This window comes from Jaculus jaculus, chromosome 1 (genome assembly GCF_020740685.1).
Source record: "Jaculus jaculus isolate mJacJac1 chromosome 1, mJacJac1.mat.Y.cur, whole genome shotgun sequence".
Lineage (NCBI taxonomy): Eukaryota > Metazoa > Chordata > Mammalia > Rodentia > Dipodidae > Jaculus > Jaculus jaculus.
In genome coordinates this window covers 8122822-8194617 of record NC_059102.1, presented here as the reverse complement: position 1 = coordinate 8194617, position 71796 = coordinate 8122822, and the positions used below count along the sequence as shown (strand labels likewise).

The window sequence follows — 71796 nt, the reverse complement described above, 5'->3', positions numbered from 1 at the left end:
GATTCCATCTCACTCCTGTCAGATTGGCCACCATCATGAAAACAAATGATCATAAATGTTGGCGGGGATGTGGAAAAAAAGGAACCCTTCTGCACTGCTGGTGGGAATGCAATCTGGTCCAGCCATTGTGGAAAACAGTGTGGAGGTTCCTAAAACAGATAGAGATTGATCTACCATATGACCCAGCTATAGCACTCCTAGGCATATATCCAAAGGACTCATCTCATTTCCTTAGAAGTACATGCTCAACCATGTTTATTGCTGCTCAATTTATAATAGCTGGGAAATGGAACCAGCCTAGATGTCCCTCAACAGATGAGTGGATAATGAAGATGTGGCACATTTATACAATGGAGTTCTACTCAGCGGTAAAGAAAAATGAAGTTATGAAATTTGCAGAAAAATGGATGGACCTGGAAAGTATTATACTAAGTCAGGTAACCCAGGCCCAGAAAGCCAAGCGCCACATGTTCTCTCTCATATGTGGATCCTAGCTACAGATGACTGGGCTTCTGCGTGAGAATGAAAATACTTAGTAGCAGAGGCCAGTAAGTTGAAAAGGAGACATAAAGGGTGGAGAAAGGAAGGGAGGAGGATACTTAATAGGTTGATATTGTATATATGTAATTACAATGATTGTAATGGGGAGGTAATATGATGGAGAATGGAATTTCAAACGGGAAAGTGTGGGGGTGGGGAGGGAGGGAATTACCATGGGATATATTTTATAATCATGGAAAATGTTAATAAAAATTAAAAATAAAAAAAGAAATGCCATATTGTTCAGACATGGTGGCACACGTCTTTAATCCCAGCACTCAGGAGGCAGAGGTAGGAGGATTACTGTGAGTTCAAGGCTACCCTGAGACTACATAGTGAATTCCAGGTCAGCCTAGGCCAGAGTGTAACCCTACCTTGAAAAACTAAAAAAAGAAAGAAAGAAAGAAAAAAGCCATATTAGCCAGGTATGGTGGCACATGCCTTTAATCCCAGCACTTGGGAGGCTTCTCACACCAGTCCATTTCTTCTAAACTTAACCCTGCACATGTTCTCAGGACATAGGAAGAATGCAGCAAGCCTTTTACACAAACTGCTTCTATCTCAGCCCAAACCAAGCTCTTTCTTCCCTTCTTAAGTCAAGCCTACACACTCAATAGTTCTTTCTGCAGTTAGGTCTTTCAACTCTTACCAAAATGGTCCATCCAACTATGCTTATATCACTGCAAGGCATAATTTAGGTCAAGGTTTCAATTTTTTCCATATTCCTCCCACAGATCAAATATAAAAAGCTAAAAGCCCCATAGGTTTCTAGCAGTAACATCCCCATTCCACTGGTACCAATTTTCTAGTGCCATTATCTTTTTGTTGCTGGAATAAAACACCCAACCAAAAGCCAGGCCTGGTGGCACACGCCTTTAATCCCAGCACTCGGGAGGCAGAGGTAGGAGAATCACCATCAGTTCAAGGCTACCCTGAGACTACAGAGCTAATTCCAGGTCAGCCTGGACCAGAGTGAGACCCTACCTCAAAAAAAAAAAAAAAAAAAAAAAAAACACCCAACCAAAAGTAGCTGATGGGAGGAAAAGTTTTCTTTTCTTTTTTTTTAAATTTATTTATTTGAGAGAGACAGAGAGAGAGAGAGAGAGACAGAGAGAGAGAGAATGGGCGCACCAGGGCCTCTGGCCACTGCAAACGAACTCCAGATGCATGCACCCCTTGTGCATCTGGCTAACGTGGGTCCTGGGGAATCGAGCCTCGAACCGGGGCCCTTAGGCTTCACAGGCAAGTACTTAACCGCTAAGCCATCTCTCCAGTCCAAGTTTTCCTTTTTTAAATTTGGCTTACAGTCTTGAGAGGAAGCTCCATGACAGCAGGAGGAAACATGGCATGAGAAGAGTGGACATCACTTCTGCCACAGAAGGTGGGAAGCAGTGGTAGGGCAGTGAGCCAAGCTCTCGCAAGAGGAAGCTGACTATGACACCCAAAAGCCTGTCCCATCAACACACCTTCTCTATCAAGTCTCCCCCTTCCAAGTTGCCATGACCTGGGGACCAAGAATTCAAAACTAACACTTAAGTTTATGGGGCAGGGGGCGTCTGATTCAAACCACCACACGCATCAGTGACCTCTAGTACAATTCCTGACAGAATCCTTGTTCCCCTCTGACGTATTGTGAACCTGGCCTTCACCACCTACATTTCTGCTTGCATTCTGGTCTTCCAACTTCCCACCAGGCAGATTCATTCAGCTCTGGTGAAACACTCCAGGACTTCTCTTGCATGCATGTGACTTCACACTTTTCCAAGTCCCTCCCATTACCAGTCACAAGGCTCATGAACCATGTGATCAGGTTGTCCCAGCAGCACCGATCACTCCCAGTATTTATTAGACTTAGCTATTCATCTTGTCTCTGGGACAAAAATCCCTGACAAGAAGCCACTTAAGGAAGGGCTTGGTTTGGCTCCCAGTCCAGAGGGATGAAGTCTATCACGGTGGGGAAAGCACAGTGTCAGAAGTGACTTGGTCCATGGCACCTGACCAGGAAGCAGAGAAAGAGGCAGCTAGCCGTCTGCTTAGGTTTTCCTTTTACCATTTTGGTATTCAGGCTGGGAGCCAGCTTATGGGGTGCTGCTGTACCCATCAGAGCAGACTTCCCTCCCCAGCTACCCTCTCTAAAATGCCTCACAGATGCTCCCAGACATGTAGCTAGCCTGGCTGGCAATGAAATCAATCACCACACCATCCCAACCAATACAATGTGGTTACTGGTCATTTGGTTTCTGTTGTCTGAGGTTTGTCTGCTCAGACCCTCTGCCACACTTACTCTGAGGTTCAGGGTCTTTGTCTGGGGGAATAATGCAGGTCATTGTCATTCAGAGTGGTCTTGTGGGCCAGCGGTAGCAATCGCACCAAGGCCATGTTAAAAATGCAACACCTTTGGCCACACTCAGGCCTGCAGAATTAGAGCCATTACCTCCCTTGTCAGCCTGGTTCTGGTGCACACTGACTGGATCAAACACAGGTTCTATTCCTGTCAGGGCAGGCAAGGTGGCATCTCCTTGGGCCTTTGTCCCTGATTTACTGCCTATAAAAAACTGTCTTGGGCTGGAGAGATGGCTTAGTGGTTAAGCGCTTGCCTGTGAAGCCTAAGGACCCCGGTTCAAGGCTCGATTCCCCAGGACCCACGGTAGCCAGATGTACAAGGGGGCGCACACATCTAGAGTTCGTTTGCATTGCCTGGAGGCCCTGGCACACCCATTCTCTCTCTCTCTCTCTCTCTCTCTCTCTCTCTCTCTCTCTCTCTCTCTCTCTCTGGCACTCTCAAATAAATAAACAAAATTGTTTTTGTAAAAAAAAAGCTGTCTTGTTCCTATTCCTCCTTCACTGACACAATGCTTCCTATTCTGTGTGCTGGATTCATTTCTTGTCTGTGTGGACTTATTTTAATATGCTAGGATTTTTTCAATGTTTTTCTTCCATCCTTCCTTTTATATTTCCTTCCTTCCCTCTATCCCCCCTCTCTCTTTCTTTCTTTTTAAAAAATTTTTTTTTGGTTTTTCGAGGTAGGGTCTCACTCTGGTCCAGGCTGACCTGGAATTAACTCTGTCATCTCAGGGTGACCTTGAACTCATGGCAATCCTCCTACCTCTGCCTCCCGAGTGCTGGGATTAAAGGCGTGCGCCACCACGCCCGGCAAAAAAAATATTTTTTTTATGAGAGAGAGAGAGCCTGCAATACAGAGAATTGGAGCACCAGGGCCTCCAGCCATTGTAATCAAACTTCAGATGCATATGCAATCTGTGTATCTAGGTGGGATCTGGAGAGTTGAACATGGATTCTTAGGCTTCGCAGGCAAGCATCTTAACCATTAAGCCATCTCTCCAGCCTTCTTTCTTTCTTGAGGCAGGCTCTCACTGTAGTCCAAGCTGTCCTGGAACTCACTTTGTAAACCAGGCTGTTTTTTGTTGTTGTTGTTGTTTTGTTTTTTGAAGGTACAACCATCCTTTATTAGTTGCAATAGTGGTTGGAGGAAGGAGGGAACATGTTAGCAATTGTCCCTGGGCCAGTGTCCCCAGGCACCACAGCCGTGCTCCCAACCAGGCTGTTCTTGAATTCACAACGTTCTTCCTACTACCTCAAATCTCCTGAGTGCTGAGACTAAAGGTGTACACCACCATGCCCAGCTTTGTTTCCTCCTCCTCCTCATTATTATTATTAATTGTTATGATTATTTCATCAGTTTTGTCTCCTCTCCCGCTCCTCCCATCTCCTGGGGACGCTCCTCTTTCAGGGCCACCCTCCTCTATTCTGTGGCCTTGTGCTTGTCCTGCTCCATCTTTTATATCAAAACGGGGATGGGCTCTGAGCCATGCTGGTCTTCTGGGGTATCAGTAACCACCATGGGATCATGAAGTCAGCAGTCAGTTCACTGTCAGGAGGCCTGTGTGGGGTTCTGTTTTCTAATAGTTGGATTTTTTAAATTTATGACATTGTAGTACTTAATCAACATTTTACTCTATGTTTGTTACATTGTCTTTGCCATTTAAGAACTTCTGGGGGCTGGGAGATACCTCAGCAGGTAAGAGCACTTGCCACACCAGCACAGAGCCTGAGGAACCTGGTTCACTCTGAATTCAATTTCCCAGCACCCACATAAACAGCTGAGCGTTGCTAAGCATGCCTGTAACCCCAGATCTGGGTTCAGTAAGAGACTCCTTCTCAAGGAAATACACAGATGATAGAGGAAGGCACCCAATGTTCTCGTCTGGTCTCCACAAGTGCGTACATGGGGCATACACATCCTCTCACTCACTCACTCACTCACTCACACACAGAGAGAGAGAGAGAGAGAGAGAGGGAGAGAGAACATACTATGTACAGAAAAGCAATTCTGTCTGGGGTCACCTGGGCGCCGTGCTATTGTCTTGGGAGATGCAGTTTTCCTTTCATCAAATGCGCTTCCATCTGGAATCTCTCTGTGGAAAGGAGTTGTGCTCTCATTTTAATTTTCGCATATGGAGAATCAATGGCCCTGATGCATCAGGTTTCCACATAGGTGTGGATCATGTCTCTGGTCTCTCTATTTGAAGTTTGGGGTTGTATAAACTGCTCCCTGAACCCATTCACCCATCGATTGCAGCCATGCTTCCGTATCACAGGTGCTCCCCAGTGATGTAAATTTCAATGACTGCTTCATACTCTGTCACATTTTCTTTTGTTGGACAGTTTATGTTGTTTCCTGTTTCAGTCTGTTTTAAGGAGTGCTGAGGTTAATGTCCTTCACCCCACCTCTGCACACATGCACATTGATTTCCTGAAGACAGAGTCTGTGAGGGAAATTACCAACTAGGCATATTTTCAAAACATTTGATGGATACTGCCAAATTGCCTTCCAGAAAAATTGTAACAATTTCTATTCCCACCTGTTTCCTGCCACTTTCCCCAACATTTTAATGCCTCAGCACTTAAATCCCCACCAATTTCATCAGCAAAAATAAATAAATAAAGGCATAAGACTGTTGTAAATCATGTGTCTTTGATTACCACTGAAGGCCAATGGTTTTCTGCTTATTGGCCGACTGCATTGACTTCCTGTAATGTAAGTGTGAGTTTTTCCTGTCCCAAGTGCTTTCTTGGGGGCAGGGAGTGAACACATGTATGTGTGTCCTTTTATTGATAGATAAAGCTTGTTGCATATGAAAATTATGGCTCCTGCTTACGTTTATTGCAACTATTTTCATTTTTAGTGCAACTATTTTGCATTTTGCTTTCTGTCTTTCACTCGATGACAGGGTTTCCGTGGCACAAAATCTTTAAATGTGTGTGGAGGGCAGGGCTCGTCTTCAGCATTGTGCTAAAAGAGAAATAAGTAGGTCCTACCTCTCCTTTAATTGTCCTTCTGTGCTTTTTAAATTTTTTTTTGTTTATTTTTACTTATTTGAGAGTGACAGAGAGAGAGAGAAAGAGGCAGATAGAGAGAGAGAGAATGGGCACACCAGGGCCTCCAGCCACTGCAAACAAACTCCAGACGCGTGCACCCCCTTGTGCATCTGGCTAACGTGGGTCCTGGAGAATCGAGCCTCAAACCGGGATCCTCAGGCTTCACAGGCAAGCGTTTAACCGCTAAGCCATCTCTCCAGCCTCCTTCTGTGCTTTTGACTCCGTAGATAATTGGTTTTCACAATTTAGTTAACCCACCTCTTAGTTTCCTCAGCTCCTACGTGGTGACTTAAGTCTCTCTGAACCTCTCTGGCAGGTAAAATCCCCCTGTGATATGGAGACAAGGAGGTGCCTTCCCATCTAGCACTTTGTACAACGGCGAGATTTTCTGGGATGCAATTCTTTGATTGAGGTCTGAGTCCTACTGCAGCTGTGAGCCCTGTGGGTGTCGGTCCATGCTCTGCTTCTTTTCCACCACCGGACCCCATCATGCATCAAGATGAGGGGCACCTGCCTCTACTCATGTGCCCACTCAGGGTACCCAGATATTTCTGTTTCTACCTACTTCTACTTAGCTTGGCTGGTATGCATGGAGACATATGCACATGTATGCATATACTCACACAGACATCTGAGTAAACATATACTACGCATATGGACATAAACATATGTGCATGTATATGTATATATATTCACATGTATGAGAGCAAGCATATTTTAGGCATATACACATGTATGTGCATAGACGTTTATAGTTGTGCAGTGACGGTCTCTCTACCCCTTTCTGAGTTTGCCGCCAGGTAGGGGTCTGTTGTGGCTCGTTGGCCATGTTGTCTTCCTACCTAAAGCCGTTTTCTGGGCAAGCCACCGGGGCTGTCGGCAGATAAGCATAACATTTAAAAGTCTTTCAATTTATTTTCTTCTACTTACAACTTTCATTTTTAAATTTATTTATGGCATTGGTTAAAACTTCTAGAACAGGGCTAGAGAAATTGCTCAGTGGTTAAGGCATTTGCCTGTAAAGCCTACTGACGTGAGTTCAGTTCCCCAGTACCCATGTAAAGCCAGATGCACAAAGTGGTACATGCATCTGGAGTTTGTTTGCAGCAACTAGAGGCCCTGGTGTGCACATATTCTCTCTTTCTTTCTCTCTCCTTCCATAATACACAATAATAATAAAAATAAAGACTTCTAGGACATGTCGGTCTTTCATTATCAGGGAAAAAATGAAGATGGCTGCATTCCATTTAGTTTGTAATTCCTTTTCAACAATAAAATTCAAAAGCTATCTAGAAGGTATCACAAAGATGCTCGTCCTCTGGGAGGGGAGCACATATCAAGGCTGCCAGCAGACCCAATTCATGCTCTCCTCCAGCAGCCAGCTCTGCTCTCTGTGCTCTGGGGCACTGACCCTAGTGCTCCGGTGACGCTAGGAGTCATGTCCCTCGCAGCGAGACAGTGAGCGGCTTTGGTGGCAGCGCTGGGCAGAGGCGAGGCCCTAGCTACCAAGAAAGCAAGGATCAGCCCCAGATCTGCCCTTCTGCTCCATGGTGGACAAGTCACCATCCCATTGGGGCTCCATTCCCATATATCCAGTGACTCTTCCCTCCCCCAGGCCGGGGTTCCAGGCTTCTGCTGAGCTAGCCCTTCAGGAGCCAAGGGTGATGCCTGCCTTCCAACCCTTGGACTCTGAGCTGAAGTCCTTGGAGCCAAGAGGCGACTTCAACAACCTCTGGTTTGTTTCACTTCTCTCCTGCTGCCCTGAGAGTGTGAAGAGGGTAAATTTGGAGTGTGTCCCACATTGGCTACCCTGAGCCTGCTCAGACCATCAAAAGAATAAACTGTAAAGTACTGTAAGCAGAAAACTTGCCCTGCCAGGGAAGAACAAAAGCTGGGATGTGATCCCCGCATTCAGGAGGCTGAGGCAGGACCACTATGAGATTGAGGCTAGTCTGGGCTACCTGGTGAGTTCCTGTCAGCCTAGGTCCACACTGTAAGTCCTTGTCTCACAAAGAAAGTTCCACCATCCACCATGGATGCCCAGGAGAGGGATTGGGCCCTCATAGGTGGTGCAACCACCCCTCTCCAAGGATCTACACCACTCATTCACGTCCCAGCACCTCACACCAGCGCTGACATTCCCTAGCACCCCAGTGAGGTAGGTATCCACCAGGGTGCCGCATCCCAGAGAACGGGACTTTATGGGACCTTTTTATTTTTGAGGTAGAGTCTCACTCTAGCTCAGGTTGACCTGGAATTCACTATGAAGTCTAAGGGTGGCCTTAAACTCAAGGTGATCCTCCTACCTCTGCCTCCCAAGTGGTGAGATTAAAGGTGTGCACCACCATGACCAAGTTACTTTATAGGACTTTTAAAAAAAGATTTTTATTTATTTATTTATTAGAGACAGAGAGGGAGAGTGAGAATGGGCATGCCAGGGCCTCTAGCCACCACAAGCAAACTCCAGACACATGCGCCACCATGTGCATCTGGCTTACATGGGTCCTAGGGAATCAAACCAGGGTCCTTAGGCTTCACAGGCATGTGTCTTAACCACTAAGCCATCTCTCCATCCCACCTTATGGGACTTTTGATGGTACTTTTCATTGTGATGGTGACATCATGTTTTACTTTTTAAAAAACATATGTTTCCAATTATAAAAATAGTAAATACTCATTTTGGAATATTTAGAAGTGGCTGAAAAGTACATGAGAAATGGTAAACTTCATCTTGAAGTTATGGGTCATGTGCTCACATTTTCTAGCTCCTCTGTTTTCTATGCAATTTCTGCAATACTGATTTCCCAGTGGGCACTAGCTTGCATATGTTGTTTGATGGCCTTTTAAACAATGACTTTTGGTAACTACAAAATTTTTAATCTTTTTTTTTAAATTTAATTTATTAGTTTTCTTTTCAGTAAATACAGGCAGTTTGGTACCATTGTTTAGGCTCATCTGTGATCTACCCCCTCCCATTGGACCCTCCTTGTTGATGAAAATGGGTCGTGCATTGTGGAGTTAGCCCCCAGTTATTGGTATGATAAATGTCTCTGCAAATCATGACCCAACATGTGACTCTGACATTCTTTCCGCCCCCTCTTCCGCAAAATTTCCCTGAGCCATGTTGGGTTCATTTTTGGTCTGCTTCAGTGCTGAGGTGTTGGGCGCTTCTGAGGCTCTGGCTCTCTGACTTGGTAGGAGTTGATTTTTCTCTGCGTTGGTCTCCTTCCCCTTTAAGTATCCTTGGTTTTATGGGAGATATACCTCTAGACTTTGGATACCACTATTATAACTAACTAAAGCTACATTTTTGTCCTTTGGTATTTCTTTTTGTAGGTTTTTAAAATTTATATGCATGTATATATGTGTGTGTTTGGGCACAACAGGGTCTCACGCCACTTCACATGAAAACCAGATGCATGTGCCACTTTGTGCATCTGGCTGTGCATTGGTGCTGGGGCCATCAGCTTTGCATGCAGCGACTTTAACGGCTGAGCCACCTCCGCAGCCCCTGGGATTAATTCAGAAGATACGAACTTTGAGAGGGCTGTTGATATGGACCTCACATCCCTTTATAGAAATGTAGCCATTCTGTCTGAAGTTATCCAGCTTCAAAAAGCTCCAGCCAGCACTGGGTGCATAAATTATGATAATAAAAGCTTCACTCATTTCCGGGTGAGGAATGGGAGCTCACTGTTGCTTTAATGGGCTTTTCTTTGATTACTACTGAAGCTGGACATTTCCTCATTTGGTAGCCATCCATTTGTAATTTATCTCTTGTGGATTTGCTATTCCTTCCTTCTGCCCTTCCTCCCTTGATCTCTCCTCTTCACATCACATGGAAGTGCACTAAGCATTTATTTGTCTGACCTTGACCCTGACTGTGGAGATATGGATCAGAAAGAGATAATGGAGGACTCATGCCACACCGAAAACCCACAAATTACTTGGCAGCCAATGACAATTGCTACAATGGGGCAAATGTGCAGAGTCTCTGTGGTGGTACTAGGGATGCACACCAGGGCCTTGTGCAGGCTAGGCAAGTGCTCTGGCATTGCCCTCCAGCCCCAGCCTATTTGTATTCCTACCAACAGAGCACAGGCTTTGATTTCTTGGTTTTGCACTAACACTGGGCCTTTTTTCAATTTTTTTTTTTAATTTTATTTCAGAGATAGAAAGACAGAAGGAGAGAGAACTGGCATGCCAGAGCCTCAGCACTGCAATAGAACTCCAGACACTTGCGCCACCTAGTGGGCATGTGTGAACTTGCGCTTGCCTCACCTTTGTGCATCTGGCTTTCCTGGGATCTGGAGAGTCAAACATCGGTCCTTAGGCTTCACAGGCAAGTGCTTTAAACCACTAAGCCATCTTGCCCGCTCTCAAAACTTTTTTAAAACCATAATAGCCATCTTGGAGGATGCAAGGTGATACCTCATTGTGGTTTGAGCATCTTACCATGTAATAGATGGTCCTTTGCACATATATTTTGACATTCCCTTCACCAGCACCACGTGTCCAGCAAAACAGGGAGTGGATTGTCTTCCTGTATTAGCTCATGCCTATTTAGACATATCTAAACTATGAAACTCTCCCTTGAATCGACCAAGTTCAAAATGGGAGAGAAGCCGCACATGCTTCCCCGATCCACCAGCTCCCATGAGACAGTGAGGTGAGGTGAAACATTGAGGCCCTGCAGGAATCCGAGGCGACTCTGGAAGAGAGCCACCAAGCCCCTTCCAGCTCCTCAAGGCCTCACTGTGAATGTTGTATCAGCAAATATGTGCTCAGGGATTTAACAACGCATTAAAGAAAAGATTGGGTGTAAATCATCTTGGATGGCTGCCTATACCGTGTGAATCTACAGACCATCACCCCTCTGGGCTTTGGCTCTGGAGGCCTGGGGAGCATGTTAATGGGACCATGGTCTCCTCATCCCAAAGCAGACTCACGAGCGAAAATCTGCAAGATTAACACGTGTGAACAACCTTTTCTCTTTTCCTTCCTTTCTTTCTTAAAATTTCATTTATTTATTTATTTATTTATTTATTTATTTATTGGGGAGAGAGAAATAGAGAGAACAGATGCACCAGGAACCCCTGCAACTGCAAATGAACTCCTGATGCATGCACTGCTTTGTGATTCTCGCTTTATGTGGGTCCTGGGGACTCAAACCCACACTGCCAGGCTTTGCAAGCAAGTGCCTTTCATTGCTGAGCCCTCTTCCCAGCCTCAACCCTGTCTTTCTTTCGTTTTCTTTCTTTCAGAAGCAGAGTTTCATGTATCCCTACTGGCTCAAACCCACGATGTAGCTGAGGCTGGCCTTGAACTCCTGGTCCTTTCACTTCCACCTCCCGTGTTCTAAGATTTCAGGTGTGCACCTTTATACCTGTCTCTAAGGGAAGTTGTCTAAGGATTCATCTTCCCCTCTTTATTTAGTGTCATCAGTTCTTTCATCTCAGCTTTCACGATTGTCTGCAATACATTTTGACTCTTAGCAGGGCCAACTGTGCCGGCCTGGCTTCCCGGCTCCCAGCTGTGAATTGTTACAGGCGCACAGAGACAAGTTAATCTCAGAGTTTGTGGAAGCAAACCACATCCGGCTGCTGAATCTCTGATCTCCTCCCAAGACTTCCCTGCAGCTCACTAGCAAATAACGGACCAACGAAAACCAAGGCCGCTAACGCTCCGGAGCTGGGCAGGTGTGACTCAGCACTGGGAGAGCTGGTGGGCAGGCGTGTGAGCCAGCCCAAAGGGTTTGGTTGTCAACACCGTCCTGCAAGAGGTCAGTGAGAGCAGGGGAGATGGGGTGGGCCATGCTCGTCAGTCGGGGTAATAGCCAATCAGAGAAGGCCAGCCGGACTCCCAGCCTCCCATGCTCCTGTGTGGCTTGTTCGTGTGGGTTTTTCTTGACTGGCCTTGAGAAATTACCCTGCCCAAGGTAGTCATGGGCTTCTTGAAAACTTCACAAGCGCACCAGCTGATGCCGTGTGGATTTGACGACAGCATCTCCCAGCAACTTGGGGAACACAATGGCAGGCACAGTAGGCTGTGAGAGGAGCCTTAGCGGCAGAGGGTTCCCTCCAACAAGCAAACGCAGCATCTAAGAGCACCCGCCTTGGTGCACACAAAGAGAAGGAAGGGGCACAAAGGCAAGAGGAGGGAAACTAGGAGCCACAGCTGCCAAGGAGGCCAGAGGGACCTTGGTGTTTGCAGGAGAACAATCAAGCGAAGAGCAGTTTCCAGGAGACACGCCAGACAACTTAGATAGCGATCGGGCAAGGGGGCACCGCTTCCATAAAGGCCCGAGGGAGCCCTGGCCTCACTTGCATGATGGGGACTCGCCACTTCTTAACTCTTCTGACGTGAGCCAGCTGTGAACATCAGGCTCTCCCAGCAGACAAAAGTCCCTTGTGTGGCCGGCACTGCGCCTTGCTTAGGCCTGTTTCTCAGCCCAGAGCCAGCTGGCATGCCCAGCACTAAGGAGACACTCAGATAAACCTCAAGAGAAAGTGAAAAACAAACCTGAAAATAGTTTAGATCCTCTTCTCCGGGTGTTTACTCTTTCTGTTGAGGAAGATGGGAGGCTTGAGTGCAGAATAGAGTTGTCCAAATTTAAAGTAATATTCAGGTTCCCTCCAGATTATGTTGATGTCTTGGCTAAATTTTTTTTTTAATTTTTTTGTTTTTATTTATTTATTTGAGAGCAACAGACAGAGACAGAAAGAGGCAGAGAGAAAGAGAGAGAATGGGCACACCAGGGCCTCCAGCCACTGCAAACGAACTCCAGATGCGTGCGTCCTCTTGTGCATCTGGCTAATGTGGGTCCACTTCGAACCAGGGTCCTTGGGCTTTACAGGCAAACGCTTAACTGCTAAGCCATCTCTCCAGCCCTTGGCTAAGTTTTTTAAGTTCTAAAATAACTTTCCACTTGAGGGGGCTGGGAGAACTGGGCAGTTACACTGTGGTATTTTCTCTTTTAAAAGGAGAAATAGGAGGCCAACTGGACGGGTAAATAAAACACAGTTGTTACAAAGTGTTAACTAATTTTAATAGCTTTATTCGGATATAATCTTCTTGATGTACACAAAGGGATCATGTCACAAACATGCAACTCACACTACGAGCAATACACGAAACATTACCAGCACCTCAGAGGCCCAGCCCTGAACTTTTGGGGGTTGACCCAAGTTCCAAAGCATTTTGGTCAGAGACCCTCTGTGCACAGCCCAGACAGGGTTTTCCCGGCTGACTCCGTCTCTGGTGTGCATGAGGCTCCCGCCCCAGGGCGCTCCAGGACTCTCTGCTGTGGGCGCTGTAGCAGGGGGTCCTGACCCCCTTCCAGAAAAGAGGCGCTAGCCAGCAAGAGTGCAGACGTGCCTCCAAGGCCCGCAGCTTCAGAACCACCACACCCAAGGTCACCTTCCCCTCCAAGGATGGTCAGTGACAGGTAGGAAGGTTAGGCATCTTGGCCTAACTCAGGGAAGCTCTGAGAGACTATTGGCGTTCTCAGCTGCCATGGTCAGCCGTGGCTGTCATCGGGCTGCCAGCACAACGCTTCAGTTTCTACCTCCGCCCTGTCCCCCTCTTCCCACCCTTCCCAAAGGTAGCTCCCACTGCCTCCCTGATAAACATTCTGCACCCTCAGACACTCACCCTGCCTGGAGAAGTGTCTCCGATTGGCACGCAGCCCCTCCCGGCCTTCGCCTTCCCTAGGGGGCTCTGGGCACCCTCTAGGACCCAGAGAGGCATGAAGCACTCTCAGATGTCATTGCTGTCTTCTCTTCTCTTCACAGGCGTGTGTCCTTCCTGACAAAACACTTCTGGAAGCGCCTTGTGCTTTCAGGATGTTACAAAGCACCTCACGCACTCATCCAAAAGACACGGGATCCCAACTGCATGCACGTGGGAAGAAAAAGAGCTTCCCCTCCATCTGAGAGCTCACCGCCCAGTGCGGTGGGCCCAATGCCTGGCCACTGAGTGCTCCAGTGCAAAGACCACCACGAAGAAGACACAGAAGTCATGAAGTGGGGAGAAGGGTGGTGAGAGGGGAGGGAGGCGGCTTGGAACTTGGAACCAACGGGTGGGGTCAACACAGCAGCAAGCAGCACCCACGCCACCCCACGCAGGCCCGGCAGCACGCCAACCTGCGTGGAGACCAAGGCCCAGAGACTCCTATTGTTCTGACCCGGCGTGGCAGCCGTGGGTTCGATGCCTCCCAGTGTGGACTCCCGAAGGGACTCCCAGAGACCGCTCACTGGGGCCTGACTAAGTAAGTTGGGAAGAAAAGAGGCGAGTGAAAGGGAAGAAAGGAGGTTTGGAGTAGTGAGGTTCCAAACAAAAGAACGACTTGACTTTGGCAAGTTGCCCAGCTCCTACTTTGAGCCCTAGATTAACTTAAATCCTTCTTCACTACTTTCCAACATCAGCAGGATTTTCTGAGTTTTGCATCTCCAGGAGGGGAATAGCCATGAGAGAACCAGATGAGGGGAAAAAAGAAAACCTGCAAGCGAGATGTTTTCACTCATGTATATTGACACTTGAAACAAAATGTGAAGGCTCCATTGTGGGGTGAGATACATTTCTTTAGAACATGTCTGGGCAGAGGAGGAATAAGCATCCGATATGTTTCAGGATGTTACAAAGATGAAATATATCTTGGTTATTTATCAAATTAATCACCTATAATCTAAAGACAAATGAAGTTCCTAGAGCAATATTCAGCTAGGAATTTAATATCCAAGTTTTTCTGATCAATAACCCATTGGCCTGCTAGAATATTTAAGTTATGCTTAAAGTCATTCGGTGGGGGGGGGAACCTATTAACTTGAATTCTTCAAAAGCATGTCTTTAATTTAAGTGTCATTTTCTTTTTAAGCATTGCATGTTGCATTACTCTAAAACAACCCTGATCTTAATTTTATTAAGAAAGATTAAAAAGAATATTTTGTGTCAGAAATGTATAATAAAGGCAGTCATGGTGATGCATGCCTTTAATCCCAGCACACAGGAGGCAGAGGTAGGAGGATCACTGTGAGTTCGAGGCCACCCTGAGACTACATAGTGAATTCCAGGTCAGCCAGAACTAGAGTGAACCCCCCACAAAAAAGTATCATAATTTGTTGCTTTATGTTTTATGTTAGGTGCCATCATGCTGTACAAGGGACTCCCTTTTGTGTTCCAGGAAACGATGCAAGTGTGCACGAGGCTTTGAGAGAGCAAGGGGTTACCCTGGTCCTCGGGGGCTAGGGAAGTGGCCCAGTCAGCAAACTGCCGGTCACGTAAGTATGAAGGCCTGAGTGTGGGTCCCTGATATACGTGTAAAAGCCAGGCATGTGCCTATAATCCCAGTGCTAGGGAGGCAGGGGCAAGAGGCTCCCCAGGGTTTGCTGGCTAGCTAGTCTATTGAACTGGTAAACTCTGGGTTCAATGGGAGACCCTGTCTCTAAAAAACAAGGCCTGTACTGAAGGGATGGCTTAGCAGTTAAGGCATTTGCCTGTAAAGCCGAAGGATCCAGGTTCGATTCCCCAGAACCCATATAAGACAGATGCACAAGGGGATGTATGTGTCTGGAGTTCGTTTTTAGTGGCTGGAGGCCCTGGCGCACCCATTCTCCCTCTCTCTCTCTCTCTCTCTCTCTCTCTCTCTCTCTCTCTCTCTCTTCTCTTCTCTTCTCTTTCTCTGTCAAATAAATGAATTAATTAAATAAAAATATTTTTAAAATAAGTAAAAACAAGGCAGAAAACGACTGAGGAAATTGCTCATTGCTGTGATTGCTCTGGCCTCCACAAGCACACACACACACACACACACACGCCCACACACAGACACACAGACATACACGCACACACACCTCACACTTGTACATGTACACAAAAAAATAAAATAACAGATGTGGCCTTTGAGAGCTGTGGACATTAGCTCTGAGAGGCCAGAAAAGATCATCCTCAGCATGGTATCTGAGAAGGGGTCAGGTATCAACTGAAATGCTAAAGCCACAGGCAACTCTTCAAAGATTGTCCAAATGCAACATTTAGAGGCTCATCCAGGCTAGCGCAAGTGACTTTCAGGCTACAGTTTCTGTTTATTGCCCAGCCAAATTTAGAGCGCTTACACTCATGAGATAAATGTTATGCAAGTTATTGGTGCCTTAAAAAAAAAGCTAATAATAAATGTATTTGAGGTCATGTAATGATATGAAACATTTGGCATGATTAAAGGGAACAAACAAGTGTGCTATTTTATAGAAAAGTTGTAGAGTTGTCCCCTGTAAAAACAACTGGTCCGTGGAGAGAGCAGAGCTTTTTTTTTTTTTAATTAATTAATTTATTTATTTGAGAGCGACAGACACAGAGAGAAAGACAGATAGAGGGAGAGAGAGAGAATGGGCGCGCCAGGGCTTCTAGCCACTGCAAATGAACTCCAGACGCATGCGCCCCCTTGTGCATCTGGCTAACGTGGGACCTGGGGAACCGAGCCTCGAACCGGGGTCCTTAGGCTTCACAGTCAAGCGCTTAACCACTAAGCCATCTCTCCAGCCCGAGAGCAGAGTTTTTAAGAGCTGCATTTGGAGTCTCTTGGACACAGGCCTGCTCCACGCAAACAGTCTACAGAAAGTGGCTGCTCAGTGGGAATGGCCTCCAGCCTGGCACCTGGAACATGGAAGCACAGTGATGTCCCACTACGCCTTATGTGTGAGTGTGCCCTGTAGTGGGCTCAGGGCCGTTGTGAAACCCTCCAGAGAGGACAGAAATGGAGTGCTTGGGAAGTCGCCTCCTGTTGGAATCTTTCTGCACGTGGCCCTCCCTGACACCCTCCTGGAAGTTGAATGGGAAGGCTTCATTCACCTCAGTGATTTTTTTTTTCTAGTGAAATCATCCTTGGTCAAATCTACTGCATCTACTAGATACAGTGTATATAGACACAGTAAGGAAATGTGAATGGACCATCCATCTCAAGGAATCTTTCAGAAAATGCTACAGATATGTCTGCATACAGTCACTAAAGGAGACAGCATTAATCGAATGTCATTGTCTTCAAAGTCGTCTTTGGGGTATGTGTGTGTACGTGTGTGTGTGTGTACATGTATGTGTGTGTACGTGTGTGTGTGTGCGTTTGTACTGTGCACAAGTGTGTATGCATGTGGAGGCCAGAGACTGATGTCGACTTGATCATTATCCGTGATCATTAGCCACCTACAACTTACTTATTAAGACAAAGTCTCCTACTCAAACCAAGAGCTCGCTGATTTGGCTAGTCCAGCTAGCTGGCATGCCTTGGGGTCCCCTGTCCCAACCTTCAAGCACTAGGGTTACAGGTGGGCCTCCACATGCCACCTGGCATTTATGTGGGCATTGCAGATCTGAACTCGGGTCCTTGTGCTTGCACAGTCAGTACTTTCCTCACTGAGCCATCTCTTCACCCCTGAAAACTTGTTTGTTTGTTTGTTTTTATGGCTTCACGGACAAAGCACTTGTGGCCCATGTATGAGCACTTGAGCTCAGATCCCCAGAAAGTCAGATGTTGCAGTGGCTGTCTTTGATCCCAGAGCACTTGCGATGGGATGGGAGGCGGAGATAGGCGAATCAGCCAGAAGCTCCCAGGACGAGCCTGGCAAACACAGCAGGGCCTCAAACAAGGTAGATGGTGACCACCACACCAGAAAGTTGTCCTCCAACCTCCACGCTAAGCGCTGTGGTATATGCACCTACATTCTCTCTCACACACACAAGACAAAATAAAAAGTTTTAACAGAACAGAGTGGGGAAGTAACCAGTAATAATAGCTAACTGTCTCCCAAGTATCTGCCGTGTCCCAGGCCCTGTGGCATTCTGCAGGTGGCACGTGACCTACGGGAAGGGAGAGGCTATGGGAGGCTGGGACGGTCACTGAGTGCGTGTTTCGTGCCAGGCACTGGGCTTGATGCTTTGTCATCTTCCAGGAAAAAAATAAGTGTGGCTGGGCATGGTGACACACACCTTTACTCCCAGCACTCGGGAGGCAGAGGTAGGAGGATCGCCATGAGTTCGAGGCCACCCTGAGACTACAGAGTGAATCCCAGGTCAGCCTAGAGTGAAACCCTACTTTGAAAAAACAAAAATAATAATAATAATAAGTGTGACCTCCATTCACAAATAGGGAAGCTGAGGTTAGGAGACAATATTGAGGCCCCAAAGTCACATGATCTATACCCAAAGTCTCAGCTGCTGAGCCCTGGGGCTCTGGGCCCTGGAGCTCCAAACTAGTACCGAGAAAATGGGAGGAGCTGTCCGCCAGACGCGCCGTTTGCGGTCCCGTGTCACGACTGCATTGCCATCGGTCGTCCAGGCCAGCACCAAGCACAAGCATGTGGTCTGTGGAAATCAACCCTGGCCCAGGCTATCCAAGTTCTCTTTAAGTTACATTTTAAGAAAATAATTTCTACTAAAAAAAAAAAACCCTCAAGTTCTGAGAAACCTGTTCCCTCATCTTTCTCAGAGAACTGGAGGCAACAACTTTAAATTACCCAGCAAATTAGTTCATTCTAATGTCAAAATGTGTGGGGGAGGGGCCTGAGGTGTGAGAGAGAAATAAATGTAATTGCTTCTTTTTCAAAATCGCATATTACTTTGTTCATCATGAAATAATGAAGCATTATTTGATCCCATTATGAAGTAAATGAGACGGAGTTAGCAGCGCATCAGCATTCAGGCAGTAACACAACACGGGAATGTTGATCCCAGTGACATTTAAACAGAGCAGCTCCATTTCTCTTGGCAGTGAACTTGTAGGTGTTTTCATTGTGAAAATATATCTCATAATACGTACAAATATGGTTCTATTGAATTCACTGCTGTGGAGCACTCACACTCGACCCTTCCTGGATGCTTGGTATTTGAATAGGGTTTTACTTCTTGGAAACCAACGGCTAAGCTGGACACGGTGGCACACGCCTTTGATCCCAGCACTCGGGAGGCAGAGGCAGAAGGATCGCGAAGAGTTCGAGGCCACCCGGGGAGTACATAGTGAATTCCAGGTCAGCCTGGACCACAGTGACACACTACCTAGAAAAAAAATTTTAAAAAAACAATGGCTATGTGTGGGCAGTGATTGATTTAACACAAAACCCTTGCAAACGTTTTTAAGTCTATATTAGACTAGGGTTAAGTTCACAAACCCTGTTCTAGCGTATACATCTGCCCTCTGTATCATGCATCTGTAAGAACTAGGAAACAGGGAACCCCAGATAATATTTTAAGTGGCTGGCCACACATTTAACCACTGAGCATTGTCCCAGAAGATCTTGATTCAGTATCATTTACTAGATACCTCCTCTACTGGGCATGAAAGCCTTTGGGGTGCTTATGTTTGCAGAATCCTTTTCCTGGCATATCATTATCTATTTTCCTCCAGGTACCAAGACTTCGTAACGTGACCCCAAAACGTAATGGTGCCAAACAACCATTAACAGAGTGAGGAATTATGACAAGAGATCGTTGATCAGAGGCCTCAGGGAAAAGACTCAGAGGCTGGGCTATTCACTCAGGCCACAGTTGAAGCTAGGGCCTCAGTTTCTCTCAGGATCTGTGGGCTCTTCCTGTGGGTTGGTTTGGGCTGAATTTCCTGAGAGAAGCAAGGACAGAAATGCCAGACAGAAGCTAGATCGATCCACGCTCTGAGCTTGTCACACATCACACACATTGATACATGTATTAAAGTGTCACACTATTCTCTACAGATAGGTATCATAATTCAATGTGTTAATTAAAAGAAGACAATGAATTACAAAGCTGTTCAGGGCTGGAGAGATGGCTGAGCGGTTAAGCACTTGCCTATGAAGCCTAAGGACCCCGGTTTGGGGCTTCATTCCCCAGGTTCCACATTAGCCAGATGCACAAGGGGGTGCATGCGTCTGGAATTCCTTTGCAGCAAGCACTAGACTGAAACTACCTATGAGCTTCAAAGGCCCAACCCTTGTGATCTACGTCCAACGGTCAGACCCCATCTCCTGAGGACACATAGCCTTCAAAATGAGGCTACAAAGTAGGGACAGAGTTCCCAAAACTATGAACCCGTAGAAGATAGCCTAGGTCCAAAACATAACACCCACTTAGCCACAAAAAAAGAGTTAGATTTGATCATTTCTACAAGATCAGGCTGGTCATAAAAGGCCAATACTCACTGAATACAGGAGCGAACCACCCAAGGGCATGGGTATAGAGGGCATGGTCACTAGGGTCACACTGCAGAGTAACTGGCAGACATGGCAATAATGAGCAAGTATCTGCTTGTGGGCATGGCACTCAGACCTAAGATACTGTCCGGCTGTAAGCCGGTGTGCAGTGCTGAAGGCTCCATCCCTCTGTAGGAAAATAAACAAGGGAGAAGTGTCGTCCTAGAGAGCAAGCTAGATCTTCTAGGCAAGCGAGGCAACAGGAGGAGGGAGAAACGAAAGCCGCACAGCAGACACGTTTGTCCCCTGACAGTGTGGGCTGGGCTGGGCTGGGTAGAATGTTTCTAGCTGCTTCTTTATAGGATGGCCATGTGATCCTTGAGCCCGTGTCTCCCAGGCCATGTTCTTACTAGAGGGGAGAATTACATGCATAGCCGTCTGCCTCTCTCTTTACTTCACCTCTACAGAGAGAAACTTTTGTAAACGTTGTTAATTATCTGGAAGAATCCAGTACTGAAAAGACCTAATGAAGGACTCATTTGCATTCATGTCAGCAACTTTGAACGTCTGAAGGAGTCGTTCTGCAGATGAAAGCTGAGGAGTCCCTCCTGGTCCACAGTGAATGTCTCACGTCTTAGCTGGTTCGCTTAATGTCGGGAGCCTGGAACGATACCTTTGTTCTCAGTAATAGTGTGTGTTAACCATTATTAACTAATTGCTTCATTTATTGATTTTTAAAAACGTTTTGTTGTAAAACCAACATGACCACAGAAAATAGAAAAGACAAAAGCCTGCCTGGCACCGTGGATCTGAGAGCTCTTGCCGGACCCCGGCTGCCTTTCCCACATGCACATGACCTTTGAGTTGTAGACACACTGTAATTTGTCTCCTGCTTCTCTGCACTTAACATTATCTGATGCTTTTATATGAGCAGTGAAATTTGATCCGAGGTGCTCCTTTCACAATGTTTTGAAAGACCATTGTTGGAGGATTTGGTGAGTCCTTTCTGAGCCCCATTGACTGAAGGGAATCCGGAAATTAAACTTTTTATTTATTGGTCTTTGACTTTGTGGTAAGTGGACACAGCTCTGCCCTGTCCAACTGCAGCATAAAAGTAGACAGGAGGGGCTGGGGACAGAGTATGACAAAGGTGCGCCAAGGAGTCATCAGGCACTTCTGGGGGCGCAGCAGCATTTATTGAGCCCTTAGTGCCCCCTTCCCCCACTTCAGATTCAAGTCTGTTACCCTGTGTTATTTTGTTTGTTCAAAATGTTTTAAAGAACAATGAACTGATCTTGACATAGTCATTTAAGGGAAAGGCCAAAATAAGTTTGCGACATGTGGGATTTAAACAGCAACGGCTCTCCCTCCGAGTGTGACTGACTTGTGCTCTTGGGGACTTCAACTAGAGAAAGTATGACTTATTCTGAGAGCCAGGGGAAGCCACATGTGTGGAGTCCATCTTTGGAGTGGTGATGGTGTGGGGCGCTGACCTCGCTGGCCTCTGCCTACCCTGTGGCGCCCTGGGCAGAGCTTGTTGCTGACTCCAGCACTGTGGTCTCCCAGTGTTTCTGGGGAGGCAGCGTGAGAGACCTTGGGCATTTTCCCTTGTGAACCACATCTCTTTGTGTGCTCAGTCCAGGGTGACAGTGTGATCTCCTCTACCTGTGATCACAGCTATTAAAGAAACAACTGATGGGAATCTATCTCCAGGGAAACATGGGAGCGCCCATCCCACAAACACAGCCTGGGTGAAAAGCTGTCATCTTAAAGATGTCTCTGCTTCCCTGTGCAGCTTCGGCGAGCCAGGTGACCACTACTGCTTGCTGGACCAGATCGTGTCCATTTTGTTAAGCACTGGACTATTAAAAATGTACAGGTCTGCAGACTCTGGTTTAGGGTTGGCTATTCTGAAAACACTTGCTTGTTCATGGGTGCAGAGAGTTGTTCCTTAGGTCTGAGAGAGTGCTTCGCTCCATGACAAGTTACTGGCGAACGGTCGCAGGGTGAGCCCTTCTCCACATACCTGATGCCTGGGAGGAAAATGGCAGCTGGCATATACAAGAGCCATGCTTGGGGCTGAGAGGTTCGGGGAGGAGGTCGCCAGGCTGGGTAGAATGATGACCAAGTGTTGCAGTCCGGTTCGCATTGCTGTTAGAAATCACCCAACCAAGAGCAGCTTCTGGGAAAAAGAGATTTATTTTGGCTTACAGGCTCAAGGGGAAGCTCCATGATGGCAGGGGAAAACGATGGCATGAGCAGAGGGTGGACATCACCCTCTGGCCAACATAAGGTGGAACACAGCAACAGGAGGGTGTGCCAAACACTGGCATGGGGAAACTGGCTATAAAGCCCATAAGCCCACCACCAACAATACACTCCCTCCAGGAGGCATTAATTCCCAAATATCCATCAGCTGGGAACCTAGCATTCAGAACACCTAAGTTTATGGGGGACACCTGACTCAAACCACCACATTCCGCCCCTGGCCCCCATAAACTGATATCCATACATGATGTAAAATACAATGCATTCAGTCTGACTTTAAAAGTCCCCATAGTTTTTATCAATTCCAATGATGTTCATACATCCCCATAGTTCAAGATCTTTTAACTGAGCCATAATACCAAAATATAATCTCAAAAAACCCATAATGGCACAGAATAAATATTCACACTGCAAAAGATAGCATTGGGCAAAGCAAGAAACATTCAACCAATACAAAATTTAAAACAACCAGGGCAAACATCAAACTCTGTAGCTTCAAGTCCAGCAATTCTAGCCAGTGACAAATCTTCAAGTCCGATAATTCTAACCAGCAACAAGTCTCTGGCATTCCAATTCCACCCCTCCAGCTAGGCTACTCACAGTCCTGGAAAACTTCATCGGGCCGGCAGCTCCTCGGCAGCCATCTCATGGTCCCGACGTCTCCACTGGGTCTCCACTGCAAGCCACGGTTCATTCTCATGGCCCCATGGGGTATCTATGCAGGCAACCAGCAAACCTGCTTCACACTGCCCATGGCCATTTCCAAAACACAAAACCGTGTTGCAAACTCAATGACCCTCTTTCCTGCATTTCTTATACACCCCAATACCAGGTAAGGTGCCAATTTGTTAATCCAGGGGGGAATAAAGCAGACTTTGAAGAACAGGACACTCCTTGAGCACTCAGGCCCTTTCAAAAGAGTCTACATTCTTCTTGTTGCCCCAGCGCAGGTCAGCTAGCCCAGTCTCAAAGGTTGTCATCTCTCAGTTGCAGCTGAACGGGCAACAGTTCACCCAAAGATTTTTCTTTCTGTGCCATATCCCTCTGCACACACCAGTTCATTTCTATGCAAAGCAACCCTGCACAACTTCTCAGGACATGGGCATAAGAGCAAGCTTCTCACACAAACTGCTAGCCCAGTCCAAGCAAAGCTCTTTCTCACCCTCATAAGCCAAACCTCACAGTCCATAGTTCTTACTGCCTTCAGGTCTTTCAGCTCAGACCAGAATAGTCCATCAGGCTGTACTTACAGCACTGCAAATCATCTCTTAGGCCAAGGTTTCAAATCCTCCCACATTCCTCTTGAAAATCAGCTCCAAAAGGCCAAAGCCACATAGTCAGGTGTCTAGCAGCAACCCCACTCCTGGTACCACTTTACTGTTGCAGTCCGGTTCACATTGCTGTTAGAAATCACCCAACCAAGAGCAGCTTCTGGGAAAAAGAGATTTATTTTGGCTTATAGGCTCAAGGGGAAGCTCCACGATGGCAGGGGAAAACGATGGCATGAGCAGAGGGTGGACATCACCCTCAGGCCAACATAAAGTGGAACACAGCAACAGGAGGGTGTGCCAAACACTGGCATGGGGAAACTGGCTATAAAGCCCATAAGCCCACCCCCAACAATACACTCCCTCCAGGAGGCATTAATTCCCAAATATCCATCAGCTGGGAACCTAGCATTCAGAACACCTAAGTTTATGGGGGACACCTGACTCAAACCACCACACCAAGACTTCCCTTAGCATGGTGGGAAGAGGGGTCAAGGTCACACCTGACCACGGTCGACTAATATGCCTAGGTTCTCCACAAACAAGCAGAATCTACTGTGGGTGGGTACAAATTCAGGACCCGACTTCAGGAAAACGGAACAGAGGAGTCTTGACGAGAAGTGTGCCATCCCATTTGTCCCGTCCATATGGGAAAAGGGTCACAGGGGGCCCACCCTGAAGTCCCACCGGCTGGCCACTAGAACCTTCTAGTAGCTAAATGCCTGTAGGTGGGGCTTTTGATTGCTGCCATCCTGCGTTTTGTGGTGGTAGGGAGGAAAGCCAGGGCTTTGTGCACGCTGGTCAAGTGAGCTGCCACTGAGCTGTCTCCAGTCTGTTCATACATGACGTGAAACCTATACCCCGCATGTAGTACTGTGAGAAATATTTCAAGTGCATTTCTCATGCAATCTCTAATCGCAGCAGGTAGGTAGGTTCATCACACACCACACATACACACACACATTTGGAAGGCCTTGGAAGCTGGAAGCAGCATACTCAAGGTCACAAAGGCAGCAGGCAATGGCTGGATTAACTCTCAGTGATTAACTCTCAACAGGTAAGCTAAAACCAGCTTTCATCGCATTTCCTTGCACAAACCTCCTGGCTTTTTTCTTTTGGCTGTCCCCTTGGGACAGTACCCTAGTACACTGGGCGGCGCTGTGTTGTGGTCTAGGGCCCGTTGTGCCCTGTTCCTCCCACCTCCCACTCAGGTTGGTCCTAGACTTCTTCTGGCAAAACCCTCTCACCCCAGCCGCATCCCAAGAGCCACAAAAACCCTCGTATATCTTCTTGTGTGATAAGAACACTTAACACAGGATCTCTCCCCTTAAATTTTTAAAAAATATTTTATTTATTTATTTACTTGACAGAGAGAAAGAGAAGGAGAGAGAATTGGCATGCCAGGGCTCTAGCCTCTGCAAACAAACTGCAGACGCATACGTCCCCTTGTGCATCTGGCTAACATGGGTCCTGGGGAATCAAACCTGGGTCCTTTGGCTTTGCAGACAAACACCTTAACTGCTAAGCCGTTCCTCCAGCCCATCTCATCTTAAATCTTAAGTGTGAAGTAGATCACCCTTGGAAGTAGGCCCAGCACTGTAGGATGCTTACGTTTGGGCAGTTCAGCAGTATCCATCTTACTTAAATAAAACTTCTAACCTATTGATTAATAACTCTGTTTCTACCTTTCCATGGTCTAGTCTTCGGTTTTGTAAATTGGACTAAATGTGCCTCATATAAGCGGAAGTATCATTCCATCTATGTCTAGCTTACTTAGCATTTGTCCTCAAATTCCACCACGTTGCTGCATATTACAGAGTTTCCTTCTGTATTGTCTGAATACTATCTCACTGTGCATTGGCACCTTTTTAATTTGTCCACCTATTTGATACAGGTGGTGTCTATATCTTGACCAGTATAAGGAACGCTGCAGAGAACATCGTGATGCTGAGGTGAACATGGGGTGCAGGTAGATCTAGAAGATCCCTGAGTTTGATCTCAAGCACCATGCACAATGCCAGGTGTGGTGCTCAAATGCCTGTCATCCAGTGCTTGGGCAGTGGAGACAAGCAGACCCTTTGGGCCGTCTGGGCATCCAGTCTAGCCTACTTGGCCAGTTCTAGACCTCTCTCCAGAGATATAATAAATTAGTATTTTAAGCACAAACTCTTCTACTTGCTGTTCCTGATGAAGCGGTCCACCCTCCTTCTCATATGAACTAGGCCACTGTGTTTGTTACTTTTCTCACTGCTGTGACCAAGTACTTGGCAAAAGCAGCTAAACAGCAGAAGGCTTCATTTTTGTCTCAAGGCTTAAGAAGGGATCCAGTCCTCATGACCAGGGAGGCGAGGTGGCAGGAGCATGAGGCTCCTGGTCACATTGCACCCATAGTCAGGAGTCAGAGAGATGGGAACGCTAGTGTTTCAACCCTTCTCTCCTTTCTGTTCAGTCCGGACTTCAGCCCTGGCACCGTCACATTCAGGGTGGGTGTTCCCTCTTCAATTAAATCTTTCTGGAACCATCCTCATAGACACACCCAGAGATGTGTTTCCATGGTACTTCTAAATCCGGTGAAGTTGACAATGATGATTAACCACCACAGCCATTGTGTCTAGCTGTGTGCTGAAGAGACTACTGTCCCCTGTGACCTGCGGCACCTTGAACGAACCCATTAGAACCCTCCTCACCCACTGCCATAGTCTGGTCCTCCTGCACTGTGCCTAAAACTTGATCCATAAAAGACATAAGGGCCCTATGCTGCCTGCTCTCACCCTAGAGCAAACACTGTAACTTTGTGCTTCTAGCTGAAAAGGGGGAAGACCTCATTCGGTCTGCTGAGTAAACCCACGATCCCTCTCTGCCACACTATTAATTCTTCATTTTACCTACCATTAGGCGTTCAGTAAATAAATAAATGAAGCCAAAATAACTGCTCATATCCATAAGTAATCAAAATGTATTTAGTGCTTTAGTAAGTAGCTTGTTTTTCTAATTTTCCTTTAATTAGCAGAGGAAGAATTAAAATCAATCCCTTATCCAACAAATTAAAAAATAAACTCGGCTTCTCCCTTACACAGATCCAAAGTTGAACATACACAGAAACGCAAGTTTATCATCACCCTGTAATATAATATGTATCCATATTAAACTCATTGCTATGGCATTTATCTTCTCTCCCTGATCACAGCTTAATAAAATTATAATTATGACCTTTCAAAGCATCGCGGCCTGATCCACGCAGACTTTGCATCTTTAGCTTCAAATTGTGGCTCTTGCAAAGGTGGCTACGTGTCGCTGACGGGGCATCTTGTCTGCACGCAGGAAAGGGTGCTAATCATTGTCGCTCAGCTTTGAGCCTCAGAGGCCAGTGCAGGGCTAACCAAAGAGCAAGAGCTCAAAAGCAGTCACTGGGTGATTAAATATGCGAGCATCTGGGCTTAGCGTACAGTAATCATGTTGGTAAGCCTGAGCTGGCTACAGAGCCCATCCTGGAAGGAACAGGGCAGCTGGGAGGGGGAAAGCGAGTGATTCGAGGGGGAGAGGGTGGGGGTTGGGAGGGAGAGCGCATGAGAGTTACAAGGGGGGAAGTCAGCTCACATTCAGCTGGCAAACTGTATTTGCTTTCACCCAAACTATCCTAATTTCTCAAAGTGATACTGAGATTGCTATTTGCCAGCAAACCCAGAGCCTTCTTTGAAAGGTTGAGAAGGTTCCAGATATTGGGTGCTATAAAATATTCTCTTTATGTGGCTCTGTGTGGTGTGTGTGCACACATATGTGTGTATTTGCATGTGGGCACACACATGTGAGTGGGTTTGTGGTACATGCAGGTAGAAGCCAGAAGTTGATATCGGGGATCTTTCTCAATTGCTTTCCACCTTATTTTTTTAATATTTTGTTTTTACTTATTTATTTATTTGACAGAGAAAAAGGGAGAGAGAGAGGGAATGGATGCACCAGGGCATCCATCCACTGCAGACAAACTTGAGACGCATGTGCCTCCTTGTGCATCTGGCTAACGTGGGTCCTGAGGAATCGAGCCTCGAATCGGGGTCCTTAGGCTTCACAGGCAAGCGCTTAACCGCTAAGCCATCTCTCCAGCCCTCCACCTTATTTTTTGAGATAGAGTCTCTCACTCATGCTTGTGCATCAAGCACTTCACCCACTGTGCCATCTCTCCATGCCAGGTACATAGCCCAAGCTGGCCTGGAACTTGCTATACATCCAAGGATGACCTTGAACCCCTGATTCTCCCACTTTCACCTCCCAAATGCTGGGATTACGATCTATACACTGTGCCCAGCTATTACTTTGAAGAACAAAATGGCTTCTCCCACGGGGTTCTGTGGGGACCCCTTGATGCTTCTCTGAAGCTATGATGGTATTGGTTGAGGAGGACTGGGCACTCTACTCCATCCTGATGCCAGTCATGACATCTCAAAGGTTCTTGCCAACAGAACAGTATGTAAGACAGTCCGGTGTGTTTCTTTTTCCCTGCTGAGGTATAGCTGTTCTCCATGGTCAGCACTTGTGGACAGAAATGGCACACACATCGTGGATAATGAACACAGTAAATCTCTCCTTGGCAAACTCGGATTCTACCATGTATCAATGCCAGGAGAGTGAGCCTGCGGGGCCCGGCAGCCCTACCCCTGGTGCTGAAGCTGCCACTGACGCTCCTAGGCGGGCAGAGGTTGGAGGAGAAGGAAAGAGAACACAATTTGAACCCCGATGTCTGAATCACCTGATCTGTGTATTTGCAGATGTTTAATCTTGATTAGGAAACAGAATAAAGCATTCGAGGTTATTTTGGCTACTAGGTAGAAATCACGCACTCCACCTAACAACTTTAACAATTTCACACAGCGTAGTCAAGCACGGTTACAATTGTATTTATTTCATTTATAGCATGAGTCAGGCTCTGCCAGGGGGTGATTTGTTGTTTAATATGGAGGGGCTGTTATTTTGGTATATTGGGAATGCTTGCTTAAGTACTGCGTGTTTAACAAGGAGTTTTCATTTGTTCTGATGGGTGCTTAAAAAAGCAGCGCTCAGCAAAGGACACGGTGAAAAAAGCAAAGAGGCAACCTACAGAATGGGAAAAAATCTTCTCCAGCTATACGTCTGATAGAGGATTAATATCTAGGATATACAAAGAACTCAAAAAGTTAAATAATAAAGAACCAAAAAATGGGCTATGAAGCTAAATAGAGCATTCTCAAAGGAAGAAATACGAATGGCATATAAGCATCTAAAAAATGTTCTACATCACTAGTCATCAGGGAAATGCAGATTAAAACTACATTGAGATTCCATCTCACTCCTGTCAGATTGGCTACCATCATGAAAACAAATGATCATAAATGTTGGCGGGGATGTGGAAAAACAGGAACCCTTCTACACTGCTGGTGGGAATGCAGTCTGGTCCAGCCATTGTGGAAATCAGTGTGGAGGTTCCTAAAACAGCTAAAGATTGATCTACCATATGACCCAGCTATAGCACTCCTAGGCATATATCCTAAGGACTCATCTCATTTCTTTAGAAGTACGTGCTCAACCATGTTTATTGCTGCTCAATTTATAATAGCTGGGAAAGGGAACCAGCCTAGATGTCCCTCAACTGATGAGTGGATAATGAAGATGTGGCACATTTATACAATGGAGTTCTACTCAGCAGTAAAGAAAAATGAAGTTATGAAATTTGCAAAAAAATGGATGGACCTGGAATGGATTATACTAAGTGTGGTAACCCAGGCCCAGAAAGCCAAGCGCCACATTGTTCTCCCTCATATGTGGATCCTAGCTACATATGATTGGGCTTCTGCGTGAGAAGGAAAATACTTAGTAGCAGAGGCCAGTAAGTTAAAAAGGAGATATAAAGGGAAGAGAAAGGAAGGGAGGAGCGTACTTAATAGGTTGATATTGTATATATGTAAGTAGAATGATTGAGATGGGGAGGTAATATGATGGAGAATGGAATTTCAAAGGGGAAAGTGTGGGGGGGGGGAGGGTATTACCATGGGATATTTTTTATAATCATGGAAAATGTTAATAAAAATTGTGAAAAGAAAATAAAACTAAAAATAAAAAAGAAGAAAAAGAAAAAAAAAAGCAGCACTCAGCACCTCACATGTGCAGCACTTCCCCATCCCCAGCCAGCGCCAGGACACAGTGACGACACTGTGCTTTGGGTACGTGTCACCCTGGGGAGAAAGGCAAAGCTAGGAGGGACCACCAAGGGTCAAAACTCACTGTAGAGCTCAGGCCAGTCTTCCCAAAACCCTGGATCCCATCACCGAGCTCCAAACCAAAGACGACAGGCAGTCGCCGAGAGCCCAGAAGAAGAAATTGATTCTGTGTGCTTGTGTTCTGGTTCTTGGGGTGTTACCATAACAGCACAGTCTTCCCTGATCCCGGTAGAACATATGGGAAGTCTATTCTTAGCTCACCACCTCCCCCACTCCAACCATCTCTCCTACCCCCAGTAATCCTAACCCTTTCCTCCTGAGCCTCTGGCAATAGTGATATGTCCCACACTCTGGAGTTGCATTTGGGGAGTGTTTCCAGGATGCCCTCACATCAGCCTCAGAGCAAGGCCACCAGAGCAGAATGGTATTAGCCAAAGGTAGCCCCAAGATCCAAGATACTCTAAATGAGAAAAAGTCAACAAACAAATCTTTACATCAGAGTTATACATGTCCAAATGGATCACACAGGACTGTGCTTTTCTGCCCTAAAATAAGCAGCTTTAAGAGTTTATTCCAAGGATGGGTGTGGTGGCACATGCCTTTAATCTGCTCAGGAGGCAGAGGTAGAAGGATCACCGTGAGTTCAAGTCCACCCTGAGACTACATAGTGAGTTCTAGGTCAGCCTGGGTCAGAGCAAGACCCTACACCTCAGAAACAAAACAAACAAACAAAACTAAACTAAACTAAAAAGCAAACAAAAACAAAAACAAACAAAAAAAAAGTCTATCCCAGGGACTGGAGAGGTTAAAGGCATTTTCTTGCAAAGCCTGATGACCCAGGTTCGATTTCCCCAGTACCCACATAAAGCCTGGAGTTCCTTTGCAGTGGCAAAAGGCCCTGGCATATTCTCTCTCTCTCTCAAATGAATAAAAACATTTTTTTAACTTCTCTAAAAAAAGTTTATTCCAAAGTAGGGAGACAGCTTAGTCAATAAAGTGCTTCCTTGCAAGCACAAAGACCTGAGTTTGATCCCCAAAAAACACATAAAAATACTGGGCAGCGTAACGCTCCTGGACTAAACTACTGCCGCTATCTTTAGTGCGGTTAAGGAGCACTCCGGGGCAGCCGGGACTCACGCCCCTGAGGCATTCTATGGAAGGTCCTTCCTTTCCAGAGACCTGCTACATGACCCTGGGACTACCCAGCTATTATGTCATATCACAGACTTGGCTGAATCCCAGCAAATCTCCTCAGAACTAAGACAGATTGACTCTGAACATGACGACACCAGGGCGCCTTCATTTTGCCCAGGAGACTTTGTTCAAATAAAAACGTTTAAGCAGGGCTCCTCCTTAGAACCTGCCTGGGATGGCCCTTACCCTGTCATTCTGTCTACACCCACAGCTGTCAAGGTGACAGGCGTGGACTCTTGGATTCATCACACCAGGGTCAAAAGGTGGCCTCACAGCGGACTCCCCAGGAACCCGAGACATTTCTGTCTCTCTCTCTTCTCTGCCTCAAATAAATAAAAGTAATTTTTTTAATCCTATGCTTTCTCAAAATATCCCAGTAAGGTTCATTTTCTAGGACAGGTTCCTTCAGACTTGTGCCAGAACGTTATTGCCCTCCAACCATCAGAATGGTTTGCTATTGCATGGGCCCCGGGGCCAAATGTATGCTGGGCAGCCCCTAATGACACCCAGTGGTTATGCGGTACCAACCTGTGGCCCTGGCCACCTCCTGGATGGATTAGAAGATGCATCCTGGGGTTTCCCTGGATGCAAGGGCAATAAGTAAAAACCTTAGCCTGTCCAGCCAACTTACAGGTTTTAAAACACCACTGGGCTAGGAGTGTTTTTCAACGGTATAATCACTTATTGTCAATCTTTCTTCTGTCTCTCGGATTGGAAGCTGTCATCTGGCACACAGAAACTCTCATGAAGCATACCCACAAGGCTTTAAATGACACAAGGTTCAAACGATGAGGAAAGCCATCATGCAGAACTGCATGGCTCTGGACACGCTCCCCGCAGCCCAAGGTGGCACGTGCGTATTGTCAAGGTTGAATGCTGGGTATACATTCCTCTCGTGTCTCGTCTGCTTTACAAAACCTACATGAACAGGTCCAGAGCATGTCAGATGCCACGGGGCCATTCAGTGAGCAGTTCTAGGAGGGGACCTGGAGTTCTTCATGGTGGAAGAAGATCATACCCATTACAATCTTTGTAGCGATTTTGTTACTCTCTGACTCTCTTTATCTTTGCTCTCTTACAGGCAGCTCACCCCCAGGTGGTTAAACAGCAATCTAACTCCATCTATACAGGCCCGTTTGAACACCCTCTGAGAGCGGAGCACTTGCCACTTCTGATGGGGCTACCTACGCACCCTACTTCACAATGCTAAGAAACCTCTATCGCTGAGGTAGGGCCCAACATTTATGTTATTAATGCTTGTAATTTTGCACCAGGCCAAAAAGATCTAAGCACTGTGGTGTCTGACCGATAGGTTTCTCCCTTGGGCCTTCAGAATGGTTCTCCTCTCTGGGAAACACTCTAACGGCCATTTCTCTGTACCCCATCCAGCAGGAAGCAGCTCAAGATAAGTTAACGTGTCTCCTCATGAGCGGGGAAATGCGGGCTCCATTATAGACAGGCTAGGCAGGATTAGGACAGCCCTTAAAGGGAGGGATCTTAGGATGTCACACCCTTGCCACGCCTATCGCAGCTGCCTCTCCTCTCTCAGCTGCCTCTCCTCTCTCAGCTCACCCCACCTGTGCCAGGTGTGGGGTTTAGTGCTTGCCCATCTCACCCAGTTCGATCTCTCTTGAGCTCATACGCTGCCTAGGTGTGGGTGGATTCCTCCTCGAGCCCATACGTTGCTTAGGTGTGGATGGATTCCTCCTCTAAGCCCAGGCCAATTGCTGGGACACCTGGTGTAGGTGTGTCCAGGTATAGCAGTGCAAATTCTAAAGAATGTCCTCCCCTGACCCATGGAGAGACTCAGCCATTTCCTCTCTCTCTCTGTCTCTCCAGAACTGGCAGGAACATTTTTTGGGTCTTCGAATGGGTAAGATCTCCCTCCCCCGCCCCCACCAGCAGTCATGAGAGGGTGGGAAGAGACACTTTTTGCCTCTTTTTTTTTTCACATTTTATCTTTCATTACTGTCTTCACTTTTAATCTTTTGGAAGCACTTTTTTTTAGAGAGAGTAAAAGACACACAGAGAGAGAATTGGCGCACCAGGGCCTCAGCCACTGAAATCAAACTCCAGATGCTTGCGCCACCTAGTGGGCATGTGCGGCCTTGCGCTTGTCTCACCTTTGTGTGTCTGGTTTATGTGGGATCTGGAGAATTGAACATGTACTTGTAGGCAAGTACCTTAATCACTAAGTAATCTCTCCAGCCTGTTCATATTTTTTCTAAGATCCATGTTCATTTACACGGGCTTTTGGGCTCCACAGGGTATATCTCTCTTCTCCCCACTTTATCTTCCTAACTCTCCCTGCCCCAATTTCCTCCCTTCCCCCTCCTTTGTAAGATCTGAATAAAATGTATTTTAAAAGTCAAAATAAAAAAGCACTGAGCATGGAAAGGTACACTTGTGATCCCAGTGCTGATGTGGCAGAGACAGAAGGTGTCCTGGTTCTCACTGTCTAGCCAGTCGAGCTTACTGGGTGCTCACCTGTGAGAGGCCCATCTCAGAGGGAAACAGCAAGCACTCCTGGAGGACTAGCTGGGGCCTCTGATCTTCTCCAAGCATGTGCACACATACACATGTCCACCTGGGCACACACTTGTACACACTCACCCATACACACAAAAATATTTTTGAAGCTGGGTGTGGTGGTGCACGCCTTTAATCCCAGCACTTGGGAGGCAGAGGTAGGAGGATCACTATGAGTTCAAGGTCACCCTAAGACTATATAGTAAATTCCAGGTCAGCCTGAGCTAGAGTGAGACTCTACCTTGTAAAACAAAAACAAACAACAAGAAATACATACATATATACATACATATATATGGCATATATATATATATGCCAGGTGTGGTGGTACATGCCTTTAATCCCAACCCTCAGGAGGTCTGCAGAGGGAGGAGGATCAGGAGGAGGATTGCTGGAGTTCAAGGCCTCTCAGAGACTACATAGTGAATTTCAGGTCAGCCTGGGCTAGAGTGAAACCCTACCTCAAAAAAAAAAAAAAAAAAACCTGGGGGGGGAGGGAGGGAATTACCATGGGATTTTTTTTATAATCATGGAAAATGCTAATAAAAATTTTAAAAAAGAAAAAAACTATATATATTTGAGTTTAAGACTATTGTAATGGGAGAGAAAGAGAGACTGGAAGAGGGAGAAGGAGAGAGGAAGTGGAAGGAGAGAAGTAAAGGGAAAGAAAAAGAGATAAACAGGGAAAGGGGAGAGGGAGAAGGGAGATGCATGTACAAGGGAGAGAGCAAGAGGATCCAAGTCAGTGAGGGAGGAAGAAAGAGAAAGAGGGAGATAGAAACAGAGAAAGGGCATTCAAGTCAAAATGAGAAAAAGATTTTTAAAAATCTTGAGCCAGGCATGGTGGCTCACACCTTTAATCCCAGCACTTGGGAGGCAGAGGTAGGAGAATTGCTGAGAGTTCAAGGCCGCCCTGAGACTACATAGTGAATTCCAGGTCAGCCTGGGCTATAGAGAGACCCTACCTTGAAAAAAAAAAATTGAGAGTCCAGTCTCTCCTTTATCTGTGGTGCCTACAGATCTCTGGTGTGAGTTTTGCAGATATAGAGCCCAGATAGTCTGGTGTATGCCTACCACACACAGGAAGTAACTGGAGCTTCCCGATGTTCTAGGACTGGGATCAGACCCCATCTCTCCAGAACCTGACTGCTGAGCCATCAGATGCTCATTGAGTGTCTAAGTGATTTCTAACATGGCACAAGTCCAAGGCTGATTCATGAAGACAGAAGAAATCTATCAACACCTGCCTGTAATTGATTAGTAAGTTGGGGTTTCATTAACTGACTGCCTGTTTATTCCTCTGTGCAAAACAACCCACTAAAACAAAAAGCCAATTATAACAAGTCATTGCCCTCATGCCAAGACATTAAAGAACTTTTTTCTTTATTTTATTTTTAGTTTATTATTGATACATCATGTATTGGTACCATCTTTTCCCTCTTCCCTGCACCTATTCCACTGAGGACCCTCCTCGGTGGGGTTGCTGGTGTTCCCCATTGGACTATGGGTTATGTGCTGTGGGAATAGCAGTCAGTTATAGGGGGAGGAAATGCCTCTAGGTATGATGTCCCAACCTGTGGCCCTTAAAATCTTTCTGCCCCTCTAGCACAAAATCTCCTGAGCTTTGGTGGGTGTATTTTAAGTCTACTTCAGTGATGAGCTCTTAGGAGCCTCTGAACTTCTGCTCTGGTGGGTGCTGAGTGCCCTCGGCATCTGTCTCATTATTTTCACAAAGTGGATTATTCTGTTTCGGGGGGTTACTAGACCCACCTCCATTAAATCTCAATATTGTTTTGCTCTTGGTGACTGGGTGAAGAATTGTGAGGTAATTGGATGGCTTGTGTTTTCTTTCTTTTTTTACATAGGAAACAATTAACTGAAGAAAGACTGGCTTTCAAGGGAGCTTATCTAACTTGTTGTCTCCATAGGTGGCAAACATAACCTCCCTTCATTCATCTCCTTCACATAACTGTAGATTTGGTTCTGAATGCTTTTTGAGTAATTTTTGACTTCACTTCTAGGACATCGAATTGTCCGTTCTTGGTGGAGATGTTGGTGTTGGGCAGAGAGAGAAAGAGAAGATGCAGGAGGGTGGCGCTCGGGCTCCCTGGGAGGACCCGGGAAGCTGGGGAAGGGCGGTCCAGCAGTGGGCAGCCCGGGCAAAGCGAGGCTCTGGGGCCGCGCTGTACGTGAACTTGGGAGTTAAGTACGATGCCATCCTAGATGACGGTCAAGCACCCGTGACTGGATTGCGTCAAATGTGGTGTAGCCCAAGAAGCAAGGCTACCTATCAAAGGATAGCTCTGATGTCACCAAAATGCCTATGAGGAGGCACCCTATGAACACAAGCAACAGAAACCAGGCATAGCTTTGAAACTAGAAACAGGAGGGAGCACCTCCAAGGATCACTCGAAGAAGGACCAAAGAGTGGAAACTACCACATTTCTCACTTAGGGATGCATATGATGTGACCTGATGGCCTCTAATTTCCGTATGATAGTTTTTATGATTTTGTTTTGCTGAGCATAAAAGCCCCTGACCTGTATTTTCTATGGTGTGGGAGGCAGTTTCTAGGCGGCTACCTGATGCAACATTCAAATTGAATTGACTTACACATTGAGAGAGTCACTTTTTCCCTTTTGTCTCCAGCCTGCTGACTTGGAGAGGAAAGCCTTGCGTTTGGTGATGGTACATCTAATACCTCTCTCATACTTACTGATCTTCTGTTTCAACAAACTCGGGCCAGGCCTCACACAGGAAGCCTTAGGAGGCAACACACAGCTGGGATTTAATCACATCAGTTTGCTTGTTTCCTACAGTGTTTGCTTTTAGGTCACTTCTGTCTCTGGCAAGTGCTCCTGATTGCCTAAGGGATGGAAGACAGACAGGATCAAACTGTGCGCAGGTCAAGCCCACTGCAAGTGCGTGGACTTTTGTTCCAGGAATGCGGGCATGGGGCAGTGAATTAGGGATGCTGTGAGGCTCAGAGAAATGGATGGGTATTTATAGTGTCCTCTGCCAGGGTGGGTCTCCCCACATTCTCTACCAAGCACTGAACCAGACCCAGGTCAGCTCCAAGGTGAACAAATTGAGGGTAGATATTAGGGTTGAGGGGGCTCAGGGGGGTGCCCCAGAAAGTATCAGTGGACCAAATTGTAATACCTCCCCATAAAAGAAACTAGTGGGCACACCCAAGCCAACCATCCTGCCTCTCACCCACCCTCACACAGACCGTGTATGAACATGTGCTGCTCACAGAGAAGCTATTCAGGATCCTCCAAACCCCACATGAGCATGAAATAAGAATCCAAATGTGTGCACCACGCAAGGGAGATGCCTCGCGGTGCTGAGGAAGAAAAGGGAGGGCAGGGAGATAAGATACTGGAGCCAGTAATATTAGTATCGGGCAGCCCTAAACATTGCATTCATAATAAATAAAAGCCTTTAGAGACCCTGAAAATGAAAATACTTTTTGGTTATAGGAAAACCTCAGGAGACTGGCTAAATAGCAAAATAGATCCTTGAAGAGCCTCTTATTAAAACAGAAGATGGGACTTCAGGAAGCACCCTGTGGTCCTATAATTATTTCAAAAACAAGTTATTTAAAAGGAGATTGTACAACCATTAAATATGGGCAGCACAGTCACAGAAATTGTTCTGAGCTATGAGAACATTTAAAAATTTTCACAGCACTTGGGAGGGAGAGGTAGAAGGATCCCCAGTGAATTTGAGGCCAGCCTGAGGCTACATAGTGAATTCCAGGTAAGTCTGGACTAGAGCGAGACCTTAACTCAAAAAACAATAAATAAATAATTTTTTTAAATAAACAGAAATCATACATGTTCTAGAGTTCCTGGTTACAATGGAGAAATTAATCAACAAAATATTAAAACCAAAAATAAAAAGAAAATAAATATATAAATATATAATATAATATATATATATATAATATATAAATAAAAATAAAAATAAAAGAACTTTTAAATAACATTTAAAGAATTCTTGGATTTAAAAAAAGCAATAAAAAGACATGAAATACAAGAGGGACTAGTTAGAAAGAAGGGATTCAGTAGAAGGAGGCTAACGGTCCACAGGTAATGGGAGTGGATCGTGATGAAAATACATGATGTGTGTGTACAAAAACAGTCAGTAAAAAAGTTAAAAAAAAACTTGTCATACATCAACTATTGACATCTAGCAAAAGGAAAGCAATTATAAGCTCTTTTCTTTGCTGGGCGTGGTGGCACACACATTTATGAGAAAGGGAGGAGAGAAAGAGAGAGAACTGGCACACCAGGGCCTCCAAACACTACGATCGAACTCTAAATCTGGGCTCCACCTTGTGCACGTGTGTGACCTTGCATGCTGTGCCACCTTGTGTGCCTGGCTTATGTGGGATCTGGAGAGTTAAACGTGAGTCCTTTGTGCCTTAACCACTATGCCATCTCTTCAGTCCTTAAGCTATTTTTAAATGTACATATCAGATAGATGTATATTCTCAGTAACATCTACATGGAATAGCTTCAACTATATCTATAAAAACATAAAAGACTGAAGATAATAAGAGTTGTGTTTTCACCCCGCAAAGCTTGAAAAGGAAATTCAAAATAAGCCAAAGAAAAGAATTAGAAATTATGAAAGTCTAACTTGAGGTTAAAAGCACAGAAGCAAGACATATGTAGACTGGTGACCACAAAGGCATGTGAGCTGCTTCCAGAATATTCAAGCCCAGGGCATGCCTAGACAGCCCTAAAGGGCATAACTAAATTAGAACACTAAAAATGTTAAAACCCCTATAAGACAAACGTTTTCCTCTACAAGCAAAAATGATTGAAATTAGAAATAAAGAAAGAAACTGTAGTGCCATACAGACCAGATAAATAAATAAATAACAAGACATTTAAAGGTCAATCTCTTATGACAACACCCGCTTCAGGAGCTTTGGTGGCAAATGTTGGGTATCTGCAGCTTGTGTGAGCTGGGTCCCAGAGTGGGAAAGAAGAAAGAACTATTTTACTCAAAGCTAAAACTATGAGTGCAAAGGTTTAGAAGTAGTCTACAGATGGAATCATTTCATAGCCAATGCTGAATGTCTCAACATCATAACCAACTAGAGTTCATTCCAAGAATGCTAGAATGGCTTAGGTAAAGAAAGTCCATTCATCTGCCTATGGCATTCACAGATGAATGTATACAATGTATATGATCTCAATGCGTGTCAGAGCAAACATTGCTATATGTTGCCCTGATGTTATCCAAACATAAACAGTAAAAGCTATGGTGAAAACGATAACAAAAACTCTTATAATAACATTCTCAAAAAAAAAAAAAAGAAAGAAAGAAAGAAAGGCATGGAATCTCAACACTACTGAATGAAAATTTCATTTATTGTACTTCATTTCTAAGAAATGTGCAAGGCTAAAAATATGAGCATGTACCACATCAAAGTGAGATGTTTATAACAGGAGAAAGTGTGGAGGGGAGGTGTGGGGGAGACTAAGCTCACAGAACACAGGCATTTTCCATTGGATTTTTCTGCAAGCTTAAAACTGCTCTAGCAAATAAAGCCTAGTGATTTAAAACGTGTGTGGGGGACAAAAACAACAACGAAAGTACTTGGAGCACATTTGATTTCAAAGACTTCATATACCTTAATATATACAGAATCCATATAAACTGTTAAGGAATAAGACAAACTCGTAAGAAAAATTAGGGGGAATATAGATATACTTCATAAGTAGAGAAATGCAACTGGGTTCTCAATAGCCATTTGCAATGAAAGAAATGCAAATTAAAATGCTATAGCATTTTGGGGCTAAAAGTTGGCAAATGTAGTTTGAAAATGTGAGAGCATGGGAAAACAGACATTCATATTTTACATTTGTAGTGAAATAAGTTGGAGCACAACTTCTTTTAGAAAACTTGACACTATGAATTAAAGTTGAAACCCCATGCTCTGTAACTACCAAATACATTTTTATGAGTTCACATGTGGAAGTGATTTTGCAAACATTTATCTATAAAGATATTTGTTCTAAAATGCTTTATCATAAGAAAAGACTGGAAATGGCCTAAGTGGCCACCAGAAGTGTCCAGGAGCTATGGTATGTCCACGTGATGGAACATCAGGCATCCATGTTTAAAAGAAAGTCAGGACTGAAGAGGTGGCTTAGCAGTTACAGGGCTTGCCGGCAAAGGCTAAGGACCCATGTTCTACTCTCCAGATCCCATGTAAGCCAGATGCACAAAGGTGAAGCAAGCACAAGGCTACATATGCCCACTAGGTGGCACAAGCATCTGGAGTTCAATTGTAGTGGCTGAAGCCCTAGAGTGCCAATTCTCCCCCCATCCATAAAATAAAATAAATAAATAAATAATTTTTTTTTTTTAAGGAAGATAGGGTGGGGGGATGGCTTGGCCGTTAAAAGTGCTTGCTTGCATAGCCTGTATGCCTGGGTTCAGTTCCCCAACACCTATGTAAAACCAGACGCACAACATGGTGCATGCATCCGGAGTTTGTTTACAGCAGCAAGAGGTCCAGGTGCACCCACATTCTCTCCCACACCTCAAATAAATAAAAACAAAAGAGAAGAAAATTTCTAAGTCCTAGTATAGAATGACTTCGAGGACACATAAGCACCACGTGTGAGGGAGTAGCAGAAAGCAACACTGGAACGGCGTCTGGAGACGGGGGTTTCGGAGCGTGTGCATGAGAGACGGAGAGCCGGGAAGGGCGTGGACACCTAGGCCTGGCAGCAAAACTAAGGACTGTGGTTCAGGGATATGAGGAAAATGCTTTATCTCACTATTTATTCTAATTTTCTTAGAATTTTTTTCTCACATGCATATAATTAAAAACATTTGGGGGCTGGAGAAATGGCTTAGCAGTTAAGCACTTGCCTGTGAAGCCTAAGGACCCCAAGTTCAAGGCTTGATTTCCCAGGACCCACGTTAGCCAGATGCACAAGAGGGTGCACACATCTGGAGTTCATTTGCAGTGGCTAGAGGCCCTGGCGCGCCCATTCTCTCTTCTCTCTCTCTCTCTCTCTCCCCCCACCTATCTATCTGCCTATTTGTCTGTTGCTCTCAAATAAATTTAAAAAAAAATCATTTTGAAGAGCCGGGCATGATGGTGCACACCTTTAATCCAAGCATTTGGGAGGCAGGTAGGAGGATCACGGTGAGTTCAAGGCCACCCTGAGACTACATATTGAGTTCCAGGTCAGCCTGGGCTAGAGTGAGACCCTACCTCGAAAAAAAAAAAAAGAGAGAGCATTTTGAAAGCCAGGTGTGGTGGCACACACCTTTAATCCCAGCAGTCGGGAGGCTCAGGTGTAAGAATCACCATGAGTACGAGGCCAGCCTGGAGCTTCAGAGTAAAGTCCTTATCAGTCTGGGGTAGAGTGAAACCCTGCCTCAAAAAAAAAAAAAAAACAAAAAAAACGAAAAACAAAAAACTTTAATCCCAGAACTCAGGATGCTGAGGTAGAAGAATTGCCATGAGGTCGAGGCCACCCTGAGACTACATAGTGAATTCCAGGTCAGCCTGGACCAGAGTGAGACCCTACCTCAAAAAAAAAAAAAAAAAAAAAAAGTTTTAGGTCAAAAAAGTCTAGAACACTGAAACTCTCAAAGCACATGTATAAGTACACACAGAGACAAGGCAAACCCACCTGAAATCTACAATGGAACTCAAGTTTCTTGTGACACATTAGAAGTAGCCCCAAATTCAGAAGTAAAACAAAATTAAAATATTTTACTGTTGAGCTATAAAGATGGCTCAGTGGTTAAGGCACTTGCCTGCAAGCCAATGGACCCAGGTTCACTTCCCCAGGACCCACATAAAGCCAGATACACAAGGTGATGCATGTGTCTGGAGTTCATTTGCAGGGGCTAGAAGCCCCAGTGTGCCCATGTATTCTCTCTCTCTCTTTCTCTCTCTCTCAAATAAATAAATAAAATCTTTTAAATCAATAACTTTTTGTAATCTACACCAATGTAAAAGCATGATTTTATTTATTTATTTATTTGACAGAGAAAGCGAGAGAAAGGGGCACGCCGGGACCTCCAGCCATGATAGATGAACTACAGACGCGTGCATCTGGCTAACATGGGTCCTGGGGAATTGAACCTGGGTCCTTTGGCTTTGCAGGCAAACACTTTAACCACTAAGCCATCCCTCCATCCCAAAAGCATAATTTTAAACAATTCAAAGTAGTTACCAATTCTCATAATACATAAGAATAGTCATAGAAAAAGGTCAAACCTATATGAGGAAAATTATAAATGTTACTTAAAAATACAAGATAGGTTTTAAATAAATGGAGAAATATGCCACAGTATAAAAGTATCAATTTTCCCATAAATTACCATCTAAATTTGGGAAAAATCCTATCAAGTTGGCAGTGATTTTTGTTTTTACTTGGCAACCATACTGAAATTCATACATAGGCAAAATATTCAAGAATAAACAAGAAAATTCTGGTATAAAATAAGAAGCTAACAAAATGATAATTTCTTTGGTCTATAAATGTCCCAAAAGAGGGCATGAGAAAAAAGAAGGAGAAAAATCATAGACACCATTGGCAGGAGAAATGGGTCAAAATTTTCAAAGGCAGCTTGACCATGAACTTGAACAGTATGCCTCATCCAGTCTCGAATGAAACAGGTAGCATTTCAGAATCTGTTCTGAGGGACACAGAAACGTGAACCAAACATGCTCTAACATGTTCATGTAGCATGATTTCTATGAGACCATCATAACCCTGTAAGACCCAAAAGTCATTAACAGTCCAAATGCCCATTATTAAGAAATTAATTTCTAGGGCAGAGAAACTGGCTCAGCTGTTAAAGATGCTTGCTTACAAAATCTGACAGCCTGGGTCTGATCCACTAGGATCCATGTAAAGCCAGATGTACAAAGTGGTGTATGTATCTGGAGTTCGTCCGTGGACCAGGAGGCCCTGGCATGCCTGAATACATGCACGCACGTACACACACACACACACACACACACAGCCTCTCTCCCTCTCTCAAACAAAAAAATTCAATAACTAAAATTAATTTTTAAAACATAATATATCCACATTTGGGGATCAAATGTAGCAGTTTCTTTTAAAATTGCCAGGCATGGTGGCACACAGCTTGAATCCCAGCACTCGGGAGACACAGGTAGATTTGCCGTGAGTTCGAGACCACCCTGAGACTACCTAGTGAATTCCAGGTTAGCCTGGGCTAGAGTGAGACCCTATCTTGAAAAACCAGTAATAATAATAATAATAATAATAATAATAATAATTAATAATAATAAAAGAATTTACACTGCTGTTACAAGAACTCCAAGTTGCAGGATTAGATACTTGAACAAAGGTTAGAGTGTTACATATTGTGAGACACAGTATGTGTCCAGAACATCGCGTGCTGATGAGCCTGTACGGAGCCACACACACAGAATAGAAACTAGTGGCCAAATGGCATTTAGAGACAAAACAAGGACTGGAGCTGCAACGGAATCAGTGGAACTTCTGTTTCATTTCGGAACTGAAAATTAATAGGTCATAGTGATGGAGGATATAATTTTTAAATTCCCCAAAGGTAAATGTGGCAATCTTAACTTTATTTACATATGCATACAGCTTTACATATCTTGGTAAAGACTTGAATGTTTGCCAACCTGATTTAAAGTCATCAAAGGATTTCATCGATCACATGTTGGTGTTGAATGAAAAGTCCACTTTACGAGGTCTGAGGAAATATTACACAACTCGTGAAGAATATTCGAGCAGCTCTAGGGCTCCCACGGAGAGGCAGGCTTTGTGTCATTGGCAAACTTCACCTTTGGTTTCTTTTTCAAAAACTCTGCATAGCTTTGCTTGGGGATGAATTTCATGGCACTCCATCTCTCCTTGTAACATCTTGGAAACCGTCTGAAGCCCGATACCACCATGGCATCTTTGTAGACATACGATATTTGGTTATTTGAAAGGCCATCCAGGCATGACGGAGTGCAGTCACATGCCCAAAGGTTAAAATTTTGAGAAACATGTTGCCTCTTATCTGGAGAGATCTTCTTACGTCCCAAGCCCTGGGAAGAATGACAAGATCACAGGAGGATCTATTCCAGGTCATATCATTTTGTGGTTCTCATTAAGACCAGCTACATGATAAAAAAAACATTTAAACACAGCCTATGACAACCATTATAAAATCTGACCTGCTGAACATAAGCTGAGAACGTCTTGGTTGTATCATTCTCATAGCCGCCAACGCTACTGGACTTCTAGAACCACGGAAAGCCAAACTAGAGAGAGCTCAGCCAGAGGTCACCTGTTAACTGGCCTCAACACCCGAGAACCCGAGAGGTTCCCCTCACCACTCTGGCTGCCTCCCCAGTCCCTAGTGTGCACATGGCTCTTTCTCTAAGCAAGGAGGTTGAATTCTTTCCAAGCCCCACGGAGTCCCCAGGAGTAAGCAGGGCCTTTGGTCTGTGCACAGGCTCGCTTGTGAATACTTCACACCTCACGTGTGTGCCTTCAAAATTGTCCATTTGATCTCCCCATAGCTAGGTGAGAACTGAGAAGGAAAACACTGACACGAGAGACAGGAAGGAAACAGACTCTGGGTTACATAGACTGCACCAATAGGGGCTGCTGCCTGCCCGGATGCCCCACCCTCACCCCACCAGTCAGGTGGCAGCAAGGACTGATGGGTGCCTGAATGAGGATGGCTTGAACAGAGGAAAGAAAGGGCCCAGCAGGCCACTGGCATCCCTGGGTTCAACTGTCTTCAGATTCAACTAACTTGGGAGCAAAAATGCTTTTTTTTTTTTTTTTTTTTTTGAGGTAGAGTCTCACTCTGGCCCCGACTAACCTGGAATTAACTATGTAGTCTCAGGGTGGCCTCAAACTCACAGTGATCCTCCTACCTCTGCCCCCCAGTGCTGGAAATAAAGGGATGTGCCATCATGCCAAAAATATTTCATCTAGACTAGACACATTGTCAATATTATATATATGTATATATATATGGTCTTACTCTGGCCCAGGTTGACTTAGAATTCACTATGTCATCTCAAAGTGGCCTCAAAAATCACAGCAACCCTTCTACCTCTGCCTCCCGAGTGCTGGGATTAAAGGTGTGCGCCATGCCTGGCTAGGAAATAGTATAGATTTTATTTGAGACTCGAGAATCTGCTGATTTGGGTATTCACAGGTGGTTCAGGGACCAAGCCTCGTGTGTACCGAGAGATGACTACATTTAGATACGTGCAGGGATACCCCCGGGGTTGTTGTGGTTTATATAGAGAGACCAGGATGGGAGGCTGGGGCAGACAGGACAAAGGGATGGATATCTAGTGGTCAGTGGCTACTTGCCTGGACATCACGCTGTTAACATATTTTGGGTAGAAAGTTATATTAAGGAAAGGGGGGGGAGGCTCTGGAGAGACAAACTGAAGATGCTGGCTACACTATCCACATGCTCTTCTAAAAAGTCATCAAAATGAAAAAGAAATTTAAAAAAATAGAAAGAATGGGAAAGGGCTGCCAGGTACTTGTTGAACATGTGACTATGGAGTGTCCTGGAAATTTAAGAATTCCCAAAAGAGGGCTGGAGGGATGGCTTAGTGGTTAAGGCATTTGCCTGCAAAGCCAAAGGACCTAGGTTCAGTTCCCCAGGACCTATGTAGGCCAGATGCACAAGGTGGTGGTGTATGCATCCGAAGTTCCATTTGGAGCAGCTGAAAGCCCTGGAGAGCCCATTCCCTCTCCCCCTCTCTCTCTCTCTCTCTCTCTCTCTCTCTCTCTCCCTCTCTCTCTCTCTCTTTCCCTCTCTCTCTCTCTCTCTCCCTCCCTCCTTTCCCCCCTCCATCTCCCTGGTAAATAAAATAAAATTTAAACAAATTTTAAAAAGAAACCTCAGAAGAGGAGAGGGAAGAGGACAGAGGGAGAGGGGAGGAGGCAGATGAGGAGGGGGAGCCGAGAGAGAGAAAAATATCTGCAGGATTGTAACCTTCTAGGGAGCCGAGGCCACTGCTGTGAGCTCCAGGCAGAAGCCATGGGTGGTAGTCTCCAGGGACTGGGAGAAGCTCTTGAGGGCCACTGCCACACCAGCCCCAGAAATGGAAGTACAGAGGTACGGCCCTCTGAAGGGCTAGCTTATCCTCAGAGAAAGCGGTGGGTGCTCAGTTCTCTATTGGGAGAGCGATGTCGCATTAATGTAATTTCTAAAACATCTGCGCTTGAGGGTGACTGCTGGGACACTATCAAGAGAAGCCAGGGGAGCAAACAGATTCAGCCAATGCAGCAAAGCGGGCAGGCCGGAGGAGAAGAAACAAAATGCACTGATACAAACCATAAATAAGAAACAAGGTGAGGGCTGAGGAAATGACTTAGCGGTTAAGGCATTTGTCTGCAAAGCCTAAGGACCCCAGTTTGATTCCCCAGGACCCACGCAAGCCAGATGCACAAAGGGGCTCATATGTCTGGAGTTTGTCTGTGGTGACTAGAGGCCCTGGTGTGCCCGTTCTCTCTATCTGCCTCCTCACCCCCTCTCTCAAATAAGTACATACATTTTTTAAACTTTAAAAAAATGCTTCCTCCTGAAGAAAAAAAAAAAAAAGAAACAAACACCCAAATATAAAGGGTCAAAATTTGTTGTAAATGGGTTAAATTCTTATATAAAGAAATAGGAGGGCTGGAGAGATGGCTTAGCGGTTAAGCGCTTGCCTTGAAGCCTAAGGACCCCGGTTCAAGGCTCGATTCCCCAGGACCCACGTTAGTCAGATGCGCATGCGTCTGGAATTCATTTGCAGTGGCTGGAAGCCCTGGCACGCCCACTCTCCTCTCTCTCTCTCCCTCTCTCTGCCTCTCTCTCTCTCTGCCTCTCTCTCTCTCTGCCTCTCTCTCTCTCTCTCTCTCTCACTCACTCTCTCTCTCTGTCGCTCTGAAATAAAAAAAAAAAAAAAAGAAAGAAATAGGAGCCGGGCGTGGTGGCACATGCCTTTAATCCCAGCACTTGGTAGGCAGAGGTAGGAGGATCACCATGAGTTCGAGGCCACCCTGAGACTCCATAGTGAATTCCAGGTCAGCCTGAGCTAGAGTGAGACCCTACCTCAGAAAACCAAAAAAAGAAAAGAAAAAAAGAAGAAATAGGGCTCTGGGTTTCTTTTGTTTTTTCTTTTTTAAACCGTGTGGCATTTGTTTATAATGGGAGACAGACCAAAAACAAACAACTAACAATTACAAGGACAAAGGAATGAACCTTAGCATTGTTTTCCTCTCAAGGAGAAAGGTATGTTGGCACATAGAGCAAGTTGGCAAACTTCCAGTGTTTCCTGCGAGGCCGTCATTACCTGCTAAGACGCCTGTAGAAACCCTGATTCTATCTCTAACAAGATAACCACTTTGGTTGATGTGCTCGTGTGAATTGTAAGAATTCTCAAATTTTGCCCACCAAACCATGATTAGCAAGGTAAGGTTGTGAGGAGGGGAAATAATGGCTGTGAATTTTATTTGTGAGTTTATATAATTTTGTATTACTTGAGCTTCTTGGGCATGATGTTTCATCTCAGTTTCTTCATTTCCAAATCAACGGAGAGCAATTAGCCCATAGCGTGTTGTGGGGATTAAATCAAACAATGAGAAACGCTCTAGTCTTGCACACGCTTGGTAAATGTTGACTATAACTAACAGCATCTACTTCAAAGCACACTAACCTAACCTTCTCCCTGAGCAACATGAACCTGGTGACGTCCAGGCAAGTAGCCACTGGCCACTACATATCAAGCATTTAAAAGTGAGCTGTCAGGCTGGAGAGATGGCTTAGCGGTTAAGCGCTTGCCTGTGAAGCCTAAGGACCCCGGTTCGAGGCTCGGTTCCCCAGGACCCACCTTAGCCAGATGCACAAGGGGGCGCACGTGTCTGGAGTTCGTTTGCAGAGGCTGGAAGCCCTGGCGCGCCCATTCTCTCTCTCCCCCTCTATCTGTCTTTCTCTCTGTGTCTGTTGCTCTCAAATAAATAAATAAATAAAAATTATTAAAAAAAAAAAAGTGAGCTGTCGAAGAGATATGTAAAATACAAGGCAGATTTTAAGAACTTAGTTTGGGAAAGTGAATGTTAAATTTCTCAATCATTTATATATGATCTGTTATGTGACATGTTGAATTGATAATTTGGGGGGCAATGTTGAGTTAAATAAAATATGCAAATGTGCTTTGACTTATATTCCAATAAACTCATTGGAAGCTGAAAATATTGTAAGTCAAAAATACATCTTGGGGGCTGGAGAGATGGCTTACCGGTTAAGCGCTTGCCTGTGAAGCCTAAGGACCCTTGTTCGAGGCTCGGTTCCCCAGGACCCACATTAGCCAGATGCACAAAGGGGCACACGCATCTCAAGTTCGTTGGCAGTGGCTACAAGTCCTGGTGTGCCCATTCTCTCTCTTTCTGTCCATCTGCTTCTTTCTCTCTCTGTCTGTTGCTCTCAAATAAATAAATAAAAATAAACAAAAAAAAATTTAAAAATACATCTTGGGAAAAATGTACCTCTTGGGCTGGAGAGATGGCTCAAGAGTTATAGGTAGTGACTTGCAAAGCCTGATGGCCCAAGTTTGATTCCCCAGCACCCATGTAAAGCTAGAAACACCAAGTAACACATGAGTCTGGAGTTTATTTGCAGTGACAGGAGGCCCTGGTACACCCATACTCACTCACTCTCACTCTCTCTGCCTTGTTCTCTCTGTCTCTCCCTGTCTCAAATAAATAAAAATATTTTTCAAAAATACATCTAATGTGAAATTTCCCTAGTTTCCCATCTTGGTACCCCTCATAGATAGAGGGGGTCTCCCTCTCAGCTTGAGAGTTTTCCTGCTTTATTCTTTTTGTATTCTTGTTCTCTTAAGGTAAATCTTTCATCATTAAAAAAAATTACATCTAATCCACATAACCTAGCATAACATGGGTTTACTGTAGAGTGCACTGTTTCCCTCACGATCACGTGGCTGAACCAGGAGCTGTGGCTCCTGCCACTCAGAGTCCCAAGAGAAGATGATACCAAATATTTTGCACTCCATATCGATAACACAGAATGAAAGTCTAGATGTGACATTTCTATTGAACGCCCATCTCTTTCATACACTCATAAAGACAACAAATTATAAGCAGAAGACCATCTCTTTTATTAATTTCAACCTGGTTCTTTTTTTAAAAAGATAAATTTATATAAATTTGTGTGTGTGTGTGTGTGTGTGTGTGTGTGGTATATGGGCATGCCAGGGCCGCCTCCTGCCACTGCATTTGAACATCAAACGTTTGCACGTTGGCATCTGGCTTAGGTGGGCAGCTTGGCACAAGCACCTTTAGCTGCCCAGCCATCTTCCCGGCCCTCACTTGTTTCCTTTTATTTTTCTGCAGCTTCTAAACAAAATTTAAAATTATACTGGTTAGGGAGATGGCTCCGTGGTTAAACAAGGCTGCTGGCCCAGGTTTAATGACCCAGTCCCCATGTAAAGAGGGTTGTAAAGCGGTACACACGTCTGGAATTCATTGGCAGCAGCAAGAGACCCTGGCACGCCCATATACACACTCAAATTTTTTTAAAAAATTAGGAGCTGGAGAGATGGCTCATTTTGATTAAAGGCACTTGCTTGCAAAGCCTGCCAGCCCAGGTTCAATTCCCCTGAATCCACACAAAGCTAGGTGCATAAAGTGGTGTATGCATCTGGTGCACCCATATGATTCCCCCCCCTCTACTCCTTGAAAATAAGTACATAAAAATATTCTTTCCAGCTGGGTGTGGTGGTGCACATCTTTAATCCCAGCACTTGGGAGACAGAGGTAGGAGGAGTGTCATGAGGTCCAGGCCGCCATGAGAATACATAGTGAATTCCAGGTCAGCCTGGGCTAGAGTGAGACCCTACCTTGAAAAGACAACCAAAGAAATCAAAATTTACTTTTTTCTAAAACATGTTTTAGCTTTTAAACTAAACTTGCAGTGGTCACTTTACTTCTTGTTGCTGTTGTTTGTTTTGTTTTTCAAGGGAGGGTCTCCCTCAGCGACTGCAAACCAAGTCGGGCCGGGAGCGCCCTTGGGTGGCGTTGCGCACTGGGTCGCTGGGCGTCCCGTGGTTGACGCCGAGACCTGGAGGTCCAAACGCGAGTTCTGAGGCTTCGCGGGCAAGCGCCCCAACCACGGAGCCATCTCTGCAGCCCTTGACCTTGCTGTTGCCCCCAGTGCTGAGCAACAGATACGGTGTCTACATTTTGTGCTCCCAAGAGAATCCAAGCAACCCCATGCCTGGCTGGTCCCCATCTTTGCAGCCTTTCGTCGGCTGCGCTGCGGCTCAGGCTCGGGCGCCCGCGTGCTGGGTGGGTACTCACCGAGCCCGGGGTACTCACCGAGCCTGGGGTACTCACCGAGTCCGGGGGACTCATTGAGCGTGGGGGACTCACCGAGCCCGGGGGACTCACCGAGCCTGGGGTACTCACCGAGTCCGGGGTACTCACCGAGCCCGGGGGACTCATCGAGCGCGGGGGACTCACCGAGCCCGGGGTACTCACCGAGCCCGGGGTACTCACCGAGCCTGGGGTACTCACCGAGCCCGGGGTACTCACCGAGTCCGGGGTACTCACCGAGTCCAGGTAGCATCCGCAGCTCTGGAAGCTGTGCCGGTTGTCATGCGCCGAGAAGGGGAAGCTGTTGTTGACTGCTTGCTGCGGACGGGCCAGGTGGGGGGGAGGGGGTGAAAAGCACGTGTCAGGCCCGCAGGGTGCCCTCAGAGCCGGGGTGCAGCGACGGGGAAGAAAGAGGCACGGAGGGGGTTGGGGACCGCCCCCCAAACAACGAAACCCATCGCCAGCGTGGCGCACACGGCGCCGGCGGAGGGATGTCGTGGTGTGGGTCTTGATTTCCCAGCTCAACCTGACTGCCAAGCGGAACAGTGCTCTTTGGAAGTACCTTATTTGGAGGCAAGGGTGGAAAAGCGTGCAGGCTCACAGAACTAAAAGCTACAAAGCGGGCTGGAGGGATGGCTTAGCTGTTAAGGCGTTTGCCTGCAAAGCCAAAGGACCCAGGTTCGATTCCCCAGGACCCACGTTAGCCAGATGCACAGAGGCCGCACGTGTCTTGAGTTTGTTTGCAGTGGCTGGAGGCCCTGGTGCACGCATTCATTCTCTCTCTCTCTCTCTCTCTCTCTCTCTCAATCTCTATCAAATAAATAAATAAAAATAAATAAAAAATAAAATACATTTTTTTTAAGCTGGAAAGGGCTTTTGATGGCATGGGACCAACTTCTTGTCTAATGGCAACCACAGAAGCCCAGATCCTAGAAGCCCGGAAGCAGGGATTCCGGAAGCCGGAAGCCCGAACCAAAGCCCACAGTGTAGCTGATGTTTTGGTCGCCCTGCGCTCCTTTATGCCGTTGTGGTCTGGAAGTTACTCAGGAGCTGGCCAGAGAGGAAGAACGTGGCTGTCAATGCCTGAAAGCATGTCTTTAAGGTCCCAGGAGGGACCTGTCTGCACCAGGAGGCGGCCTCCTCTCCCGAACATCTGGGCTTGCCATGGAGACTTGGCTATGGTAAATGGATAGGTAGTTCCTGACCAAGAAGAGGTGATTGGGAGCTGGAGAGATGGTTCAGTGGTTAAAGCACTTGCCAGCAAAGCCAAAGGACCCAGGTTTGATTCCCTAATACCAACATAAAGCCAGATGCACAAGGTGGCACATGTGTCTGGAATTCTTTCGCAATGGCTAGGGGGCCCTGGCACTCCCATTCTGCACCACCCCCACCCCCCGCCTCTCTCTGCCTCTGCCTCTCTCAAATAAAGAAATACATAAAATATTTTTAAAAAGAGTTGGTTAGCCACACCTGGGGCCCATGTTCCAACTCACCTTCTCTCGGACTTTATATATTGGTGGCAGCTTTGCCTCCAGTTGCTTTGGTAAGTGTGGACAAAGGGGCTCTTTTAACATAGCACCCGTGATGGATTCCGGGGTCTTCTGCACATTGTGAGGGAACTGGAAACAGAGCACATGCTTTGATTAGAACCAGATACATCTGAGTCTGTGCCAAATAACAGGGCTTCCTCTGTAAAGTGATTAAAACACAATTTGGGTGCTTGTGGCAGGCAGTGGGAATGGTAGAGATCTGCGTAACTCTCAAGTGTTCTTCCCAAGACGCATTTCGAGTCACATGGGGTCTCCCTGCAGGGTCTCAGGAGCCTGGAAACGTTTTACAACCTGAGGAAAATGGTGAGGCCCTTCCGGCCCTCACAGAGTGAATGGAAGTCCTGGGAGAGGACAGGAATGTGCAGTCAGAGGGCTTGCTCTGGCCAAGGAGCTCCCAGTACTTGGAGCCTAGTGACTAATAAATAAATAAATAAAAAGTGGTGGGTACTGGGGAAATAGCCGAGTCGGTAAAGTGCCTTCTGAAAGTGCTGGCTGTGGTGGCTCACAATTGTAATCCCAGTGCCAAGGAGCCTGAGACAGGAGGATCCCTCAGGATCACTGGCCGGATACTCTAACCTCATTGGTGAGCTCGTGACCAATGAGAGATGACCCCTCCCTCCCAAAGAAGTGGACAGTGTACCTGAGGACGGTGCCTGAGGTTGTCTTCTGGTCACATGAACATGCACACACATGCTCAGGCACCCACACACATATGAACACACATCACAGCACACACACATGTGCAAAAAAAAGTGAACTTGGAAGCAGGAATCTCAAGAGGAGAAAAATGAATAGAGACAAAAATCAACAAAAGACAAGTCCTGGCCCCCCAGAGAAGGAAGCGGTGGGGGAGGGGAACCAGGCTGCGGAGTAGACCCTGAGTCCACGTCTGGCCTTTCCTCCTGCAGGCTAAGCGAACCTCATGCAAGAAGCTTGACTTTCCCAACCTGGGTCTCCTTGACTGTATGTAAGCAGGGCTTCTACCTAGCTGTCAGGGAGACTTGATTAAAAGAAAAAGTACAGGCACCAGATAGTGTAGTTTTGCTCACAACTGTATCCTTCCTTGTTCCCAAACCCATGGCCATCCCTAGGGCCAGGTGCCCCTTTTGAAGGCTAATGACACTGTGATTCTCTTTTCATTCTTCCGAGTCTCCAAGTCATTCAGATAGGTGATTGATTGACACCTGGACAAGGGCTAGCCTTTGTGAAAAGGCTGTGAGGATGGGGAAATACTCAGCAGTTAAAGGCGCTATCTTGCAAAGCTGAAAGGCCCAGGTTCTATAAAGCCAGGTGCACAAAGTGACGCATGCATCTGGAACTCATTCACACTGGCAAGAGGCTCTGGCAGGCCATTTTCTCTCTCTTCTCTCCCTCATAAGTAAACAAAAATATTTTTTAAGAAAAGCCTCTGGGGCTGGAAAGATGGCTCAACAGTTAAGGCGCTTGTCTACAAAAGCCTAAGGACCCAGGTTCAACTCCCCAGTACCCATATACAGCCAGATGCACAAGGTGGAGCATGTGTCTGGCCTTCATATGTAGTGACTAGAGGCCCTGGAACGTTCATTCTTTCTCCTCCTCTATCTGCCTCTTTCTCTCTTTCTCAAATAAATAAATGAATAAACAAATAAATAACTAAATAAATAAAAGGCTATGAAGCAGGGCATGGTGGCACACATCTTGAATCTCAGCACTTGGGAGACAGAGGTAGAAGGATTGCTGTGAGTTCGACACCCTGAAACTACATAGTGAATTACAGGTCAGCCTGGGCTAGAGTGAGACCCTACCTCAGAAAAATTAAAAAGAGGGGGTTGAGATAAACGTTATGCTCTTTGTGGGCATTCTCTGCAGCCATGAGAACCTATTGACACATAGCAACAGGCAGACCTTGTCAATGCAGGGCGGAGTGGGAAGAGGAGACAGGATGCAATACGTGACCCGGCACTATGGAACGAATCAATAATCCAGGCACACAGAACAATGGATAATTTACAGGAGCACATTGAAATAAAAGAACTACCATTGAGCACATTTCAGTGGCTGATGGGGTGAAGAGAAGAGAAATGTGATCGAGTATATGAAAGGACCAGGAGAACCCACGTGCAGACTCCAAAGGGCACATGGGTCCCTGAGGTGGGTACCAGCGAAGAAGGAACTTTCCACAGGGTACCACTCTCTGCCATCTGTGTTCCTTAACCATGTATGTGTATTACACTGTCTTTTTTCCCCACAACATAAATGAATAAATTTGTTTCTCATGAGAATTCAGATGATATATACACCTGGTTTAAAAACTCAAATAGTAGGGCTGGAGACATGGCTTAGTGGTTAAGGTGCTTGCCTGTGAAGCCCAAGGACCCAGGTTTGATTCCCTAGTACCCACCTAAGCCAGATGCACAAGGTGGCGCATGTGTCTGGAGTTCGTTTGCATACCCTGGCATGCCCATTTTGCCCCCACCCCAATAAATAAATTAAAATGAAGCATTTTTTTTTAAAACTCAAATAATAATGAAAAGCATAAGAAAATAGTCAGGCCTGGTGGTGCAGGCCTATAATCCTAGAACTTAGGGGCCTGGCTAACAGAGTGAATTTATGGCTAGCCTATATAACTTAGTGAGACAATATTTCACAATTAAAAAGCAAAAATAAATAAATAAAAAAAGCTGGGAATATGGCTCAGTGGTAGCATACTTGCCTAGCAGGTTCAGAGCCTTGAGCCCAATCCTCAGTACCAGAAAAGAAAAAAAAAAGAGTGAGATAACAAGCTCCTAAAATCCTGTCACCCCTTCCCTTAATGTTTTGGATATTACCATTTCTTAATTCTGTTCTGAACACACACACACACACACATACACACACAGATAATTCTGTATGCATTATTATTGGCAATAAGATAAAACATTCATAATTTTTAGAAATCACATATGGAAGTATTTAATTTCTGAACATGGAATGCCTGTCTATCTATCTATCTGGTTTATACATGGGTACAAATGTATGTATACATGCATTCAAAGAACAACCTATGGCGCCCTCAGATGCCCTCTACTTCTTTTAAGACAAGATTTCTCATTGGCTTGGAGTTCACCAAGTGGGCTAGACTAGCTGACCATCATGCCCCAGGTATCCATTTGTCCCTGCCTCCCCAGCACTACGATTACAGGCATGTGCCATTCACCTGGCACATACCTTTGCCAACTTGGTAGGAATTTCCCAAATTTGGTAATTTATGGGAAAATTGACAGTGGTTGGAGGCCCTGGTTATGCCCATTTTCACTCTCTCTCTATATATATCCGTGCTCCTTGCTTTCTCTCTCAAATAAATAAATAAAATGGAAAAAAGAAAAGAAAAGCACTTTACCAATGAATCTGCCTCCCACCCTGGAAGCCTTTTCCTTCACAAGTAGCTTCTGGTTGCCTGCTGCCTCCTCTTCCTGCTTCCTCCACAGAGATGACAATGTTAACTGAGTCCTCACGTGTTATGTGTGAAGAGGATGGGTAAAAAGAAAAGATCATGTTGTCCATCTTGCTTAGCCCCTTCTCACTCAAAAACTTATCCTAGAGGCTGGAGAGATGGCTTAGCGGTTAAGGCATTTGCCTGCAAAGCCAAAGGACCCAGGTTCAATTCCCCAGACCCACGTAAGCCAGATGCACAAGGATGGAAGGCCCAGTATGCCCATTTTCTCCTTGTCTGTCTCTCTTCTCTCTATCTCTCTCACTCTCTGCTTGCAAATAAATAAAAATAATTTTTAAAAAATTAAAAAAAAAAACAGAGGTAGGAGGATCACCATGAGTTCAAAGCCACCCTGAGAGTACAGAGTGAATTCCAGGTCAGCCTGGGCTGGAGTGAGACCCTACCTCAAAAAAAAAAAGAAAACCAAAATACTTACCCTAGAAATATTGCAGCCAAATTATATGTAATTCTACTTTATTCTGGATGATATTTTAAAGACTCTGTGGGGAGGGGTGTGCATACATGGCACTCAATGCATATGTGCAGATGCATGTTTCTGTGCATGCGGTGGAGGCCTGAGAATGTGTGATGTCCTTCTCCATTGCTCATCCACGTGTTTCCTTGAGACAATTTCTGAATGCAGAGCTGCAGTTTTCAGGAACCCCAGTGATTCTCCAGCCACTGCTCCCCACAAGTCCAGGGTTACAGATGTGCAGGGCCATGTCCAGCTGTAAGTGGGTGCCGGCAATTGAGCTTGGGATGAGTCTGTGCCTCTGAGGACATTATGCTTGCAGCAAATACTCTTACCTGCCATGAGATCAAATACTATAAGCTTTCTTATAGCATTTTTTATTTATTTTGTTTTATTTTATTTTCTTTCTTTCTTTATTGTTTATTTATTTATTTTGATTTTTCAAGATAGGGTCTCACTCTAGCCCAGGCTGATCTCAAATTCACTATGTAGTCTCAGGGTGGCCTCCAACTCACGGTGATCCTCCTACCTCTGCCTCCCGAGTGCTGTTATTAAAGGTGTGCGCCACCACGCCCAACTGTTTCTTATTTATTTTTTTATGAAGGACAGAAAGAGTAAGAGAGTGGAGGGGGGAGAGAATTGGCACTCCAGGGCCTCAGGCCACTGCAATCAAACTCCAGACATGTGTGCCACTTGTGCGTATGCATGGCCTTGTGTGCATGAATCATCTTGTGCACCTGGCTTATGTCAGTTCCGGAGAGCCAAATCTGGGTCCTTAAGCTTTGCAGGCAAGTGCTTTAACCACTAAGCCTTCTCTCCAGCCCTCTTCAAGTATTTTTAATGAATTACTTTTAAATGGTAAGCATACATAATACAAAGGGACAGCAAGCCTTCACCCTCACTTTCTCCGCATGACTGAGTAGTGCCCTCCCCCTCTCAGGGGAGCTGGGGATCGGTTGGCAGGCAGCTGTTCGGACACTGACAAGGAAGGCTCTCACTAGTTGAATGGTGACTGACTTGAGCTCATTAGTATTCTGCAAGTCTAGGGACCAAAGCACTGTAAAAAAAGTCTCTAGCATTTTAATTTCACTCTTTTAAAATATATGTTTAATGGCTATAACATGATAGCTGTGGAATAAAGCAGATATTGTAACCATGAAATATAGCTTTTTAACTAGTTGGCAGTGAAATTTTTTTGCTGCCTTCAATCACTCGATGACTAAAATATTAAACAGAAAAGTGAAAGTAGGTGCAAAAGAAGGGGAAAAAAAAAAAGAGTCTCTCTTGCCTGGCAACAGCCAGATTACAACCAGCAAGGTCAACTACAAGATGATTGTCACCTCTAATGGGACAATTACCATCCTCTCAAATGGGCTGCTGCTGATTCAAAGCCAACAGTTGCTTTCATTTCCCCAACTCGTTTTTAAGGGACTTCGTCACTTTGGGAGACTTCACGATCAGCAGCGATCTCTTCATGCTCTTGGGTGCTGACAGCAGAAAGCTTCCCAGTGACACCAGGTACCTGCTGGGCTTGAGACCAGAGGATGACACGAAGCTCCTGGCATGTGGAGCCTCACTTTACCTCTCACAGTGGATCTTGACTCATCATGGTTATCTTCAAAAGAAGAAGGAGAAAGAGGAGGAGGAGAAAGGGGAGAAAAAGAAACCCTTCCATGACTCCCTTGCAGCTAAACGTGCCATGAGATCAAATGAGCCAGATGCCCAAGCCTGGGGGGAAGGTTCCTAAGGAGCCTGCTTTTCCTGATATAAAGGGACAGTCTGAGTGGACAGGTGCCTTCTGTATCATTGTGCTTTGATTTTCCTCTTGTTTTCCTGCCTGAGGCATGAGCTCTACTGTAGTTCTATCCTCGTTTCTCGTACAAAGCACTGACCAAAAGCAGCTGGTGAGAGGAAAGGGTTTACTTTGGCTTGCAGCCCCAAAGGGAAGCTCCATGATGGCAGGAAAGGATGGCATGAGCAGAGGCTGGACATCACCTGTGCCACAGCAGGTGGAAAATGGCAGCAGGAGAATAAGCTGTTCTAACAAGGGGCTATCACACCCCAAAGCTCGCTCCCAACAACACACCTCCTCTAGCAAGACTCACCTCCCAAATAACCATCAGCTGGGTATCGAGCATTCGAAACACAGGTTTATGAGAGACACCTAATTCAAACACTCCAGGCTCACTACCTGCACATATGAAAAGAATCTGGAGCTCTGGAGAAGCTGTTCCAGACCTGACAGCTTCTGCATCTCATTGCTACTTGAAAACTAGGGACCTTCACCTGTGAGGACACTGTAGTCGGAGCTAGTGATCAAACCCAGGACCTTACACATGCCAGGTAAGTACTACTGAGCTACAGCTGCCCTGCAGTCAACTTTTTATAACATTCAGTCAAGCACAATCACGATATGGGTTAGTTTTAATGCATATCCCACATAGCCTCTGGTAATTTTTTTGAGGCAAGCCCAACAGACTGGCCTTTTGTATGAGACGGCGGGGGTGGGGAAAAGAGAGAGAATTGGTGCACCAGGGCCTCCAGCCACTTCAATCGAACTCCAGACACATGTGCTACTTTGGGCACATGTGCAACATTGCGTGCTTGCGTCACTGTGCATCTGGCTTACATGGGACCTGGAGAGTTGAACATGAGTCCTTAGATTTCGCAGGAAAGCACCTTAACCACTATGCCATCTCTCCAGCCCGCCTCAGGTGTTTTGTTTTGTTGCGGTTGTTTTGGTTTGGCTTTTTGTTTCTTTATTTGAGAGGGACAGAGAGAGAAAGAGGCAGAGAGAGAGAGAATGGGCATGCCGGGCTTCCAGCTACTGCAAACAAACTCCAGACGCGTGTGCCCCCTTGTGCATCTGGCTAACATGGGTCCTGGGGAATCAAGCCTCGGACCAGCATCCTTAGGCTTCACAGGTAAGCGCTTAACTGCTAAGCCATCTCTCCAGCCCCCATCAGGTGTTTTTTTTAATATCAAGGTTAAACTTCCTACTTAAGTCACCAGCAGTTGGCTGGAGGAAGTATCCGTGAGGGCACATCTGAATTCCAGTCCAAAAGTGCATGCAGAGCAGGTGTGAGCACTGACGGGCTCCCTGCTTGCTGCCTTTTGGTGTTTGCTGGCTGCTTGGCTGTCTCCCTCGGCTTGGATCTATGAAAGGGAACCAGCTCTTCTGCCATTGCTGGAACGTCCCCTGGATCTGGAAGCTTGAAATAAATCCCTTCCTCCCTAAAACTGTCTGTTTGGAAGCTCATCCCAGCAAGGTGATGAAAGAGAGGAAGCTACTTCATTCAAGAAGCATTTTTTGGGGGCTGGAGAGATGGCTTAGTGGTTAAGACACTTGCCTGCAAAGTCAAAGGACTTGGTTCGATTCCCTGGTACCCATGTAAGCCAGATTCATTGCAGGGCTGGAAGCCCTGACATGCCCATTCTCTCTCTCTCTTTCTCTCCTCCCTTTCCTGCTCAGACTCTTTCCCTTTCTCAAATAAATAAATAAAAATAAAATATTTTTTAAAAAGAATAACTTTTCTCCTCACGGTATGAGGTTGACACTATTTCCTATTTTACCGTGGCTGCCAGGGAACTCAGAGTCAAACTTTTCCCCATCTCAGCCTCTTATTCTAACACATATTTAAACTGGTTATAAATGTGTATTTATACTTTTCTATTTTATTGTGTCTATTTCATACATTATTTTTAATCTTAATGGAAGGATAGAGATTATATTTTGTGCTCATGTGCACGCATATATAAGAAAGACATATGCTATAGTTAGAGGTTCCTCTCTGACTTCCTAGGAACTCTTCTCTCAAATAAATAAGATTTTTTAAAGTTCTTTTGAGCTGGAGAGATGGCTTACTGGTTAAGGTGCTTGCTGACAAGCCTTAGGATTCAGGTTTGGTTCTCTAGTACCCATGTAAGCCAGATGTACAAGGTAGTTCATGCATCTGAAGTTCATTTGCAGTGGCTACAGACCCTGGTGCAGCCATTGTCTCTACATATATATCTGCCTCTTTTAGTCTCTCTCTCTCAAATAAATAAATAAATAATAAAATATATAATAAATAATATATATTAATGATAACATACTAATAAATATTTTAAATCTCTTTTAAGAAAAAACAGGTGCAGGGGGCTGAAATGAAACTAGTCCCCATAGGCTCATGTGCTTGGCCCTTTGGTCCTGACTAGCGGTGCTACCGGGGAAGGTTGTGGAACCTTTAGGAGGTGAAGCCTTGCTGCAGGAGGTGGGCTGCTGGGGGCGGCGGGAGGTCGTGTGGTCAAGCCCGCTTCTCTCCGCTTTCTGGGCAACGTGATGCTGGTTCCTGCTCCTGCCATGATTTCCTAGCCATGGTGAGCAATACCCTCTAGGGCTATAAGCTGAATTGAACCATTTTCCTTACATTAGCTGCTCTGGCCTGGTACGTATGCCAGCAATAAGAAAGTAGCTAATACCAGGGCTGGAGAGATGGCTTAGCGGTTAAGGCACTTTCCTGAAAAGCCAAAGGACCCGGGTTCAATTCCCCAGGACCCACATAAGCCACATGCACAAGGGGGTGCATATGTCTGGAATTCATTTGCAGTGGCTGGAGGCCCTGGTGCACACATTCTCCCTCTCTCTCTCTGTCTCTCTCTCTGCCTGTTTCCCTCTCTCAAATAAATAAATAAAAATAAAAAATTTCAATTTGAAAAAGTAACTAATACAGGAGGGTCCTGGGAAAGTGAGTGAAGCTGGGAAGGAACAGTGTCCCAGTGATAGAGACAGACAGATGATGCATTCCTGAACTCCATCAGTTTCAAGGCCTGGTGGGCAGGAATTTGTATAGACTCAATATAGGGTCCAAGATAATTCTTTGTGCAGTGTGACCCAGAGAAGCCAGAATGATGTACTTTAAAGGGTTCAAGTACAATAATAATTCTTTAAAAAAATATATTGAGAGTGTCCTATGCACCAGATTCTGTTCTAGGAATGAAGAAACACCGTTGAGTACAAAAGACAAAGGTCCGGCCCTCAGGGTGCTTACATTCTCGGTGTGTTAGAAGACAGACACTGTGGAGACAGGAAGAGGAAAGCAGGCAATATTTGCTGCCAGAGGGCTACAAGAGCCAGTGTGCTGAGAACTTTCCTTCTTCCCTACCATCTTCCTTCCTCACTCTATCCTTCCTTCCGTTTTTCCTTCCTTTTTTAAATTTTTAATGTTTTTTGTTTGTTTATGGCACCCTAGGTCCTCTTGCCACTACAAATGAATTCCAGATACATGTGCCATTTTGTGCATCTGGCTTTACATGGTTACTGTGGAATTGAACCCAGGTCATCAGACTTTGCAAGCAAGTACCTTTAACCTCTCAGCCATCTTTCTGCCTCCCTTTTGTTTCAGACTGGGTCTTGCCAAGTAGCTAGGAAGGCCTGGAACTTACCCATCCTCCTGCCTCAGCCTCCCAAGTACAACAAGTGCACCATCACACCCAGCTTTAGGTGCATTATTTCATTGAGCCCTCCCAAGAATGCTGAGAGTCCCACTTCTCAGGTGAAATGACTGAGGCCAACGGGAGGAACTCCTCAGTCATGCTGTCATGAGGGGATCTGGACTCATTTCTGTGCCCTTGACCATGACCATGAAGCGCAAGAAAGCTTCCAAGGGTGCCATCTTTCTTACCCATTTGCCGTCCTTTTCCAAAGTGGGGTTGAAGCGACTCCCTTTGACCATCCTCTCCCAGGAGCCAAAAGTGCTGAGAGTTGACCCTCTCACCTCCCCATGGCCTCAGAAGCCTGACATGTGGGGAGAGCCACTCCTGCTTCTCCTTGTCCCTGATCTTTTCTTCTTAGCCACGGCCCAGGGGCGAGAGCTGGAATGCCCTCTGTTGTCATGGAATGGGAGCTTACGTCACAATGGACAGTCTTCTGAGCCCCTTGAGGATTCTTAGTACTGGCCCCAGTAACAGGTCATACGAGAGTATGAGCAGAAAGCCACCAGGTCGCAGCTGAGCAGCCCCAGTAACAGGTCAAAGGAGGGAGGACATGAAAACCCTGGGTCAGGCAGACACGCTGCGCCTCTAACTCCCGGGCACAGTATCTGAGTTGACGTCCCCGTGGTAACCGCTTCTCCGGGCCTCCCAGTGTTCAGAGAAGTAAACGAGCCCCAAGCTGGGGTTGACCCAGTCCACATCAACAGTGCTGCTGGACCAGGAGTCCTTCCACAGCTGTCTGTCCTCTGTCACACCCTACACTCAGGTCCTTCACCTGCCCAGCCCAGCGTGGAGGCCGCACACAGGCGACATTCATGAACAGTTTCTCTGGGCCAGATGTTGGGCTAAACTATGCACTTTTCCAAGGTTGTGATTTTATTCATTCTCCATGACAGCCTTCTACGTTGGCAAGTGAGTAAGCAAGGGTCGCTCAGCCAACAAATGGGCACCATCAAGATCATGACACAGCGCCAGAAATCATGAATCCTTTCAAGGTCGTTGCCTGGCCTTCCCGAGGCTTCAGTGACAGTTCCTAGCAGCTGGCTGTTGTCCCTGAACCGGACACTCAGTCCCGCCTTGCGTTGCTCAGGGTCGAACTTTCTGCCTTGTTCTTCCCCTTTGGGGGCTGTCGTGTGGATGACTGTCCTGGCTGTCCCACATGCAGCTAAGCGTGTGCATCCACAGGAGGATGCGTCTGGCTGCATCCGGCTCCCTCTTGTGCTAAGAGCATCTGTAGGAGTGTGTGCCCAACTCTCCCTTGTGCCAAGACACTGTCTTCAACCCCCATCTCTGCAAATCCACCCCTCCAGGTTCTAACATGAGTTGCCGTGATAGTGGCCTGAGTCCTTGCCCTCTGCCAACATGGATGGTAAAAAGACAGGCTCCTAGGCATGGTGCCAAAGATCCCACAGACCAGCTGCGTGTGTGATATAAAAGCCACATGCTAAAGAGAGAAGAGGAGGGCTGGTGAAATGGCTTAGTGGTTAAGGCATTTGCCTGTGAAGCCTAAGGACCCCAGTTGGATTCCCCAAGTCCCATGTAAGCTAGATGCACAAGGGGGCGCATGCAACTGGAGTTTGTTTGCAGTGGCTGGAGTTCTTGGCATGCTCATTCCACCCCCCACTCTCTCTCTCTCAGATAAATAAGTTATTTTTGGGAAAAAATAAAAGAGGAGAGGGTGGGGAGACAGTTGTGCAGGGAGCTACAATGGCAGCCTCAGGCTTGCCACGGAAACGACTTTTTCAGCGCTCCCCTTTCCCCTGTGAACCCAGCTGTTGTGCGACATGGTTCTCAGAGAAAAACATCTTTATCAGCAGCATCTGTGGCCACTCACAGGCGACTCTTGGGATTGGGTCTGCTGGGGACGTTCGCCGATAGAGGAGGGGGTGGGGAGGCCCCTTACGAGGCCTCAGGAACCCCTGAACCAGGTGTCTGCAACGAGGCTCAAGATCTAACGGTCTTAGTGACAGATGGAGAGTATGCAGGGGGACGATGCAGGCACAGGGAGTCCATCTAAGCAGCTCTGGAGAGGTTGTCACCCACGCTGGCATAAGACCTTCCGATGCTGCAGCCCCGCTGGGTCTCCACAGTCCTTATAGCAGCCCCTCACGTGCACTCTGTAATGAAGCCCAAAAACTCACTGGTTCGCCAGAGCGAGCCTGGCAAACTGCGCCTTTGCTCCGTCACGGGCGCCCTGCCTTCAGCAGCAAGGGAACAAGGTCGTCTCTCCGGAAAAGAGTGCCGCGGCAGCAAGCTGACGAAGGGCCTCTCCAGCTTTCCTGGGCGCTGCCCGTCCTGCAGACGGTGGTGTGACACCCACTCCAGCAGCCACCCCAGAGTCCTGCTCAACAGCATGCTCAAGACTTGATATGTGGATGAAGATGGAGTCTGGCTAGAGCAGAGGCCCAAATAGCAGGGACCCAAACACAATGCACACTGGTTCTCTCTGCGCCCGGGTTGGAGTCCTGGCTCACTGTGGAAGCTCTGCAGTGCCAGATGCTAGAAGACCAAGGTCCCTCCTGGTTGTCACCACGTCACCACCCCCAGAGGCAGCTGTGACCTAATGGCCCCATATAAGGCTTCCAGGTCCAGGCAGCACACAGGCAAAAGGACAGAGGGGAAGAATGGGTCCATGTATTCGACCAGTCTCAACCTCTTGGCTCATGACACATTGACACACACTTGTCACTGGCTCTGCTGACTCCTTCTAAGAAAGATGTTGTCAGTCACCACACAACAGTTCTTCTCTTGGGCTAGATTTTAAGTCACATGACCACACCTTGCTGCCCAGCGGCTGTGAGATAGAGCTGGCGCTCCCGGGTCACTATCCAACTGAAAATTCTATCACCATGGGAGAAACAAAACCAGTACCCAAGCCCAACTCAAGCAAAGACTCTGCTGCCATGACCAGTGCTACGCGATCTTGAATCTGGACTTCCCAGACGTCTAAGGAGGAGAAGGACGTCTTCATCCCTTACAGCACATGGTGGCAGTTACCAGTATTGTGGTGACAGGGGACCCTAGAAAATGCTTTCCAAACTCAAAAGCTCCTTGGAGAAATAAGGAGGAATACATATGATGTACATGTCTGTGTTTACTGAGTACTTTTATGTCTGATTTTTTTATGATTTTTTTAAGGTATTTTTATTTATTAGAGAGAGAAGCAGAGAGAGACACAGAGAGAGAATGGGCACACCAGGGCCTCCAGCCACTGCAAACAAACTCCAGACACATGTGCCACCTTGTGCATCTGACTTAAGTTGGTCCTGGGGAATTGAACCTAGGTCCTTTGGCTTTGCCAGCAAGCACATTAATTACTAAGCCAGTTCTCCAGCCCTCATGGCTGTTATTTTAAATAACTTTCACATCATCCCTAGGAGATGTGTTGGCTCTTTTCCTTCATTCCCCATCTATCTCCACTCTGCTAGACATCCTGGGGTCTGACCTACAAAGACCACCTCACCTGACCCTCTGCCCTTTGCTGGGGTTGGCAGGGCCAGAAGTGATAGGTGAAGGCAGAGCTGTTTAATGACTAACAACCTGATCTCCTGGGGGAAAACAGCTGGAGTTTTGTTCCACCCTGTCATGGCTCCCTCTGGTCTCTTTCCACAGACAGCAAGCAAGTGGAGGTGACTTGATTTCCTTTGTCTGGCCATGACACATGAGTCACATGGCAGGATGGAAGCTGTAATGGATCATTACATCGCGGGCCAGCTGGGAAGGACTTTGGTGTGTCCATGATGAAAAACACACTCTTGTTTTCTTCTTTTGTATATTGCAAACTACCTGGAAAATGAACTATAGCTCTCCTTCGCACTTAACAACAGCTGCAGGCCAGGGAGATGGCTCAGGGGTTCAAGGTGCTTGCTTGCAAATCCTGCCAGCACAGGTTCAATTCCCCAGCCTCCCATACACAGCTGGACAGGTGTTCCATTGCAGTAGTAAGAGGCCCTGCCATACATGCACGTTTTAAAAAAAAGAAACAACTTCCAGATCCAGACAAGTGAGACCACCTAACAAACAAGAAAGAAAAGCTGACCTCCCATAAGGCTCATTAAATGGAAACTCTCACTAACACTCAGGAAAACTGTTGACTCTACCAGTGGACATGACCTTAAATCCAAACACTATATGACACTGTCATGGTAATGGTTGGTTTTTCAATATCTGGCTGAAACGTGCATAAGCATACACTTTTGCCTCATTTCACACAGGGCTGGATGTAGCCCAGGCTGGCCTCAAGTTTACTACCTAGCTAAAGATGACCCCGAATCAGTCATCCTGCTTCCTCCCCTAAGTGCTGGTGTCACGAGTCTACATGACCATGCACTGCACCGTGTGCTTCCTAAAAGCCTTGGAGAAAGATTTTGGTTAATGATAATTCGGAGAAGTCTTTACTGCCTGTGGAGTTCTGGACCTAACCCATTGCACCAAATGCAGTACTCTATGCTGTGGACGCAGTCACAGTCCTTGCAAAGCCAGCGGGCTGGTGGGGAGACAGACGTCACCCCATAGGCAGCTGGTTTTAATGGTGAGAGGTTCAGGTTCCCCCAGTGTATCTGGCAGAAGTGCTGGGGAGGTGGACCAGTGGCTGAAGCCTTTTGCTCTATAAGCCTGCCAACCTGGGTTGGTATCCTCCAGCATCCGTGTAAAGTTGGACACAAAGTGACACATGTGTCTGTAATCCTAAGGTGCCTACGACAAGAGAAGGCAGATTCAGGAGGACCTCAAAGCTCAAGGGGCCTTCACAATGGCAAAAAAATAACAAGCAGGGGGCCGTCTCAAGCAAGGTGGAAGGAGAGGACTAGCACCCAAAGTTGCCCCGTGGCCTTCACAAGTACACTATAGCAGGAATGCTCACCCCCATTCACACATATCATTAATAATAATGATGACAACAAAAGAAGCCCAGTGCAGGCTAGGGTGGCGTGAACTCCAGAGGAGGTGATGGACTGGAGCAGAGGCTGGAAGGAAGAGCAGGAAGGAAGGTCATGAAGACGGTTCCAAGAGCTGCGGACAAGCGCCTCGCCTTCCGTGACCCCGGCCCGCTGACCCAGGACACGGGGAGGCGGGAGGCAAGACGGGGGGCCACTATACCTATACAGCACTGGGGCCTTGGCTTGCTTTCGTGAAATTTTTTTTAATTTAAAATTTTTATTTTTATTTACTGGTTTTTCAAAGTAGGGTCTCACTCTAGTCCAGGCTGACCTGGAATTCTCTATGTAGTCTCAAGGTTGCGGCCTCAAACTCAACAACGATCCTCCTACCTCTGCTGGTACTAGAGGCGGGTCCACCACGCCCAGCACAGGTTGGTATATTTTAATGGGTGGGCAGCTGGTTTAGCCAATTAGTCTTTTTTTTTTTAAATTTTTTAAATTTATTTATTTATTTATTTGAGAGTGAAAGACACAGAGAGAGAAAGACAGATAGAGGGAGAGAGAGAGAATGGGTGCGCCAGGGCTTCCAGCCTCCGCAAACGAACTCCAGACGCATGCGCCCCCTTGTGCATCTGGCTAACGTGGGACCTGGGGAACCGAGCCTCGAACCGGGGTCCTTAGGCTTCACAGGCAAGCGCTTAACCGCTACGCCATCTCTCCAGCCCCAAGCCAATTAGTCTTGATGTCAGGTGTGTTGGGATCAAGATCTCTGAAAAAGGGCAAAATTCCCAGAAATCTTCATTCTCTATAAAGGGTCTTCTCAGAAGGGAGTAGAGGAACTCTGTAAGGAGACAGGGCTAAGGAAAGGCCAGACCCTTCCGACATTTCTGACCTGTAGTAAACTTGAATGACCTAGAGTTTCCTGTACGGGCTTGCGGTGGTTGGATTCAGGTGTCCCCCATAAACTCAGGTGTTCTGAATGCTAGGTTCCCAGCTGATGGAGATTTGGGAATTAACGCCTCCTGGAGGGAGTGTATTGTTGGGGGCGGGCTTATGGGTGTTATAGCCAGTTTTCCCATGCCAGTGTTTGGCACACCCTCCTGTTGCTACTGTCCACCCTATGTTGGCCAGGGGGTGATGTCCACCCTCTGCTCATGGCATTATTTTCCCCAGCCTTCACGGAGCTTCCTGTCAAGTCTGTAAGCCAAAATAAACCTCTTTTTCCTAGAAGCTGCTCTTGCTTGGGTGATTTCTACCAGCAATGTGAACCGGACTGCAACAAGACTTAAGGACAATTCTTTGCATTTAGTCATGGAGAAATCCATTCACTTTGGGGTCCTGTCACCCTAAACTGCCTCAATGCTTGCATAGTAAGTGCTGCTATCCCTGAGCTGACTCGCCAGTCCCTTCCCCATCTTTGGTGTGTGTGGTGGTTTGAGTCAGGTGTCCCCCATAAACTTATGTGCTTAGGTCCCCAGCTGGTAGCATTTTTGGGAACTGGAGTCTCCTGGAGTGTGTTGTCGGGAGTGGGCTTGTGGGTGTCGTAACCAGCTTCCACTTTCCAGTGGTCGGCACACTCTCTCGCTGGTGTTGTCTACCTGTTGTCGGCCAGGAGCTGAGGTCCAGCCTCCGCTCATGCCATCAGTTTCCTCCATCATCATGGAGCTTCCTCTCAAGTCTGTAAACCAAAATAAACCCTTCCCTCCCACAGGCTGCTCTTGGTTGAATGTTTTCTTCCAGCAACATGAAGCTGACTGAAACAGTGAGGGGGAGGGGTTGAGACAAGGTTTCATGGAGTCCAGGCTGGTCTCAAACTCTGTGTAGCCAGGGATGACCTTGAACTCCTGATCCTCCTGCCTATACCTCCTTAATGGTGGGATTATAAGCACATGCCACCATGCCTGGCTAAGACAGCTTCTTTTGTCCTCATAATTCGAATGGGACAGTTCTCAAAAAAAAAAAAAAAAAAAACCACCCAGAATAAAAGACAGCAGTAATTACATGTGTGATTCAAAGTGAAGAGCTCTACGATTGAAAACAGCAGCCTCTAAAATTGTGAAACAAAGCAGCAAAATAAATGTCTATTTTTCAGCTGAAGAGAAAATAAACAGTGTCTTGGAACATGACAAGAAGTTCATTTCCACCCCACAGAGACAGAGCTCTGAGAAAAGGGAGGTAGGTCCCTAAGTGAAAAAGAGAACTTTTCAAAACCTCCTGATCTTCTTATTTTGTGCTATAAAACATAATGGAGATCTCATCAACTTGGCAGGAAATTGTGAGCTAATAAAAGAGCCTTGTTACAAAGATAATAAGACAAAGTCGTAAAAGACAGACTTGGGCTGGTTCTGGCCGGTTCTCTCCAGCTCTACAGAAACGGCGGGTTCATCAACTCACTTAATCGAGTGAATGACCACGGATTTGTCCTTTCTCGCCTTTCCTCTTTCTTCACATTCCAGGACATTTTTACCCAGGGGGTATGTTTCTAAAGGCAGACAGGAAATGGACAAGGCTCTAACTCTTAGGGTGCTGCTTCTCTATCTAAGCCACCTGCCTAGTTAGCCAGATGAGGCGTCCTGGGCTTCGCCCCTCCCTCGTGGCTGTAGGCTTTTCCTCTGGTTCTAATATGTTTTGTCACAAAAATGTCAGCTGTGCCCTCCTTGCCTCTGATGTCTGTGGTGATGTCTGTGGTGGCTTTGGGGGAGGGAGCCCTCCCCTCCTTCTGGCCCTCACCTCTCCAGCTGTGGTTAGACTGGCAGCTTCGGAACGACCCAGAATTCATTAGAAATGCAGAATCCCAGGCCCCTCCCCAGACCTTCTATATCAGAACCTACATTTTGAATAAGATTCCCGGTTAAGATGTTTGCCTGTGAAACCTAAGGACCCCAGTTGGATTCCCCAGGACCCACATAAGCCAGATGCACAAGGGGTACATGCGTCTGGAGTCCGTTTGCAGTGGCTGGAGGCCCTGGCACGCCCATTCTCTCTCTCTCTCTCTCTCTCTCTCTCTCTCTCTCTCTCTCTCTCTCTGCCTCTTCCTCTCTCTCAAGTAAATAAATAAAATATTTGGGCTGGAGAGATGGCGTAGCGGTTAAGCGCTTGCCTGTGAAGCCTAAGGACCCAGGTTTGAGGCTCGGTTCCCCAGGTCCCACGTTAGCCAGATGCACAAGGGGGCCCACGCATCTGGAGTTCGTTTGCAGAGGCTGGAAGCCCTGGCGCGCCCATTCTTGCTCTCTCCCTCTACCTGTCTTTCTCTCTGTGTCTGTCGCTCTCAAATAAATAAATTAAAAAAAAAAATTTAAATAAATAAATAAAATATTTAAGAAAAAAATGGAACCAGCCTAGATGTCCCTCAACAGATGAGTGGATAATGAAGATGTGGCACATTTATACAATGGAGTTCTACTCAGTGGTAAAGAAAAATGAAGTTATGAAATTTGCAGAAAAATGGATGGACCTGGAAAGTATTATACTAAGTGAGGTAACCCAGGCCCAGAAAGCCAAGCGCCACATGTTCTCTCTCATATGTGGATCCTAGCTACAGATGATTGGGCTTCTGCGTGAGAAGGAAAATACTTAGTAGCAGAGGCCAGTAAGGTAAAAAGGAGACTTAAAGGGTAGAGAAAGGAAGGGAGGAGGATACTTAATAGGTTGATATTGTATATATGTAATTACAATGATTGTAAATGGGGAGGTAATATGATGGAGAATGGAATTTCAAATGGGAAAGTGTGGAGATGGGGAGGGAGGGAATTACCATGGGATATATTTTATAATCATGGAAAATGTTAATAAAAATTTTAAAAAAATTTTTTAAATATATTTAAGAAAAAAGATTCCCAGTTGATTTTCATGCACGTTCAGGTTGAAGAAGCCCACCCTAGGGCACCAAGGGGCACACCTTTGCCATCTCCGTCTTCAAATCCTTCCTCGCTTCCAACAAGAATGGGCACCTTTAGGCATGGTGAACTCTGCGCCTGCGGGCAAGAGGGAAGCCTCGTGCCTGTCTGCCAGCTCTCCTTGGATACTGTCCCTAGACCCCGAAAATTTGGAGCCGAGCTCGGAGGCTAAAGAGTGACTTTGCAGGGTGTTTACCTGGAAGCTGCCCCTGGAGCTCAAAACCTCTCTGGACTATACCATAGCCACCTTGCAGGTGCCCGAGGAGGCACAAGTGGGGAAGGGCGAGGTCACGCGCTCCCCGGGGTCCCGAGGCGCGCCGCTCCTTTGCGCAGTTTGTGCAGTGTTAGTGTGTACGTCATCGCTGCCCGGTTTTGCGGGGTGTTGGCGTGTGCGTCATCGCTGCCCGGTTTTGCGGGGTGTTGGCTTGTGCGTCATCGCTGCCCGGTTTTGCGGGGTGTTGGCGTGTGCGTCATCGCTGCCCGGTTTTGCGGGGAGTTGGCGTGTACGTCATCGCTGCCCGGTTTTGCGGGGAGTTGGCGTGTACGTCATCGCTGCCCGGTTTTGCGGGGTGTTGGCGTGTGCGTCATCGCTGCCCGGTTTTGCGGGGTGTTGGCGTGTGCGTCATCGCTGCCCGGTTTTGCGGGGTGTTGGCGTGTGCGTCATCGCTGCCCGGTTTTGCGGGGTGTTGGCGTGTGCGTCATCGCTGCCCGGTTTTGCGGGGTGTTGGCGTGTGCGTCATCGCTGTCCGGTTTTGCGGGGTGTTGGCGTGTGCGTCATCGCTGTCCGGTTTTGCGGGGTGTTGGCGTGTGCGTCATCGCTGCCCGGTTTTGCGGGGTGTTGGCGTGTGCGTCATCGCTGCCCGGTTTTGCGGGGTGTTGGCGTGTGCGTCATCGCTGCCCGGTTTTGCGGGGTGTTGGCGTGTGCGTCATCGCTGCCCGGTTTTGCGGGGTGTTGGCGTGCGCGTCATCGCTGCCCGGTTTTGCGGGGTGTTGGCGTGCGCGTCATCGCTGCCCGGTTTTGCGGGGTGTTAGTGTGTGCGTCATCGCTGCCCGGTTTTGCGGGGTGTTGGCGTGTGCGTCATCGCTGCCCGGTTTTGCGGGGTGTTGGCGTGTGCGTCATCGCTGCCCGGTTTTGCGGGGTGTTGGTGTGCGTCATCGCTGCCCGGTTTTGCGGGGTGTTGGCGTGTGCGTCATCGCTGCCCGGTTTTGCGGGGTGTTGGTGTGCGCGTCATCGCTGCCCCGCTGGTTCCGCCGCCGTCGGCAGAAGAGAGCGCAGCAGACCCGCTCCCGCCGCGCCACGGTCCCGTCGTTCCGACTGTCCGCTGGCCACGTAAGGGCCGCGCGCCTAACTAGGCGCTGAGTCAGTGACGCTGCCCGGGACTGGGCGGTCCGCTGACGCCCCGCGGGAAGAGCTCTCGCTGGCGGCGCTGTGGCCGGTGGCGCGGGAAGCGCCCTTCACGGCGAGCGCGGGTTGACTGGCCCCGGCGCTTTCAGCCGGCGGCAAAGCGCATCCCGCCGCACGGGTGCGAGGCGAGGTCTAAACCCGCCTTCCCAGCGTGTCCTGGGGTGGGGGCCTGGGGGGCAGCCTGGGGTGAGCCTCTTCGCTGCCCTCGAGGGGCTGCGGCGTCGGGGCTCCGTCGTTGGTATGCGTGCAGCTCGCTGCCCTTGGGTTTAAGCGTAATTGGATGTGTGCAAGCGCTCTGCTGCGAGGTGAGAGTTCGCTGGTTGATCAGGAGTCACAGACCGCTTATTGACTTAGTCCCTGTCCTTCCCGCGTGGCACGGAACAGCGCTGTTAGGGGAAATGTCAGCGAAGGCATTGGAGGGTGGAAAAACACGAAATCAAATTCCTCACATGACAACAGTCTGAGTGTCTGTTGGGCTTTTGTTCCCACACAATATGCCCCAGTAGTCTCTTGATTGCATCCACTGTGGGGCCTGTCCAGCCAAGACAACCCCTGAGCAGCTACGCCCATTTTCACGAGCCCCCGCCCCTGCTTCCTTCCAGGGGGAGGGCTGGGCACTCTCCCCCAGACCACACCAGTCTCCACCCAGAAAAATCTTTCTCATGGCATCCCCTGCACCCAAGAATCCAGCCATCTGCTCCGGTAGAGACGTCATAAGACAAGCTCCTTCACTGGCATAATTAAG

The 71796-nt window shown here is 46.6% G+C and overlaps 1 protein-coding gene across 1 annotated transcript; it reads right to left on the bottom strand.

Annotated features, from left to right (window-relative positions):
• Positions 1 to 43214: 43214 nt before the first annotated feature.
• Positions 43215 to 62333, bottom strand: Tex36 (testis expressed 36). Its single transcript, XM_004659196.2, has 4 exons — positions 61065 to 62333; positions 51422 to 51547; positions 50166 to 50246; positions 43215 to 43621 (listed from the first exon to the last, which is right to left on the bottom strand). Exons 1-4 carry the CDS (start codon positions 61113 to 61115, stop codon positions 43325 to 43327), a joined length of 555 nt encoding a protein of 184 aa, XP_004659253.1. The 5' UTR covers positions 61116 to 62333; the 3' UTR covers positions 43215 to 43324.
• Between the last annotated feature and the right edge of the window lie 9463 nt (positions 62334 to 71796).

What these genes read in the sequence shown, in the direction of transcription:
- Tex36 (XM_004659196.2), bottom strand. Translation starts at nt 61,115, where the DNA reads ATGGTCAAAGGGAGTCGCTTCAACCCCACTTTGGAAAAGGACGGCAAA. An exon ending in TATATAAAGTCCGAGAGAAG is followed by an intron (nt 50,247 to 51,421) that starts GTGAGTTGGAAC and finishes GCCCGTCCGCAG; the next exon opens with CAAGCAGTCAACAACAGCTT. An exon ending in GCGGATGCTACCTGGACTCG is followed by an intron (nt 43,622 to 50,165) that starts GTGAGTACCCCG and finishes CATTCTTCCCAG; the next exon opens with GGCTTGGGACGTAAGAAGAT.